Source organism: Raphanus sativus, chromosome 2, assembly GCF_000801105.2.
Source record: "Raphanus sativus cultivar WK10039 chromosome 2, ASM80110v3, whole genome shotgun sequence".
NCBI classification, from domain to species: domain Eukaryota; kingdom Viridiplantae; phylum Streptophyta; class Magnoliopsida; order Brassicales; family Brassicaceae; genus Raphanus; species Raphanus sativus.
In genome coordinates, this window is record NC_079512.1 from 7,374,361 (window position 1) to 7,446,449 (window position 72,089).

The window sequence follows — 72,089 nt, forward strand, 5'->3', positions numbered from 1 at the left end:
TGCCTTCCAACCATTTTCTTTTGTTATTTTGTGTGTGTTTGCGGATCAATAGATTATGTAATGTTTCTACGGCTTCCATCTTTTAAACAGAAGAAACTCATTGATTTGTGGAGCTCTTGACTTGGAAAATCTTGCGTCAACTCATTAGATCGGTTGATTTGTCAAATCTTCCTACCTACTTTATCATAAATGATTTGGACCCCTCTTCTATGCTTTAAATCCCAAGTTCATACAAGTTAGAGCAAAGTCAAAGAACTCATAAATGACTTAGTTTTTCATGAACTTATTTTTCAATAGAACTTGACTTTAACAGAATGATAAAATAAATTTGTTGAAGTATTTTCCAAAATTACTATAACTTATCAAACCCTTATGAAAGTTTTTACTCGACTTTCCCAATTAGTAGTTTTTTAAAAATTATATATCAAAATTTACCTAAAGTCTTTAAGTTGTGTCCATGAAGAAAAGACAATTTGTGGGTCTGGTCTCCTGGTACTAGACCTCAGAGATTATTGTCGAAAAAGTTAGTGTTTGATAGAAAAGAGAGATTAGCAAAAGATCCATAGGAATTTGGCATGGCAGTTTGAATGGTATGAGTCTAGGTCATCCAGATTTGTTAGATTTTTGAATAATTGATCCAGTCAACCTGAAACGTAAAGAAAATCAAAATATTTGAAACGGTCTTTAATGCATTATACCTTCTCGCCTGAGATAAGGGCACCGTTACGATCATCCCCCCCTCCTTAACAGCTAAAAAAGAAAGAGAGAAAGAAAGCAGGACCCAAGTCTTCAACACCCATATTTTACTCAAAACTACTCTCAAGTTTACTTATATGCTTATATCTCTTGTTCACAATAGCTGTATAAGCTCAAATAATCAATAATATACACTTTCGATACCCAGAATAATTGGTTTCCGTTTCTTATTCAATAGTATGTTTTTTACTTACTCAATATGTTAGTATAAAACATAAACACTAAAGAGTTTTTAGGGGATTTTGAGGATCATCATTTGGCATCTTGAAAAAGAGGGGGTTTCAGCACAGTAACACTAAATATTTTGACGTGAACACACATTACAATGGCTGGAATAAGCATATCCGCTCTCTGAGACGAAACAGTTTGGGCCCAACTGTACCAGTGCCGTAGCAACAATCATCGATTTGGATATTACACTCCCACGGCCACATGTACCAGTTAAGTTACAACTTGTTGTCTCTGCTCAACTTTTAGTACAAAAAGATCATTGTCCAACTACGTAATTAGTAGTTAATCGTATTTTACGTAATTAGTAATTAATCAATCGCAAAACGTATTTTACAATTAATTAGCGACTGACTCACTTGGTCCCATATCATTGCATCGTAGAAATCAACAGTCGTAGTTTCGCTTAATAGGAAAACTAGAGCTTTATCCTTGCACCCGCACGGATCGTTATTTCATTTTTATATAAATGAATATTATTTAAACGTTTATTGGTTTATATTTTAAATATTTATTATATTTTAAATATTTTATAAATACAACAATCAAATCGTTTACGTGCTGTAGAAAATAGTGAGCCATGTCCGCTACTAAACTTTTAACATGAAATTATTTTTAAAATATAATAATAATTTAAATATTTTGATCAGATATGTATAATATGATGAGATTTAGATACGTTAGAAAAATAATATTTGGTTATAAACATTAAACATTGTTATACAAAGATATTTAAATTTTCTTGTTGAAAATAATTCATAGTAACTGAAATGATTAAACGTATATGTTAGAATTTTTGAAATATATATAATCTTAGGTGATATTACATTATATTAAAAATAATATTCACTTACAAATATTTCATATTATTCTATAAGTTGTTTAAAGATATTTAAATCTTAGCATATATAAATTTTACTGTTCAAAATAATTAATGGTAAGTTAAACATATATTTTAGGAATATTTATAATATTATTTAATATCTAATTTAAACTTGATTTTTGTTCAAAGTAATTAATGGTAACATTATCCAAGTTTAATATAGTTAAAACCGATTTTAAATTTGAATATCTCTAAAAATTAGCTAATTTGTTTAAGGAAATATATTAAATACGAAAATTAAGTTAAATTTAATTTAGGAAATAGTTTAATAAATAGAAAAAGACAATGATTCCTTAAAGATAGGTTCATTTAATTATTTCAGTGGCATGTCATTGTAAATAAGTTGAAAAACTTATAGATATTTTATATTTGTACTTCTGTTTTAATAATATAGAAGATTTAGTGGCAACACCCATACTGAAATATTATTTAATTGTGGACTAATTTACCTACAAAAATGTGAGTAAAGTACATTATTGCTCTTGTTGCAGTTCAGTCGCAAAATTTTGCAACTAAGGGGTTGACTGGTTTTCCCGCTACCATCCGCAAACGCAGCTTTTGCGGTTGGTAGCGGTTGACAGTGTTTCAAAACAATCATACAAACCGCTCCAAATCGCTTTAAACCGCTCCGAACCTCTTAAAATCAAAAGCTGGTTCCAGCTAGCGTTTGCGGTTGCGGGCGGTTGCGGTTGGATAAACAAATATTAAACTTGTTTTCCTAAATATTTTAAAATTTAAAATTTAAAATGAAAATATTACAAATAAAAATATATACACATTTTATATATTAATTTAAATTCACAAACAATATAGTATTTTTTATAAAAACTGTAAAGTAGCTATTCATCATAATTTTAAAAAGTTAATATACATACATATATAAAGATATTCACATATATAAAAAAGAAACAAAATATTCTTTAAAAGTTTTAATATAAATCTTCATAAAAATATATTAAAATTATAACTTTCAACTACTTAAAAATTAAAAAATAAACTTAATATTATTATTAATCATATTATATTAACAATTATTATATTTTATCACAATAGTATGTTTTTATATTTTATAATATTATAATATGTTTATATTGATAATTTATTATTAAACCGCTGCAATGTCTCATAATCAACCAGTCACAAACATCCCGCAAACGCAACAATTTTTAAACGTTACGCCAGTCATACAAAACGCCATGTAACACTTGAAACCGCAACCACCCGCACCCGCAAACTCCCGCACCCGCAACCGCAACCGCTGCGTTTGAACCAGTCAGGCCCTAAATTGCTACTTCTCTTATGGCTGCTTTTTCAATCAGTCGTGAAGTTGTAGTTGTTAAATAAAAAATTAATTTAAAAGAAGAAAATAAATCAATTAAATAAAAATAATTATTAAACCATTAAAGTATTTAAAAATTAAAATATATTAAAATTATTTTTGTTTAAAATTTATAGTTAAAAGTAATTAAAATTATTTTATAAATTGGTACTGTTTACAAATTAAATTGTATTGTTTACAAATTACTTAAAATAATTTTAATTAAAATAAATTGCTCTTGTTGCAGTTCAGTCGCAAAATTTTGTAACTAAACTGCTACTTCGCTTATGGCTGCTCTTTCAATTAGTCGGAAGTTGTAGTTGTTAAACAAAAATTAAACTAAAATAAAAATAAATAAATAAATCTATTAAATAAAAATAATTATTAACCATTAAAATATTTAAAAATTAAAATATATTAAAACTATTTATGTTTAAAATTTATAATTAAAAGTATTTATATTCAAAAAATATTATTAACCAGAAACTAATTTCTAATTAAAATTATTTTATAAATTGGTATTGTTTACAAATTAATATTTGGTTTAGGGCAAATCTCTTAAATAGTACTTTTTAAGTTTTTGTCACAAAATAGCACTCAAAAAATAAAATGACTAAAATAGCACATTTTTATTTTGAAAATTTTAATTTTAATTTTTTTATTTTTAAATATTTGAACACATTACTAAAACCTCGCCTCTTAACTCTAAACCCTAAGTCGTAAATTAATTAACCCAAAGGTTATAAATGCATACTTACCCTTTAATAAAACTTATTTTGGTCATTTTCCTTCTTGTGATGTTATTTTTATGACAAAAACTTGGTTTGGTGCTATTTTGTCTTTTTCTCTTTGGTTTACATGATTTTTTATTAAAAACTGGTTTAACAAAACATAACAAAACCGATTAATTAACTAAACCTAATTAATCCTAACTAATCTATCTAACTCTATAACTAACTACCAACAACCGTTCTTCCTCTTCCACACCACGAGATCTCTCGCCGTTTTCATACCAGAGCTCGGACCTGCTCGCCTCATCTGCACCTAGCACCAGCTACATAAGCGAGTGATTAGGTCCACCCATGTGTTGTCGCTGGGTCATGTCACTCAAGACCATCACTACACTCCTCAACCACCAGTTTAGGAAAATGGAGAGCCCAAACTCAAAGAAACCCATGTTCCAGTTTACTATCGACAGTGGAAACGGATCGTCTTCTCAGGTTCGTAAAGGAAAGAAACATCCTGTTATGGCTGCAAAACGTTGAGGGATGAAGTCTTCAACGTCGAGTCAAAACCATGGTAAGGAGAAGGTTTTCGCGGAGTAGCCTACAGTGGCAAAAGAAAAGAAAATTCAAGCAGAACAAATTAACATTGATGATGAATCTGATGAGAAGGATTTTGTGAGGACGAAATAGATAATCAGAAGGAGACTAAGCAACTGGGCGATTTTGTTGTAGTTCAAAACCCTAAGATGAAGCGAATGACATTGATGATCCATCGATCTCCCACTTACATGAAACAACGGGTATGAGAACGTCTTACTAGATGCACTAAGTATCCAAAGAACATCTGTAACATGAATCTCAATGTCGACGCGAAATTAGAAGCTCAAAATTATGAACTTGGTGTGTTTCATCATCTCTCAGAACGACATCCTATGTAAGTTAACATCTATTTCGTTAAACTTCAGTCTAATTATCACAAAGAGAAAAATCATAATTAATGGCTTGCTATTGCATTAATCACGTGACATACGAGAAATGGTCTAACAATTGGTAGGGGACATAAAACCTCAAACCTATCGCTACAGTCACACACTTAAGGTCGATAACTCGCTGATACCTCCTGGCTTTAACCACGAGTTGGAAGATGAGACAGAGACTTGGTCATAGAAGAAAACAAACTTGTCAAAGCCATTGAGAATGAGAAAAGGAGAAGATGAAAGATCCTGCAATACAGTGTCTAGTGACAACAAGCAGGATATAAAGATAGCGGAACTAGTAAAGATAGAATGATAGTACCAACAATCACCAAATTGATCCATGAAAATATATCTATTGTCTTGCAAAGATAGAGAAAAATGTAACAAAATCTCTTTCAACAACACAAAAAGGAGAGACTTAAAAAAAAAACAAAGAAAGCTTTTAAGCTGCTGATTTCTTTGACTTGGCTGCCAACTGCGTCTCCGGCTACAATTATCAAAAACAAACATAACATGAAAATTGACTCTCATTAAGATGCTTAATCCGAGATTTATCACGGAGATCAGAGTTAATACCTCTTTCTTAACAGACTCTTCCTTCTCAGACAAAATCAACTCAATGTGGCATGGGTTGGACATGTAAGCTACAAACAAGAAAAAAGAAACAATGTGAGTCATCATACAAAAACATAAAACAATGCAAAGTCCAATTTACAAAACTTACGGTTGATTCTTCCGTGGGCACGGTAAGTCCTTCTCCTTTGCTTTGCAGCCTGGTTAACTTGGATGTGCGATATGAAGAGTGCATCAACATCCAAACCTTTCACCTCAGCGTTGCTCTCAGCGTTCTTAAGCAAATCGAGAACGAACTGAGCAGATTTCGCAGGCCAACGTCCCTGACCGTTAGAGTGCCTGTTCTTGGCTTGGGCAGTCCTTCCAACACCTCTGCAGAAACGGGTGAAGGGAATGGCTTGCTTGTGAGCTATCACATCTTCAAGGTATCTCTTCGCCTTGAGCAATGGTAGCTTCCTGATGGCGTGCGCTGTTTCACGGGTGTTCTATTTTAAAAAAAAACAAAAAAAAAACACTATGAGTACTAATCCACAAAACAAAACATAAACTTAAAAGACATAAATTTACTTAACCATTAGGCAATAAAATAGGACATAAACTAAGACATCAATGTACCATCAGTGTACTGAACCTTTTAGTTGTAAGAAAAAACAAAACTTAGATTCACCCAATCACGATGACCAATTCAATTTCCCTGAAGTTTACGTGAGATCTGTCAAATGCGACAGAACTCTGCTTTTTCTCAATCAGGTTTTTTCCTTAGATAAGACAAGACTAAACTATCATTCCCTTACATCTAAGTCTAAAAAGACAAGAGAGAATGTATGTACCTTGAAGTGAACCCTAAGGTCGGAACCTCTAGCCTTGCAAGCTGCAATTATCAAAACACAGATTTCAGCAAAAGAATTAATTAAAATCAAATTAAAAAAAAGAGAGTAAAATGGTACAGAGATCAAAGAGCTTTACACTTGGTCTGATTGTCGGGTTCTTGCGAGTACTTCACCTATCGAAACGCAGAACAAAGAAATGAGAAGGATGATCATAGGCTAAATCTGCGATATGAGGTAAGAGATGTGATATGAGAGAAGCTTACCATGGCTGCTAAACGGAAAAATTGGCTGCAGAAACGATGAGATAAGTGTGCTGAAGACTTTATATTAGGCGAAACGACATAAACCCTAATTGGTATAGCAAAGTGGGCCTAATAATTCCATGGGCTAACCCGTTAATACTTTATGGATTGGGCTATTCTTCTTCTCCTTTTGACTATTTTTTCAATGTTTAGTATCTGGCTTTTTTTGGAACATGGAACATGGTACACATGGCAAAACACAACTGTAAACCAATGATCGCATGGACGGATAAAAAACCAATGATGCATTTTCTCATAAACCAAATATTTTTTTGCAAACAAATCATAAACCAAATATTAAAGAAAAATTGATCGAATGCATCAAACAATGCATCTGGTGTCTGTTTAAGACCTCAACAACTTGGTGAAAATCATAAACAGCTCGAACATACATAGTTGAAAAATGAAAATAATGGTGGTTTGCAATGCATATATCTTTCCAGTTTGAATATTCTTATTGATGTTTCAACCTTTTTCTTCTTTGAAAGTTAAATCATTGGTTCTATATAATACAAAAATAAACATAAATCTCCTACGAGTGTTATTGAATAAATCTATTTTTTAAAACAGGGTTTATAAGTTAAATCCCTTATTATTAAAAGATAAGTAATTTTTAAAAATAGTTTTGATTTATTATTTTAGTTAAGTACTTGATTTTGACATGTACATCCATGCACTACAAAAAAGTAGGAGCTTAATTACTACACTTTGATCGTTAGTTTGTCGTAATTGGTCTATTACAACGAAACGCCTTTCATAGATAATAGCTCGTCGTAACTGAGAAATTGTAATTATTTACGACTAAATATATTCATCGTTCATTCGTGGTAATTAAGTTGACTTATATTATGTCCTACAAAATGGGTTAGAGTCATAAACCTTCATCGTGAAGTAAACTTAAATTATTGTCGTTAAAACCATGCTAGATAGTGCTAACTCTTACGACAGTTTGTGACAAAAAAAAAGTCGTAACCCTTACGACCAATTCACATCAACTTCGTAAGGGCACGTCACTAGTTCATATATATAAAGAGAGGTGGATCACCAATGCTTTGTTGATATGTACTAAAAGTGTAGAGAAAGTGAAAGAATGAAAATATGAAACCTTAGCACATTTATTTTGTCCAAATGAGTTTTCTTTTCTTTTCTTAATCCTATAAAATCTCATTTACTGATTTTCGTTGATGTAAATGAGCATAGTCGAATTTGAGAATCCTATTGCCTAAATCATTTCAACCCGCTAAGTCTTCTCCATCATTCTGAATTGTTTTTCTCAAGATGAAAATCCCAGTTCCCCAATCTAAGGATATTCTTTCGTCTTCATCAGAACCAATCAAAACCTAGTAACTTTAAATATTTCCAAATTGCTGATGACTCCCCCATCAATATGTTATTTCCAAAATTGGAAATTTACTTTCATCTCAGTCAAAGTAAGCTTTATCATATTTATACTAAAATTAGGGTTTTGTGTGTTTTATCTCTGAACTGTAGTGTCTTACAAAATCAGGGCAGAGAACGATGAATGAGCCACCGTCTGATAGGTCCCTTGCCAAGAAATATCAATGTTGATCTAGGAACATGTGATTTGATACCAATTAAGGTCCCTCCTTAAATCAAAGAGAATTTGTTCAAGAACAAACTAAGAACACACTTTTCTTTTGGGTAGTTAAGACTACCTCTTTTTAAGTTTTTCATTGATTTAAATAAGAAACTTACATGAAGCAAATACATCTTGACGTGGGTTCACCCATAAGCTAACAATAAGGAAATAATGGAAAATGGAAGTGATCAACTTCCTACAAAACGGGAACGCAACAAAGTGGAGAGTTATCTCCTTAAGACTAGGTCTTCTTATTGAACAAAGAAATGAAATACTTTATCTTAGTCCACGTATTTCTTTAAGTAAGACTATATCATCAACTATACTCCCAATGTTGTAATCTTCCTCATGTGGTATTCTATCAATACTCCCATCCTCCAAAAAACCTTGTCCTCAAGGTTTGACACAAGCATGGAAGCTTCTCTGAATATGCTGGTTGTGGAAGACACGTTCTGGTTCGAGAGACAAGAATCACCTGAAGTTTTTTTTTTTTTTTTTTTGACAAAGAAATATGAAATTGTTTTTTTTTTTTGGAAAACTGAAAAACAATGGAAGAAATACAGATTTTAATCCATATAAAAGAAAGGATGTTGAACTTGATCAACAAACCCGAAAATAAAAAAATGGTGAAAAGAAAAAATCGCTGGATAGACTCGGTGACCGTTGATTCTGAAGAATGGCCGTTCGTCGAGGATTCTTGATAACCGTTGATTCATGAAGAATACCGATAACAAGGAAGATGAAAAATATAAAGTTTTTGATACCACAAAGTGGTCCGGATCAAAAACAAAAAAATGCTCTGATACCACTGATAGGTCCCTTGCCAAGAGATATCAATGTTGATCTAGGAACATGTGATTTGATACCAATTAAGGTCCCTCTTCAAATCAAAGAGAATTTGTTCAAGAACAAACTAAGAACACACTTTTCTTTTGGGTAGTTAAGACTACCTCTTTTTAGGTTTTTCATTGATTTAAATAAGAAACTTACATGAAGCAAATACATCTTGACGTGGGTTCACCCATAAGCTAACAATAAGGAAATAATGGAAAATGGAAGTGATCAACTTCCTACAAAACGGGAACGCAACAAAGTGGAGAGTTATCTCCTTAAGACTAGGTCTTCTTATTGAACAAAGAAATGAAATACTTTATCTTAGTCCACGTATTTCTTTAAGTAAGACTATATCATCAACTATACTCCCAATGTTGTAATCTTCCTCATGTGGTATCCTATCACCGTCTCTGTCTACGTCACTGCCTGACGACGTCCTAATTGACATCTTAGCTCGTGTACCAAGATGCAACTATCCAACTCTCTCCCTCGTTTCTAAGCACTTCCAATCACTCGTTATGTCCCCTGAGATATACTCGAGAAGATCTTTGTTGAGGTGCACCGAAAACTTTTTATACGTTTTAGCAATGAGGGGAATCAGTGACTGTTTGTATATTCTTCACCGAAAGCCTTGGTCCATATTGTCTCCCTTTCAGATATTCCTCTCTGTGAAAGCTTTGTGGCAGTAGGTTCGAGGATATATATGTTTGGTGGGATCGATTACTTATAAAATAATGCGTTTAACATTGATTGTAGATCTCACACGGTGAAACCCCTACCCGTCATGCCTATACGCTTGATACATACAGTTTCTACCTTTATGGACGAGAAAATTTACGTATTTGGACAGTGCTGCATGAAGTCAATGGTGATGGTGGTTTTCAATACAGAAACACAAATGTGGGAGCCTGGATTAATAAAGCCAGACATTTCGCCAGAGAACTGGAACATGTATGGTTCTATGGTGGTGATGGCTGATAAGATTTACATTAGGTCTGATCTGAATAGCTTTATCTACGTGCCAAACGAAGGTAAATGGGAAACAGATGAGATGCTAAATTCTAAGGACTGGGATCATCATCCGTGCGTCGTTGATGACGTATTGTACTACTACGATTGGCATGAAAACTGTTTAAGAGAGTATGATCCAAAGCAAAAGTGCTGGGGGTGGTGAAGGGTTTAGAAGAGTTGTCGGCTGAGATACGTCTATATTGGGCATACACTCCGTGTTTCGGTCAGAAAGTGGCTTTGTATTTTTATAAAAGAGGAGAAAAACTGGGGAGTAGAACACCAAGTAAGCTTTGGTGCGCAGAGATTTCTCTGGAAAGACGTCAAGGAGGAGAGGTTTGGGGTAAAGTTGAGTGGTCTGATCAGGTTATGGTTGTTGATCAATCTGAATTTACAGTATCTGTATCTGTTATGGTTTAATAATCCATGAACCTTCTTTCATAAATTGTGTTTTTTTTTTAATTTAATTGTTATGCTCTGTTAATATTTTCTTGTTCTTCATTCATTGATATTCAGGAGAATTCTAGATATCTGATTCCTGCTCTTTAGTAGGATCAGTGTAACTGATGAAACATCTACGTGTTAATGTGTTGATGTCTGTGATAGTATCCAAAATGAACAAAAAGGTCCAGTGGTCAAGGAAGCTAGCTAGTACAAGACCAATCTCTATAACTATCGTATAGTGTTCATTATTGTAGTTTTGGTTTGGATTTGCTTTATTTATGATGGCATTGGAGATAAGACAAGCCATTATTACCCTGTCGTCTCCGAAGAGATGTGGGACTGCGGATTCGTAGCTAGAGGATTTCATGCCCGAATCACTTCTTTTGGTTCCATGTATATTTTTTTTGAACGTCTGGATCGATTATTATCGATTAATTATGCTATTACAATGATGAGAATATTACAAAGACGATTACACAGCCGACAATTCTACCATATTGTGAGAATACACGCCTAACTGCACCTTTCCGAGCCGTCCTATGAGATCCATGTTCGATGGTACGCCCTACACCAAACTGAAGATCTCATGTAATTCGTTTCTCCATAAGCTGCATAAATTGGTATTTTGGGGTTTGAACCCCAGACCTCCAGATGTAGAAGCATTACATGAACTCTTAATCAAACCATTGGACCAAGGGGACTTCCACTGGTTCCATGTATATAGTTAATCTTTAGTTTAATTGAAGATATGAGGATTATAATATGCCTTTTGTAGAAGTTGTTCTTTCAAGGAAATGGTTCGTCCCATGAATCCATTCACTGGGAAGAACTAGCATCTTTAAAAAAATTATAGCTAGAGTTTGTATTTATCATATATTAAGGGCTGTGGTTTAGGGTTAAAATTTGAAAATACGTATATGGTTTGAGAAAAAAAGAAATAATGGTCTGAGACTGGTTTCTGAAAAGATGAAGTTTACAGTTTTATATTTTAGATCAATTTTTAAAAAAATATTATAATTTGTAGCTTATGTTTAAGATTTAGGATTTAGAAATTCAAATAGCTAAAAAAAATTGTAGCAAAATCGTGGCAATTTTACAAAAGCCACGACAAAAGGGCAGCTATACCGTAGCTCAGATTCTAGCATGAAAGTAAATGTAGCTAAATCGTGGCTAAGATACTAGCCAAGAAAGTAAACAATTGCTAGACATTGGTTTTTTTTTGTCGTTGAATTGTATTATTAAACTTTCAAGGCAATTAATTCTAAACAATGTGAACCAACAAAACAACATAGAAAAGGGATACACCTGTATGATCCAAAATAAACTAAAACATTTATTTTGTGTATGGATGACTAAAGATTTTCATATAAAAGATTTATATTTGCTTCTCGACTACATGAATCTCAAAGGAGATAATCTTCATATTAATCTAAAAGCATCATGCTTCAGAATGAGTTGAAAACAATTGTCATTATCTTTTTATTACTGTAGTAGGAGCCACCGAGATAAAACAACTCTCTATTTTGCTCTATTAGCAGAGTCAAAGAGATTACCGTTCCATAGAACTTCATGCTGCCTTTCGAAGTAACCATAGTTTGCAACAAGAACTCCATCACCATCGAATGAAGAACCATCAACGATTGAAGCCGGTAAGACAACGACTTTAGTTGTTTAGTTTGTAATTAACCGTTTTTGTATAATAAATTTTAAAATTATTTAGTTATACCATAGAGAGAATATTTGTTTAGGATAAATTATATTTTCATGTTGTGTTTAAAAGATAAATTTTAAAATCTGTCATTTTAGTATTTTTGTCAAATTTAATTAAATGCACAGTTTTGTCTAAATAATATAATTCTATTATTTTAATATTTAAAATAAATAACAGCATCTATCATATTATTTTAGTAATTTTATCAATACAATTTTGGATGTTATGTGGTTAATTTTTCTGATTTTTTGTTATTAAATTAAGATTTCAAAATACTTTATTACTTTTTATTTTTACAGCAAAATTTGTTTTTCATACTGCATTTAAAAAATAATTATAATTTAGAATCTATGATTTAATCTTTTGTAGAATTGGAATATTTATTTTCAAAATTTATACTTGGTGAAGAAAAATTTGGAAATTACATAACTGATTTTGAATTTGGAAGATTATATGAATTTTTAATTTTTTGTATTATTATTTTTAAAATAATCGATTTTGGTAAGATTTTTTATATTTTTTAATTTTTTTTGTCATAATCACATAAATTTATAACTAAATTGATTTGGTTTGCAGAGTCTAATATGAGTCTATTTAAACTGCTAAAAACATTGATTTGTCATTAATATCTGTAACTAAATTATTAAAATTTAAAGTTTTCTAATTAATTATGAACAGGTCTACGGATTTACTAAGTCATAAAATTTGCTACTACTTAATAACTATATTACCACCATTTTTTACCAACCATACATACAAACATTTATCATGTTTTCTGATACATGTTTAAATTACCCTAAAACAACTTTATTCTCATCAAAAGATGTCAAGTTGTAGTACTTAGGAATCGAATATTCCATAGGGCACATACTAGATATTATAACTAAGTTAGGTTGAAGATTTCAAAGATAGTAAATTGGAACAAACTTAAAGCGGTGAATAAGACAATTACTCAATTGATTGATTTGGAGTTTAACAGTTAGACTTAGGATTTCTATTCAGGTTATCAGGATTATAATGATATGAATGCTTATATGAGATACCCAACGGTAACAATAATCGTACCACTTTTGTTTTTTGGGTTATCTATTACTAGATCCAATGATTCACTACACGCGCAGGTCATAATCTGGAAAGCCTCGATCGATGTTCTGTTGAACGTATCGATCGACATAGCTTTGTGTCAATCGATCGATGTCTTTATAGGAGAATCGATCAATACACCTATAGTAAACTTTAAGCGCGGGCTGATAACAGTTCACTAGGAGTTTGCTTAACCAGCTGTCGCATGCATCTAGCAAGTCCTAGCTCAGAGAAGATAGATCCAAAGATAAATCCACTATTATCATGTATAGGTTAGCTAATCATACACAAGCATTAAGAACAATCTTCAAAGATAAATATCACAACTCAAGTATTCATATTTGGGGCTAATTCCTCAAAACCTATTTGAATAATAAATCTAGTAAGGTGTTTACTCAGACATAGCTAAGCAAACATCATAAACATTAAATAAAACTGCATAGAATAGATAGATGAATATAAAAATAATGGAGTACAAGAAAGCTCTCGATAGTAACTTTATTTCTCACAACTTTGTAAAACTCTCTCAACTCACAAAAACGGCTATCTTGCTTCAAACACTTAAACAAGATATAAATAGTAAATATTAGGTTAAAACTTGTCAGGGGCATCTTGGTAATTAGATGAAATCTTAGGCTTCAAATCGGTTGTGACCAAATTGGACTTCTGCGTGCTCCCCATCGATCGATATCACTGAGTGTGCATCGATCGATATGTCTCTCTTCGTCGACTTTAAGTGGTGGTCGATATGATCATCTCGAGTGAATTCTCTAAAGTGCTCCAAAATGCTCCAAAATCATCATATTTTCTCCAATTGCTCCTGAACCTGTAAATATACTATCTAGACCTCAAAATGTATTAAATCTATCCTAAAACTCCTATATACCATAGCTAAAATCGGGTCAAATTCATGGTATATCATTTTCACCAACCTTCTATATTGCTTGTATATTAGTCTTTAATTAGATGCAAATATTTTGATGAAATTTAGTCTTAATATAACAACTACTTTAGGATGACATGTACAAGTCTTCATAAATAAATCATAAATTTATAAATTTTTGCGACGAAACAACTTCGTTGTAAGGATACATCACCTTATGATGATTGGTGATTTCGTCGTAATGTAATTGTAAAATTACGATCACAATTTGTAGTCATAGTGCGTGGTCGTCATGACTACGTTTTCTTGTAGTGGTGCAGATTTTTTCTCTCTATACTAAAATATTTAAGTTTATATAACAAAATTTATCACTAACTTAAGGAAAATTACCTAAACTATCACAATCCTAATATCACTTTTCATTTTTAGATTAACTACATTTTCTCTCATTTAAAAAAAGTAAATAGACATTTATAATTTTATTGTTAACTAATCTAAACTTAAAATTTATAGTTGAGGGGAGAAGTTTTGGAATGTGGAGGTTAGAATTGGCTTCTATTTTAATAGATAAGACTAGATTTTGGCCCGCGCTTCGAAAGCGCGGGTTTTCTGAGTTACAAAAAATTTGGATTGAATTAGTATTTTGGGGTTATTATATTATTATGTTATAAAACTCTATTATATTGAATAAGGAAATTTGTTTAAAATTATATAATTTATGAATTATTTTATTTGATATTTTGTATATACACTTTTATATAACTCTTTCTTAGAGATGAGAATTTTTTCCCGTATCCGAAAAACAAACCGAAATTGACACAAAAAATACATGTTGGGGTATGGGAGAAGGGAAAAGTTTAAAATTATAAAATTTATGAATTAGTTTATTTGATATTTTGTATGTATATTTTTATATAAGTCTCTCTTAGGTATGAGAATTTTTCACGGATCCAAAAGACGAACCGAAACTGACATGAAATACATGTTCGGGTCTAGGATCAGGGAAAAGTACCTATTCGATTTATTGGACCCGCGGATATCTTCTCGAGTACGGAGACCCAAAGTACCCAAAATGTTTTGTGTATATTATTTATATTTGGGTATTTCATATATGTTTTCAGTTTAGAAATATATTTTTATAAGTTTTGGGTTCACTTTTTCGGTTTATAGTTTCAAGTTTCAGGTAAATTTTAATTAAAAAGAGTATTTAGGGTTTTCGAATAAAAATTTGGATTTTTTGGTTTATCGGGATAAAATTTCGGGGTTTTGGGTGTTTCAATATTTTTGGATATATTTTGTGTTTCGGATTTTACAACTTTTCAGGTGCTTTGAGTCTTTTTGGTCCAAAATACCTAAATATCAAGCCGGACCCATTACGTACTTGAATTGCCAGTATTTTAAATTATATACTCGAACTGACCCAGATCCAAAAGATACCGAACTAAATTATTTTCAAATACCTAGTTGCATTCAAATGTCGAAGACCCGAAGAACTTGAACTGGAACTGATTTATACCAGACCCGAAGACTCGATTCCCAAACCTATTTTTTCATTATATTTGTGTATATTTTATAAGAGTTAAATTTATTAAGTTAGTGAGAATTGATATTTACTTTCGAATATTTTTGACTAATTTAATAGTACAACTTCGTAGGTTTTTTTTAAAAGTTAAACAGAAAAAAAACAATTAGTAGTTTTTTTTTTGTCAACGATTAGTAGGGTTTTTAATAATTTTTAAACTTAACTTCAATAACAAACTGTTATTATAATATTTTTTATACAAATTAGTTTAACGTAATATATATATATATATATAACAGATAGTCACTAAAGTGTTTATCTAATTTTATTTTGTATATATTTTGATTTGTAAAAATTTTAAAAATAATTTAATGTAATAGTATCACGATTGATACTATTTTAATTTTTTTATGTTTGCCTATCTATATAAGGTCAAATTATATATATTGGTAAAGAAGGTCGAAAACATGTATATTGCATATTATTAACTTGTTTTGACTTCTTCTTTTCGTAAGAATTGAATAAATAAGTCACATATTTCTGGTCATCTACACGGATATCGGCTACTGCATTTCAGTCTATTTGAATACTTGAGAAAGGGTCTATCCGTGAGTTGCATTTCTCACTCGGAGGTTAGGTCTGTGTATTTAATAGATTCGGGTTTAACTCTTTTTTTTCAAAAAAAAAGAATTGAATAAATAAACTTAAATATTGAGATATGTAAAAAGGTAAGTTTGATGCAAAAATCTAGGGTGATCCAATTATTAACTTGTTTCCATATATTTCTTACGTATAAATTGAATAAGAATAATACACTTAAAAATTGAGATGTGCAAAATGGTATGTTTGATGCACAAACGTCGGGGATATAATGATGAAACATCATTCTGTTATAAACGTAATCTTAATTTGACATAGATACTAACCGAATTAGGTGGGTTGATTAATTAAGGTAATATAAACTATAACATAAATAAAATTATGAAAGGGTTCAAACAACTTGCATAAGTCGACTTTTCAAGACTGCTTCCCTTTTAATAGTATACTAGATTTTGACCCGCGCTTTCAAAGCGCGGGTTTATGTTTGGTAATTTTTTTATATAATCACATTTATATAATCCGTCTTGTATATGCATTTATATAACCCGTCTTATATATGTGTTTTATACTCGGGTTTATGTTCGGTTAAAACTATATTGTACATGTATTTTTAGGTTTTTGATTTTGAATTAGATATTTTAAATATAAATCAATATAACAGTTTTATAGTTTTGATCAGTGTTTTGAAACCCGACTCGCACCTGCGGTTGAACGAATTACCGGTTGGTAACCCGGTATTTTTAATATTGTGATTTTTTTCCAATGATAAGACAAATTCGGTGATAATAAGTTGGAAATTTGTTTAAAATATATTTATATTTTTCAAAATCGTTTTAAATGATAATGATTGTTCTCAAAATTAATAATTTTAGAATTAGAAAACCGGTGGATAATGACAGTATTAAACATGGAAATAATCGATACAATATCAAACAGAGAAATAATCCAGACCAAAATTAAATTAGGAAACCGGTGATTAATGACAAACCAAAAAATAATTAAGAAGAAACTGGCGTAAAACGTCCAGAATATCCTTAATGAATACAAAGGAAGGCTCCTTAGTAGGGGTAAAAAGAGTAAAAATCCTAATGTGCTTGTACTTTAATAATATAGATAATCGATGCAGTATCAAACAGAGAAATAATCACAGACCGAAATTAAATTAGGAAACCGGTGATTAATGACAAACCAAAAAATAATTAAGAAGAAACTGGCGTAAAACGTTCAGAATACCCTTAATAAATACAAAGAAAATGCTCCTTAGTAGGGGTAAAAAGAGTAAAAATTCAAATATGCTTGTACTTTAATAGTATAGATATATCATTTTAGAAGATGTGGCAAACTCACATCAATCGCCATTATTACTTATTATATTTTCAATGAATTGATTTTTTTTCTCTTAAACTGAGTAACTTAATAATAAATTAAATTTATTATATTTTCAGTACAATTATATTTATGCTTTAAAATTTTGTTTATCATATTTTAAGCTGAAAGTATTAATGAAATAATTTTAATTTTTATACTATACACTAAGAGAGTGTCATTCAATCATTTATTTAAAGTTAACTATTCATGTTTTGTAATCTATAAAATCTTAAGATAGTTTAAACTGATGAATTCTAAAATCTATACAGTATATTTTGGATTTTAAATTCAATAATTTGTTCATGAGAGTCTATAAAATATGATTTGAAATCAATTAAAATATATAGAATTTTAAAATTCTTAAAACTTGCACACACTAGATTTAAATCATTTATTAAATAATAGTAAATTTTAAAACTTGATTTAATGCATTTTTGGTTTGGCTGGCAGGAAAATTATGTTTTCTGTTATGTACCAGATTGTGATCGACATAACCGGACCGACCAGGACCGTACCAACCGCAGAAGATAATGTTTATCGACTGTTGTACTTATCCACTTAGGATAAATACGACCTGATGTATATATATATATGTAAGACCCCTGGTCGAGATTAATAGAAAACATGTTTCCCCACTTAGTTTCATAACACGTTATCAGCACGAGATTCTGAAATTTCGAACTACCTCAAAAACCCTAATTGACGGCACCACTTCAAACAGTTCGTTCTCTCAAATCGTACAGACCCAGACGACTATTAATATATCAAATTAAAGCTCTTGACGAGACGAATCCAACACCGTCGGTCTCGCCTCTATCTGACTCCGGACGCGCCCTCACGCTCTATTCTAAAAATCGCCGTCAAGTGACCTAAAACCCTGAAATTCTAAAACTCATTCGACGACTTCAAACCGTTCGTTCTCTCAAACCGTAAGGATCCAGACGACGTGTAATATATCAAATTGAAGATCTTGACGTGAATAATACATCGCCGCAAACCTCGTATCAATCCGATCTCAAACGGGCCCTCAAGCTCCGTTCCAACCCGCACCGTCAACTACCCTAAAACCCTAATAAAAAGCCTAAACCGCAACCTCTCTCTATACTTTGTTATTTTCTGCGATTTGCTTCATCTATCTATACTAACTTGTTTTGATTAGTTTTTGATTAAGGTTTCTAAAGATACAAAAGGTTTTTGCTCAACCTAAGACACGCGACCAGCTCCTTATCCGTTCCGGTCATGCAGTTCGCGACCCGACTCGTTCCTGCTCTCGGTGGTCCAGTTCTACAAACATCAAAAATTTAGGTAATTAAAATTCTGAAACCTAAAAAAAAATACATACTGAATTTGGTTGATTGATAAAGAAATGACCATTAAAATTTGCCAAACCCCAAACCCTAAGATAATAGATCCCGAAACCCTTTGAGTAAGTTGGAGCTTTTAAGTTCAACAGAGATTGTTTCTAACAATTAAACTCGAAACCCTAATGGTTTTGAATCTCACAGCCTGATATATTGATATATAAAGTAATTAAAACCCTAAATATGACCTATTATGTATTATTGTCTATAAATTAATTAAAATTCATGATAATTTCATAAAAATCCCCAAAGTTAGTTTTCCATCATCAGAATCCGACCCATTGGTCTGGAACTATGTGGAAAACGATTTTTCGCTTTCTGGTTAGAAATTGACCTCCACAAATAAATTCCGAAAATTAATTAAAATTCACCAAAATTCATGATAAATCCTAACTAAGAAATCCTATAAGTAGTTTCATCAAATTAGTTTTTAATCACATAGTCATAGTGTAAATTTTTCATACCGAAAAAACTGCATAAAAGTGTGTGATTGTTTGAAGTGTTTGAATCACCTACAAACGATTGTTAGGATCTCATTCTGATTTTGGTTGAATCACTGGAGATTGCTAGAAAAATTCCGGATTTTTCCAGATTACTAAATTGCAAATTTTACTTTTTCTAAAACTTTCCGGTTTTGTGAAAATTGACTTTTATGGTTTCTGAAAATTTCCATATTAGTTTTAGAATAATGGAAGATTGCTAAAACTTGTTTAAAACCATAATTGAATGTTTCTAGATTGCTAGAATGCAAAATTAATTTTTCTAAAAACGTTCGTCTTTGAGAAATTGTTTTTTATAAGTTGCTGGAAACTTTCCATTTTTCTTTTGAAAGATTAGAAAAATGCTATAATTGTTAAGATTGATCTGATTTTCTAAGTCATATAATTATTATTCAGATCAATGGTTTCGAAAATAATTATTAAAAAGTGAAACCCTATATTTTTGAAACCCTAAATCCTATTTTCTTTCTCTAGAATCCGATAACATTTTAAATCATCTAGAATCAATAGTTTGATCTGATTTTAATTTTTTTTAGCTCATATTGTTCATGTAGACAATGATTGCTAAAGTTGCATCATAAAACAATTTTTTAATTGATTGATCATATGAGAAAATCGAATTGCTATATTTAATGGAAAATCGGATTACATTGCATAAATTCAAAGGTTGAAAGAAACCAAAGTTCCATTGTTATATTGACTAAAAAAATAAATAGGATTGAATTATATAATTTATAGGTTGAAGAAGCCAAATCACATTGCATAATTACAAGGTTGAAAGAAACCCAAAAATGCATTGTTTGAATCTAATTATAAGTCAAATAATAAGACTCTAAAATCTATATTTTCAGATGTCGAATTTGGATTATTCAGCCCTTAATCTCTCTGGAGATAATTATTTAAAATAGGCCATGAACACTGCAATTGTCCTGAAGATACTAGGACTTGACAGATGTATCATCAAAGGCGAGTCTGCAACTGAAAATAAAAAATATGGGGCAGTAACAATTATTCGCCAACATCTCACTGAGGATCTCAGAGATTAATATCTAAATATTGAGAACCCTCTAGACCTTTGGACAGAGTTAAAATCCAGATACATAATAGTGTTATTACCAAAGGCTATGCATGAGTGGATAAATCTCAGATTTCGGGACTTTAAGTCCATAGATGAATATAACTCAGCTCTAATCAAAATCGTTTCTAAATTGAAACTATGTGGTGAAGAGGTAACAGATGAAGATTTACTGGAAAAGACATTCCTCACAGATGATCCAAGGGATCTATTGTTACAATATACGTACAGAAAAAAGGTTTCACCACTGATACGAATTTGATCTCGTATCTATTACAAGCTGAGAAGAATAATGAGATACTAAAGCAAAACCAGTGAGATGAGACTTCCTGAACCCAATAAGGCTGGAGAGAATAAGGATGAATCCAAAGAAGCCACGTCCAGATTAATAAAAGGAGTGGCCGGCATATACATTGCCTAAGAATCGAGATTTCGACATTCTGATTTTATGTTTTGATTTGTTTGTCATTTACGATTTTTTCTATATAATAAGAGTTGTTTTAGTTTTATATTATCATGTTTGACTTGCTTGATAATTTCTTTATTGATAAATGACAAATGAAAAATTAAAAATGAGTATAGTAATTAAAATTATCCGACCAAAGGCATTGCCTAAAGGGGGCATGAATTATTCACCCAAATAAAAGACCCATTTGAGTTATAAAATTTTGAAAATGAATGGTTTCCACATTGAACCAATGGGTAAAAGAAATAAAAAGTTCCTTCAAAATTATAAATAAAAATCGCCCAAGGCATAGAAATGGTCGAGACTGTACTCCCGACTGATCTAAACTATGCTAAAAGATCAGTATGATAAAGGCACAAGGCCTAGGTAACCAGATAGGTTGACCACGAAATTTTACACACTTTATGGCATGACTGGACTAGCCATCCATGTCTTTAAAATTGATGCAAAAGGCACAAAAGAGTTATCCCAAAGAATCTCACGTTGTGTAACATGTACACAAGGGAAACTCATAAGGCTATAATGTTCCAAGCATCTAAAAGATTTATAGCATGTTCATGAGGGGGAGAAATGACACTCTCGTGGTCCATGAACAACACTAAAAATCCGAGTGACATGGTCTATGACCATGATAGAACTTGGCCGAATTCTTTGTGATACAAAGATCACTAGCTAATGCTTGGGAACACATGGATTTACATGTAATAAAAATATGCATCAGGCCATATAAAGTGAGCATAGATATTCCTATCTAAGAATGATAAATGGTCATGATCCAGACATAGACCATCCTAAGAGATTATGTTTAGACCACCACAATAATATGTGCCGTCTAGGATGGAACCTCATAAGAAGATGAGATAAGATTGGGAATATATGTTGGATATGAGAATGCTTTCTCCCACGATTTTATAAGAAACCTTGAGCCAAATATGGGTGATCAGATTAAGGCCAGGTTTACGGATTGCATGATTAAATCCGATTATCCAACATCAGGGGGAGAAAGAAATAAGCTGGTACAAGTATAAAGAAATGGAATGGTATTAACCATCCTTGTCTTGGCAAGATCCTCGGACCAGAGAATATGATTTAAGACGTCCAAAGAAAGATCATACAAAGCTAGCTAAAAGAATGCCAAACAGATTAGACCCGAAAAGAAAAGAAAAAGAATGACTAAGTCATACCAGCTTAAGCACCACGAAATTAATGTCCTAGAAGAGACATAATCAAGTTGCTATATAGTCTAAAGATAGACCAATATGTTCCATAAGATAAGGAACCTCGGAAATGAAAAGAAAGGTGCATAGAAATGACATATCCGAGGTCATAAGGGAAATCAGACCAGACATTGAGATAAGGCTGCACAGCTAAACATCTAAAGTACCAGACCATGTAGTTTGGGACGCCAAACTGCAAGGTAATGAAGGTTCTTAGTAAGAATGAAATCTCTAATCGATTAGTTCATGTCTGGAACACAATGGAACCATACATATAAAAGAGTGTCGACACATACACACATAAAAGATAAAGATGCATAAGAAAATAACACTTAAGTTTAAAATATATAAGCGAGGATCAGAACCCACATGAATACAAGAATGCATTCATATATTAAAAGGTTGAAACCGTGGGGGGTTTAAAGAAAGATTCAAAGAATCTATAAAAGAGATGGGTGTATTGGCCATATATAGAAACACTATCTGATAAGATAAAACCAGTGAAAAATAGGTCCTGTGTGGGAAAGAAAAAGAAATCGTGAGACATGGACTAAGGTGTTCATATTCCTATTTACAGCATTCAAAGAATGGCTTGATTACACAAGGATACTCACAAAGACCAATGAACAGATTATAAGGAGATGTACTCCTATGTGGTGGATGCTACTACAAATTCGAAAATGATAAAGGTCTGGATATAAGAAAAGAGAAATGTAGTAAGCAGCATGATTGATCACTGGATAAAGAAATAATAAAAGTATCAAAAAGATGAGAAAAGAAATTCTCATAGAATAGTTTTGTTCCTAAGCTATTCATGGACTGAAACAAGGCAGCTGCAAATGATAGACTAAGAAAATAGTTAGTACAATCAGTCCATAGATCCTTATAGAGGATATTATAATTCCTTGTGTTTATGTTTATACCAAACCAACCTAAAGAGAAGTTCAATGGTTCAATGATTTCAATGATACAAGTTATCGATTGATTTTGGACAGAATATGATGGGACTAGAAACCTTAGCCATATATGAGTATATTGGCGTGTGATGACAAGGTCTATGACTTAACATGTATGTTTTCGAAAACATAGCATTGTCTACGACAAAATGAAAGAAGTCATGAGACATCATCCAGAGAAAGTGACCAGAAGAATGTCTGAGTCAATAATAAAATGAAAGTGTCCACGGTATGGCAAAGCCATGAGACTAGAAGAACCATGCGACATGAGAGGACCTTCAAGAAAGATTTAATCGCAGGATAGAGGTACATCCAAGTATTGGTCGAGTACTATCCGAGTACTGATTGAGCATCATCCATCCGACCAGAACATGAAGACATTGTCGAGTGGTCAGTATCAAAGGAGCACGTCTTGACCATGTCCAAATGAAGTTCCAGAAGGCCGTCGAAATTACAAAATATTACAAGAAGCTCATCGACCAGATAGGAATGCATCGTCGAAAAATCTACAGTGATGCATTCATTAGGGGGAGTTCATGTGTTGTACTCTTTTTCCTGTCCATGGTTTCCCATTTTGCCACATTGGTTTTGAGGTTTTACAGGAGAGGTTTTAATGAGACAACATTAAGCATGCAACGAACCAGTACCGGATATGTCGATCAAGGGGGAGTGTTATGTACCAGATTGTGATCGACATACCCGGACCGACCAGGACCGTACCAACCGCCGAAGATAATGCTTATCGACTGTTGTACTTATCCACTTAGAATAAACACGACCTGATGTATATATATATGTAAGACCCCTGGTCGAGATTAATAGAAAACACATTTCCCCACTCAGTTTCATAACATTTTCGATTTTGGTGAATTTTTTTGGTTTTTCCATAAAAATATTATTTAATAATTATAATAGCTAAGTTTTATATTTATATCAAAAATATTTAGGTATTTTGAATTTTGAGATGCAAATGTAGCATAGAAACTTTACTGCTTTTTAATATTTCAAATGAACAATATCTGAATAATAGCATTCAGATCCAGCTACAAAAACAAACAAAACCAAAATAACTATAAAAGAATATAATTCATTAACTAACCAAAACCCCCATTTCTGTCTTCTTTTCTCTTCCTATCTCTCCCTACTTTTCAGTACAATTATTTATTTTTATTTTCTGATATTTCACAAATAAATCCTTTCAAGATCTATAAAACTTTCAAATTAAAAAAAAAGGGATTCGACTCGTAAAAACCTTAATAATTACCAGATCAAAATTCTAAAAAATGGTAGTTCGAGTGGGCAAGCCCACTACCATCCCCGGAGTGGAATGTCAAGGTCCCGGTGGCCCGTGTAATTGTTTGCAGCCGCAGGGATTCGAAGCCGGATTATTGAGCATCATAGCACTACGCTAGCCCTCAGCCGGACATCGTCCTTACCACTAGCCCACTTACACGGGTTACCAGATCAAAATTCTGACTAGAAGAATCTCTTCGTTTATTCTATTATGATGACTCGATACGTTTCGTCAAAACTCAAGCAACAACAACGACAACAACACACAAAATACAAAAGACACACCGTTGGATCCAAATCTCAAAATTCAATTCAACGAATAAGAAATGTACGGCAAAACCATATGCACCATCGTCCTCTTCGTCTTCCTCATTGCTTCCTACTCAATCTACATGGGCACTGTAGATCCAACCCCTTACTTCACCCAGCTCCAGTCCCTCCCCCGCGCCATCTCCCCCTCCTGTAACTCCTCCACCACCGCCTCACGACCTCTCCGCGTCTTCATGTACGATCTCCCGCGAAAATTCAACATCGCGATGATGGATCCTCACCTCTCGGAAGTCGACCCGATCACCGCCGAGAATCTCCCTCCCTGGTCCCAGACCTCCGGCGTCCAGCGCCAGCACAGCGTCGAGTACTGGCTCATGGCCTCCCTTCTCCACCGCGAGGGAGAGAAAGAGAAAGAGGCGGTTAGGGTTTTTGATCCGGAATCGGCGGACGCCTTCTTCGTCCCTTTCTTCTCTTCCTTAAGCTTCAACACTCACGGCAAGAACATGACGGATCCGGATACGGAGTTTGACCGGCTACTACAGGTAAACGATCCGAAATCCTGAAATCTGACCGGCGATTACCGGTCAAACCGTTGACGATTTTACAAATTGTTGTTTTTCAGGTTGAGTTAATGGAGTATCTTGAGAACTCCAAGTACTGGCAACGTTCGGGCGGTAGAGACCATGTGATTCCCATGACGCATCCTAACGCTTTTAGATTCTTGAGGCAGCTAGTGAACGCGTCGATCCTCATTGTCGCTGACTTTGGGCGTTACCCTAAGGAGATGGCGCGTTTAGGTAAAGATGTGGTGTCTCCGTATGTACATGTGGTTGAGTCCTTTGATGGGGATGATGGGGATGATAGTACTCCGGATCCGTACGAGTCTCGCAGCACGCTTCTTTACTTCCGTGGGAATACTGTTAGGAAAGCTGATGGTAAAATCCGTCGTCAGTTGGAGAAGTTGCTTGCTGGTAACTCTGATGTTCGCTATGAGAAGAGTGTAGCAACTACACAAAACATCAAAGTGGTAAGTCCTTGTGTCTTATATCAGAGTTTTACTCTTTGCAAGGTTTCATATGGTTTAGATCCTAGGACACTGCTTCATGTGTTAGGTGTTGAGATCTTTGGTTCTTGCTCTTTGTAAGCTGGTTTAGAGGAATAAGAGGAAGATTATTTGATTGGAACCAATCACTGTGATTAGCACAACTGGAAAGGACCATGATCGTTGTGTTAGAGGGCCCCCGATTCGAGTGACCGATGGGACGAAACCAATGTTTAAAAATCACTGGGCGGTGATTAAGCGTTTTATAGAGGATTATTGTTTATGCGGGTGCTTAGACCGATTTTTCAGACGCCTAGACCGATTTTTTAAAAAATTGTTTCGCTCATACTCGATTTGCCTACTAGGCGGGGGCCTTAGGTGCCGCCTAGAGCAATTTTTAGAACACTGGACGAAACTAATATTACAAGGTTTCGGGCCTGGGATATAGCTTTGGCCCGAACTTCCTTGTATTAAAAAATAAATAAAAAATCACTGTGATAGTATTTCTTCTCTTATTGTGTATGTTTGTTTGCTTGCCACTCCAGTCTACGGAAGGAATGAGATCATCAAAGTTCTGTCTGCATCCAGCTGGAGACACTCCATCATCATGCCGCTTATTTGATGCCATTGTAAGTCACTGTGTTCCGGTCATCATAAGCGACAAGATCGAGCTGCCGTTCGAAGATGAGATAGACTACTCAGAGTTCTCAGTCTTCTATTCTGTAAAAGAGGCGCTTGAACCAGGATTCATCCTCGACAACCTCCGGCAGTTTCCCAAGGAGAAATGGCTGCAAATGTGGGAAAACCTGAAGAACGTGTCTCATCACTTCGAGTTTCAGTACCCGCCCAAGAGAGAAGACGCAGTGAACATGTTGTGGAGACAGGTGAAACACAAGATACCAAATGTCAAGCTCGCTGTACATAGAAACAGGAGGTTGAAAGTCCCTGATTGGTGGCTCTGAAGAATGACAGGATTAAAAAGCCTTTTATCATTCTTTCTTCCCTTCAATACTGTACATTAGTTGATTCTTTTGTTACCTTTTGAGTTTCATGATCCATTTTATAGGGGGGCATATATATACTTTAAAAACATCATTTTTATAACCACATAATAATATTTTTTAAGGTGAGAGTTCATCTTGTTGTGAACTCGTGGTGAAAACAGAGGATCAAGCTGCTTCTCCTTTCTTATTCCTGTTTGTCTTGTTCTAAACCCACTATTGTAATAATTGCGACCATTTGGTGTGTAGTCGCTTTGTGGGGACCTGGGAGTCATGGGCTTAAATCACCACACCGAGATGGTTAAATAGCAATAAAACCAGAAAACGTGTTTATGTGGCATAACTATGAAATTATATTATCTTTAGATCTTGATGAAGGGGGCATATGCGTCATTCCGCTATCTGTATAAATAAGTCACAGTCGCCGAAGCTGACGAGGAGCTAAGAGAGTAGTAGTTAGTAGTAAGTAGTAACAGGCACGTTCTCTCCTCAGCAAAATAAAAAGCGGAATCTGGAGAAGAATATCTCCAAAAAACGAGATGCGAGTTGTCAGAATTTCATGCGTCGGAGCTCGTCATCTTTCACCTCCCTCCTCCTCCGCTGCTCATTCTGACGTCTCTGCCGGTACGTTTTCTCCTCTCGCCGGTACATTTCCCTTTCTATAGTTGGTAACGCCGATCATCTCAATGGAATATCCGTATTTGATCTTTGTTCATTTCTATTTATTCTCCTTTACTAGATCCATGCGATGTGATGCCAAAGATTTATATTTCTTTTTGGTTCTTTAGAAACGGAAACCAAATTGAAATTTCTCACTTCACCATATAATCATTCTTTCTTAATTAAAATCTCCATTTTATATGAAAGTTAGTTTAGTTTAGTTGTAAATGTTAGAATGTTGCACATTGCGCCAAGTGTGGGTATAATTTTAACCGTCGTTTTCAGTGATGTTTCATTCACTCAAAGCTGGTAAACTGTAGCAGAGTATGTGCTTACCTACAGTATATTTGACCGGTAGACTCAGTAACGTGGGTCAATAGTGATAAACCAGAAAAAAACATCTACAAGAAAATTAGTATTTTAAAAATTTTATATGGTTTCATTTCAACACTATAATGATATCATATATACAGAGCATGTTTTAAAAAGTATAGAATATGTGATGTTTTAGGACTCTTCTTGGCACAATTATTAGGTGTCCGGGTTAGAAGGAGCATCGGCTTCATTTCGTGTCTGAAAATCATAATCCAAGCTTGGGTCCCATTGTGGGTCCCTAGTGAATAATTCGGATCGGTTGTTCATAGGATTTTACCGGTTTAGTTTAATCGTGCGGGTTTGAGAGATCCGTGAATGATTCAATCGGTCTGCCACGTGAGTCAAACTTTAAGTAGATCTGCGGTCTCAGACTCTTAGGTAAAATAATTTGACACTCTTGGATTAATTCTAAGATGTAAAAACGATATCTATCTTATTAAAACAGAAACATTCCCTTGGACCTAACTATTGTTTTGTAAGATTTTAAATTAAATATACTTCTTTCTTATAAAGTTATATCCACATTAATCCATTATTAGACCTTCTATATTTCTATTGGTTTTGGAAATAACTGGTCCAATATTATGACTTTATAACTCCTCTCTTATCGTGTACTATAACTTCGTAACATTTATAAATACTATACATGTTATTCAATCTTTTTTTTTAGTAAGATCATATTAGTGTGGGTTGATAGATTGTAACATAAAGGTACTTATTTGTTATCATACGCTCATATTTACAAGTTGATCTATCATATACAAATTAGTTCGTATTTGTAGAGAAATTTGAAAGATTGCTTTATAGTTGTCATGATGAACTAATCTTTAGAATTTTAGATATCACATGCGTTTATAGACTGAAACTATAGTTATTTCATATTTTATCACCTTTATATCATATATAACTTCAAAATTTTATCAAACAAAGAAAAATATCAAAATTTTGTCACACCCATATGAGGTCTTTTACACGTTTCTAATATAGTCATATCTAAAGAATTAATTCAAATAAAATTTATTAACGTATAAAAAAACAAATGACATATTCTAAAACCAAGTTAATAAGAGATTATATTGCTAATCTATCTTATTACGAAAAACATGTACAAGTAATAGGTAACACTGATATCAATAATCAAAAAAATTATACCATGATGAAAAGGATCTATACTAAAAGATTAGTTCATGATCACTTCTAAATACAATCACATGATAATACAAATTCAGTTATAAGAAATTTTACAATATTTATAAATACTCGGAGATACTTCTTTCGTTGGTATCTTAAATAATTTATAAACTTAAGTTATTAAAAAAAAATCTAAACGACAAAATTACTTTTGTCTCACTTAACATTCAAGTCTAAACAGAAACAAAACTAAGGAAAATATTTCCGAAAATATTTAGGCAAAAAAACTAAGATATTATTTTCTTTTTTCGAAAAAAAAATTTTAAATTGATATGGTTAACTGTAACTATGGATATACACCAACTAAGAAGTAAAACTCGACTGCAACAATAAATATCGTCTTCAATGTTTTATGCAATTTATAGTTATTTGAATAATGTTCCTCTGAGTACCGAGTTATAGTAATAAAAATAATAGAAATATCAGTTTCTTTGATTCTAACCCCCGTTTACCACAGCCTATTGTATCAAAAAGGTTACACAAGATTATGACCAAAAAACAAATTTACACTGACTAATTCATTTCTTTATATGTCAATTACAGTTACTTTTGAATGAATATAACCCGCCCGATCGGGCGGGTCAGAATCTAGTAAAACTTTATTTCTCGTGCTATGATTTTGGTCCCCATATATCTAAATCAGCCTCTAGGGCATATGTTGACAAGTTTCTATAAAGTGAAGTAGAGGGCTAGTGGTAAGGTGAATCATAATGTTTTCCATATGGCGATGGCGCTTAGAATTATTATTGTCTATGGGTCTATTGTTAGGTAACTTGTCACATAATGAGATCTTGGAATGTCCAATCTTGATTAACCAATCTAAACCGAACCAGAACCATGACAAAATGTTGATCCAAAAATCAAAACGAATGTAAATAAACCTATTTGGACCCAAACCCAAACTTAAAAATCTTTAGTTTTGTTGGACATCTTTTACATTTACTCTGTTTCCAGAAAAAATAGATTTTCTAGATTTATTTTTTGTTCCACGAAGATAGATATTCCAAAAATTTATTATATACAGTAATTATTTATATTAATATATATTAGAATTTAAAAAACGTAAATTAAATTATTTATTATTATTTAATATTTATTAGAAAGTGTATAATATTTAAATAAAACTAGGTGTTTTCCTGCACCATGTGCAGAAATAAAAGTTTTAAAATATAAATTTATTTTAAAATATAAATTTTGTTAATTTTTGATTTTGTTAATTTTTGATTTTATTATTTGCTTACAATATACAATCTTAATTTAATCATATGTAAAATTTTAAGATTAAAAAAAAATATTTTTATTCAATGTATATTTAGTAATATACTAATATATATGTATATCTTTTGTAAAATATATTAAATCAAATTTTGTAAATGTAATAGAAAATTTTGTTAAGTGTATAATTATCAAAACATAAAACTAAATAATTTTCTAAAATTTGTGGATCTTAAAAATAAACTAATAGTATTGGATTAGAAAATTACATTTAAAAACTGTATAATTCTGAAGAATTGTTTTACTAATAATAATTATAAAATAAAATTAACTTTTGAAAAATCCAAAATAATATTATATTTCTATTTATAACATAATATTATTTATTGCTATATTAATGATGATCTATGAGTTATTACCATATTTTAAAAACTTACTAAAAATACAAATCAACAATAAAAGTAAATGTCCATGTCACTGTTTAAAGAAAATTATTTGAAAAAAAAATATACTTATAAAATATAGCTATTGCTATATTAATGCTGATCTATGAGTTATTACCATATTTTAAAAACTTACTAAAAATACAAATCAACAATAAAAGTAAATGTCCATGTTACTATTTAATGAAAATTATTAATTTTTTAAAAATATACTTATAAAAATATAGCTAAATAATATTTCGAAATTTTAATTATTATTATATTTTTATTTAATTTATTATTTATTTTTATATTAATTATGATATATAAATTATTACCATATTTTAAAAACTTACTTTAAATATAAATCAATATTAAATATAAATATGTCATAATTATCTATAAGTTATTATCATATTTTTAAAAAATATCTTAAATATAAATCAACACTAAATGTAATATCCATGTCATAATTTATTTCAAGCCATGTCATCAATGTTAGTGTGCCATGTCATAATTTTTCTTTCAAAATTAATATGGTAATGACACATGTCAAATATAGACTAGGGGATGTATTAATCGAACCCTTGGGGCCCTCGTCTTCATATGACTTGACCAAGTCTGTTTTGAAGCTTCAGTTCTAATGGAACGTACTACTTTAGTTCTATAGTAAGTATTTAGATGCTTTCATGTAATTCTCGAGCCCAATTTGGTTAGGAAACGTAATTTATCAACAACATAGCGGTTAAAAGATCCTTCCTTCGGCTACCTTGTGTTCTTGATGTGATCTTGTTTATTTTTGTGTAGGGCTGAATAATGCAGATCCAGAGGATGCGAGTTGTGGTGGCACTGGCACGCCGAGTTTGAAAATCAAGAAGAGGCTAACATGCGTGTGCTTCCACCGCAAGAGAGCTTACGAACGCATCTGCTCTAACTTGACACCATTGCAGGTATAACACAAATAGAAAACACACAGCTTCATGAACTGTCTTTTATCGAAACCATATCTTTTCAGGAAGAAAGACTAAAGAGGCTGACGAAGAGAATGAATAATTGCTTCGATGCGTCGCGGCCTGACCATCAGGATGCACTGAGAGCATTGTGGTCAGCAACGTATCCAGGTGAGAAGCTTGAGGCTTTAATCTCAGATCAGTGGAAAGATATGGGATGGCAAGGAAGAGATCCATCCACTGATTTCAGGTTAGGCTCTCTCAAGTAACATAGATCATGCCAAAAAATAGTGCTTACATTTGTTTTTTTATGACTGTTGTTATCAGAGGAGGTGGATTTATATCGCTGGAGAATCTTCTCTTCTTTGCCAAGACATTCCCGGTAAACTTACTTCTCAACACTTTCTACTTAGAGAACATTCATAACACTCTTAATGTAACTTCTCGGTTCCATTGGTGTGTAGACTTCGTTTCAGCGTCTTTTAAAGAAACAAGGAGGTGAAAGAGCGGCTTGGGAATATCCATTCGCTGTTGCTGGTGTCAACATTACCTTCATGATCATGCAAATGCTCGACCTAGAAGCCTGTGAGAATCATCCACTCTCTCTCTCTTAATGTATTGCCTTAGATTGTGAAGCAAAACTTATTGTTTACTCAACCTACATGTGCAGCAAAGCCTAGGACTTTTGTACGGTCGGTATTCTTACAAATGCTATCAGGTAAGACATGGAAACATATATATCAGACAAGTTTTCTTACCTTGCTCTTTGGATACTTGATTATTGACTAAGTTCTTGGAAAATGTTAGAAAACGAATGGGCCTTTGATTTGCTTTACTGCGTTGCCTTTGCGGTAATGGATAAACAGTGGCTAGACAGGAACGCCACCTATATGGAATTCAACGTGAGTTGTGGTTCCATTATGATACATACAATATTATGCCTGTGATGGTGATGATAAGATTGATGGATGGATGGTGTAGGATGTGTTGAGATGTACGAGGGCGCAGCTGGAGAGAGAGCTGATGATGGATGATGTTTTCAGGATCGAAGATATGCCTTCCTTCTCTCTTCTCTCTTAGTCTTATACCTATCAAGTTCTTGATCTGTCACTTAATAGGAGTAGACTATTTCAAGGAAGGAAACACAAAGAGGTCTGTTTTCTTAGGAATATCCGACCTGAGAGATGAGTGAACAAGTTTGATATAAATTGTTGTAGTCTGATATACTTATCATGTACAAGCATTGGAAATTAATTAAATATTGTAAAAGCCACATATGAATCCTCACCTCAATTTACTAGACCACTATATATGAATTATTGAGTCGGTAACATTAATGTTATTTAAGATAATTATCAATGCAGTACTGGAACTGCATAATCCATAATTTTACAATACTGGAACAGCATATTCCCCATATCCTTACTCAATTTATTACTTACTTTTGAGCTGTTAAACTTCAATTTCCTAGACTATTTTCATGCTTTGAAGTATTATACTCCCTCCGTTTCTTAATATAAGTCGTTTTAGAGAAGTTTTTTTGTTCCAAATTATAAGACGTTTTCGGTTATCTATGTAAAATTTATTAACAGTTAATGCAGTATAACCAATAATAAAATATCTTCTATTTTTGTATTGGTTAAATTGTGGTTAGATAAACAGTTAATGATATTCTTGTTTCGAAAATCTAAGAAATTAATGATTTTCTAAATCTCTGTGCATAGTTCTAAAACGACTTATAATAAAAAACAGAGGGAGTATCTTTGAGGCATTTTTGGTGAGAAGTACAGCATCAAAGGTCACTTGCTTTATTGCTTAGGGGTTATGTCATTATGTAGCTACCGGCCATATATACTTTTCTGTAATCTACCGGCCATAAGAGCATCTCCAATGTAAAACTCCATTTTTTCCTTCAAAATGGAGTAAAAGTGAATATGGAGTAAAATTGCTCCAACCCTATTCTATTTTTCTCTTCATAATGAAGTCATGAACAAACAAAAAATAGATTACTCCATTTATGGAGTAAACTTTAAAATGGAGTGAGATATGGAATTGAGGTGGAGCATATGTTACTCCATATTCACTTTTATTCCATTTTGAAGTAAAAAATGGAGTTGGGTTGGAGATGCCCTAAATGGTTGGAAGCCTAAAGCATGAAAGAAAACAATTATACAAGTATCCATGAACCACTACACTACAAAATTTGATGTTCTTCACTACGCAATCCATACTAACGTGACATGCTTATTATCCAAGTATTAATATATATCTTATGGCTTTTGGGAAGATAATATATTTGTAACTTGTAAGCTATCGTGGACTTTTCTAATGCACCGACTACTTTCAAATATAGTAATGAAGTAGAGCTATTTTCCTTCTTCAAGAATTTAATTCGCTAACTACTGCTAATCCAAACATAGATTAAACCTCAAGGAATTTTACAAAATCACCATGCAGTCGGAAGTATACACGTGTCCTTGTCGGTATTCTCCTTAAATATTTATTACGTCACGGGGAGCCCACAGCTAAGCATCCTAGAAGTATCCACGCACGATACGAAACTCAAGAAAAGGATTCTCTTTTCAGGCCCCACCCCCACCAGATTTATTCTCAACCGTCAGATCACGTGGACTAAGTCCATCGCTTTCGTCTTGCAACCAATCTTCAACCTGATGTGACGGATACTTTACTACTTTTTAACACAATATAGAGACCACTAGTAGTTGTGACAGGCAGCAAGAGACTTTTGAAAGATCTCAACACACAGCAAAAGAAAACTAGGTAAAGAGAGAGCTGTTGAGTTGTTTCTTTGGTGTGTAGATGGAAACAGAGAAGAACAGTAAGGAGCTAGGGCTTAACCACCTAGGGTTCGTGAGAGTTGCAGCGATCCAAGTTCTTGTTACCCTCTCAAATCTCTACGACTACGCAAAACAAAACTCCGGTCCTCTTAAACCGGCCGTCGGAAAGGTGGAAGGCGTCGTCACCACAGTGGTCACACCTGTCTACAACAAATTCAAAGATGTTCCAGATACTCTCCTCCTCTTTCTTGATCACAAGGTAACCCCAGTTTCTTGATTGGTAGATCTGATGACCTAGTTTTGTGGCTGAGTCTTTACTTTTGTTTGCTTTCTAGGTTGGTGAAGTTTCGAACAAGTTTGATAAGCATGCTCCTCCAATGGCTAAGCAAGTAGTAAGTCAAGCAAAGGTGTTGATCCAGACAACTACAGAGAAGGCTCAAAGCTTTGTGAAAGAGGCTCGTACCGGTGGTCCTAAAGCTGCCTTTAACTATGCTGCAACTGAGTACAAGTACTTCGTTGTGACCAGCTCGGTTAAAGTCTGGGCTAAACTCAACCAGTACAAACCGATTCATGCTGTGGGAAACAAAGCTTTGCCCCTGGCTGCAAACTTGTGTGGTAGGTACAATGATTTGGTGACTGACATGACAAAGAAGGGTTACCCTGTGGTTGGTTATCTTCCTTTGGTTCCTGTTGATGACATTGTCAAGGCTTATGAAAAGGAACAAGATGCAGCGCAAAAGAAAGGAGATACTACCACTGCTTCTGATGGAAACAAATCGTTGTCGTCGTCTGAGTCGTCGTCTGATTCGGACACCGATTGAAACATTTGTGAATTTTGTAGTCTTTGGAGTCTGGCTTGTTGGGTTGGGAAACTTGTGTAAATGATCACAGAACTTGGTTTGTAGCTTTAGCAAGTGTTTCATTTCTTGTTGGTGTAAAATTGTGATTCGTGTGTTTTATGTGTTATCAAGAATCTAATCTATTAAGCAACAAACTTTTAAGAACATTAGAAAAAAATTATCACATTTCAGAAAGTATATTCATAACAAAGATGCAAGTAGAGAATCAATGAGTACTCTCTCATTTGAAAACAAGTCTTCAAGAGTGTTATTATTTGAGTTTGTACCAAGCTTCCAGGCACCTGAAGAACAAAAAAAAAAGAAACAAAGGGAGACATACGCATCCTTCCAGACAGTATCATAAGACGTCTTCGTTCTGAAAGAGACAACAAACGGATCAAAATTGAGGTCCTCTTGCAAACAACAGCTAGTCATGCTGTGAAAAAAATGTAAATAAAGCTGATACTTTGATATGTATGAAGAAAGACTGCAGATTCCAAGCACATATGCTAAGGAGAGATGTACAAACTCCTCACATGAACAATACACAACACTCCACGCCACTACACAATGGGCTAAGCCCAACCACCAAATATATCTACAGAGATTAGACCATCAAGTAGAACAAAAGTGCAAACACTAATCATTTACACCACCTCAACCAAACTAAATACTCAAAGCATATATCGATGGCAATTCATCTAATCACAAGACACAAATGCATATTAAAAAAGATTCATATAGTAACCAAAAGATAACTCACCACTGTTCGATCAGTCTGAAGATGAAGAAGAAGGATGGTCCTGGAGGAGATCATCATAAGGGTCCCTACGACCAGCAACCTGACTGATCTGAGGATCCCAACGAAGCTGAGCGTTGTGACGCTCGAACGTCCAGAAACCGTAAGGACGAATAGGCAAAGCCCACATCTCCTTAATCTTCTTACACCTCTCGTGCATCTCATATATGTGCTCCCTCGCCTTCCTGTCTCTCACCTCCGGATCCTCCATCAACCTCAGCACCAGATTCTCCGCAAACTCCATTATGAAACCCATCTCGTTCGTTCCCCAAATCACTGCAATTGAGAAAAAAAATCAAGAACTGATTTTGAAATTAGGGTTTTCAATCAAATTCGATTCCTAATCTTAGATCTAGGTTACTGTGCATATTTACTTGATTACTCCTAAGACGATGAAATTGAGATCGGTACAAGCCCTTTGGAGTAAAAAGGAACTTACGATTAGATATGAAACCAGAGGATGGAGAAGATCGCTGAAGCTCTGCTTTGGGATGGTCAGAGAGATTTTTAATAGAACGAGGAGACAGGCTAGTGGTGGAAGAGAAGACAGAAACTGCGTGTTGTTTGGTACTTAGAAACCAGGAAACAAGACGTTTTACTTTACTAGAAACGCCACGCGGTTTATATCCCGTTTTTATGCAACGACGTGCTATATATACTACCGCGGACAGTGGACATGACGCCTTAACGGCTATCGCCGATCTGCTAAAAATAATTTTAATCAAACAATGAATACAATACGTAAACGTGTGCAATCTCATCTCCAACAATAGCATTTGATTTTCTTTTTCTTTTTTAACAATAGCATTCGATTCCATTATATCAGTAGTCAGTAGATACTTGTAGTCAGTAAGTACTTGTTAATAGTTTCAAAAAAGTTTCTATAATCTTTATTAGAGATGAATTTTTATGATGTGGGACATTATTTCCCTTTGCAATTACATTTCAAGACACATTTTGTTTTTGACACACTTTCTTCTTATGATTTGTTTCTTCTACCGTTTCATTAAACAAAAAAATTTTACTGCTGAAAATTCCACAATATCCTTTTTGTTTCTCTTTCCTATTTCGATTCCGAAATCATTCTTCCAAATCCCAAAATCCTTAGTTTCTCCAATTTTTCTAATTTCCTAAAATTTGTTAGCTGCGATTCTCTAAAAACGGAATCATCGATGTGGCCGTCTCCGGTTGCTCCGACTTTGACTGGTCAGCAACATAGTGTCTGCACAAGATCGACGAATAGCAGAAAAGAATTTGAGCGGAGAGGCAGAGCATGAGACCAATATCAATATGGATTTTCTATTCTCAATTGGGGAAGTTGGATAGCAGCCCAGTTCCAATCTCAGCTCGTCTTCTCACACTGCTGTTCCCAATTCGAGTAATTTCTACGGAGAAGAAGATGAGGAAGAAAAAGAACATGTTGAGAAACAGAGCCGAAGTTGCAGTGGAGACATAAGAAGATATCCAAGAGGAGAGATGAAAGAGAAGATGATGAGAAGAGGAGATATAAAATTGTCTGATTTTCTAAATCCTTTTAATAGATTCTCGTTTTTGTTTTGTTGGTTTTTTAGTGTTGTTGTGGACTTCAGAATCTAGATCTGTAGAGTTTCGATTTCAAAATCCAGATCTGCAGAGATGTGAACGGGTAACGTATGGATGGGGTTGCATGGATATGTGGTGTGTGGATAGTTGGAGCGTGGATGGATTATGTGTGGATGGTTGAATAGATCTCTGGAAACTAGTGGATGACTTCTGATGATGTCTTTCTTGGTGAAGTGGTTGCAGGTGAGCCGTCCACAACCAATGGATCGATTCATAGCTATAACAACATCTATATTTCTCATGCCATCACAAGTTCAATTCCAAATCACAACATTCTTTAAACTGAAAGGTTCTATCCACGAAGAAGATTTTCTTTCCTACAGCGAACACAAACAATAAATTCATGTACTTGATGAAATATAATCCTCACTTTCTTTTAAATTTTCTCCATATTTTCTTTGCCCATAATTCATTCATTTATATATTTTGTGGATGGTTTATCCATCCAATACTATCCACGGTATTTTAATTATAAAGACATTTTCTATGTTTTCATATTTAAATTTCTAAAGTATATATAAATGGATGTCAAAATGTATAGAATGAAAATTTAAAATTTATAACATCAAACTTATTTATTTATATTTATTAATATTTAAAATAAAAGCAATTAAGGAAATGAGTTGAATTAATAACAAAACCACCAAAGTTCTCACAGAAGATATTATTGTCCTAGTAAATAACAAATACCAAGGAAAACTGCTTTAAATGTTGAATTGTGCCTCTTAGTGTAAGACAAACTCAGAATTTGCCTCTGAGTGTAAAACATATCTTGAGATTACACTCAGAGGCATATTATGAGTTTGTCTAAATTGCCTTTTTTTTGACAAAGCTATAACCTTTCTCTAATCTAATAGTTACATGGTTTAACAAAATTTTTCACTTTTAGATTTTAGATTAAATAAATTAGAAAATGAAAGAAAATATATCTAGAATTTTTTTGGTCTCAGTTAGTTATATATATATATTATTGTTTTTTATTTCTTGTTAATCCACTCGGGTATAAATAAAAATAATGACACAATATTTGATTTTAACATAAAAAAATTAAACTATGATTTTTTAAAAAATTCTAATTAATCACTAAATAGGATGAACTTGCTACGTCTCATGGCCTATATACATGCGTTTTCGACGTTCATCAGTTGGCACCATCTTCTAAATAATGAACCTTTATTACCCCTTTGTGAAGCCACCAAAACGCCATGATCCAGATTCTTATCCTCTTGATGAACTTCCTCCCAAAATAAAGATTAGTTGCTGAAAGTTATAAGATTTATTTTGGTCTCTATCAATGTTTCCATATAGTTTATCATTTTAACTCTTCCAAATATACCATATTGTTCAGAAAATAACTTCCAGTAACACTTGAATCTATTTATTGAAATAGATAATTCCTATTCGTGCAAAATACTTATGTTGGAAAAATATGTAGATTATATGATATATTTGAAAGTCACAATACTTGATTTAAAGTTGGGCATTCAAATAATACATACTTAATGGTTTCATTTCCATGCCACATTATACATAGTTTTATCACAATTGATCCATCATGCTCAAAGATCGTGTGCAACCAAAAAACATTATGAAAGTATCTACTATATAAAATGTTTTATTTTTAGGGCCCCTGAGTTTCCATGCAAAATCATGTACATGTTTTATTGATGGCTCTACTACCCGTTATGTTACTATTTTGTCCAAAATATTTCATGCCACTCGGTAACCCGATTTTATTATTATTTCTCATATATTATGAAATCTCATCCTAATTAGTTTGACAGGGAAAATTCACATATGGATAAACTGTATATAATATTACATCTGAATATTGAAACATATCTTGAATGAGTTGTTGAAATCCACATCTTCATATATGGGTCAATCAATTTGCTCTATAGTGAGAGTATAGTGAAGTTTTGGAGATTTATATGTTCCTAGCATCAAACGGGAGGCTGACATCTGGAGATCATTCCAAACAAAATAGAACTACATGTTTCCACCTTGTTTCCACCTTTTTGATAAGTCATTTGTTAACTAAAGAATGATAGAAATTAAATTTCGCCATCCATACGATTGTGAATAAATCTAACATGATCCAAAAGACTTGTTTTCAAAGAATATATGCCTTTGATTATTTTAGCAAAGTTTTTAGATTTTTCAGGAGCCGCCATAAACTTTTGCCAATAATGTTATATTAAAATTATCCATAGATTCTTTTGTTGTGGCACAGTTTGTCTGAGACATCCAGTGCATTCCGTGGTTGCTCCCATAACTTCACTAAACTATGATATCGTATCACACTTGTAAGTTACGAGATCAAATCTTGACTCTAAGAACTTTTTTTTCTTAACAATTTTTAAAATATCTTTTACTTACCGTTTCGTATGTTTTATATTTCATGATTTTCATTTTAATTTTTTTTTTGCGGTTCTCCACTAGTTTCCACTAATTTTCCGCTCACATCTCCCATTAAATTATATCATTTTTTTTTTTGGAAAAGCTATAGCCCTATCTAATCTAATAGTTAACATGGTTTGACGAAATTTATCACTTTTAGGTTTTAGATTAAATAAATTAGAAAATGAAAAAAAAATATTTGTCTTCAATTTAAATCTACGATTTTTTTTTGTCTCAGTAATGTATATATATATATATATATATATATATATATATATATATATATGTTTATTTATTTATTTCTTTTTTTTGTTAATCTATCTGGTATAAATAAAAATGATGACATAATATATGACTCTAACATAAAAAAAATTTAAACAATGATTTTAAAAAAATTCTAATTAACCACTAAGTAGGATGAACTTGCTACGCCTCATGGCCTATACACATGCATTTTTTACGTCTATCAGTTTGCACCATCTTCTAAATTATGAATTTTTATTACCCCTTTGTGAAGCCACCAAAACGCCACGATCGAGATTCTTATCCTCTTGATTATAACTTCCTCCCAAAATAAAGATTAGTTGGCGAAAGTTATAAGATTTATCTTGGTCTCTATCAATGTTTCCATACAGTTTCTCATTTTAACTCTTCCAAATATACCATATTGTTCAGAAAATAAATTCCCGTAACACCTGTATGTATTTTTGAAATAGATAATTCTTATTCGTGAAAAATATTTATATTGGAAAAATATGTGGATTATATGGTATATTTGAAAGTTTATAATTAATTCAAAGTTGGGCATTCAAATAATACATACTTAATGGTTTGATTTCCATGCCACATTATACGTAGTTTTATCAAAATTTATCCATCATGCTCAAATATTGTGTGCAACCAAAAAACATTATGAAATTATTTGCCATATAAAATGTTTTAGTTTTGGGGGCACTTTCTATGCAAAATCATGTACATGTTTTATTGATGGCTTTACTACCCGTTATGTTACTATTTTGTCCAAAATATTTCATGCCACCCGGTAACCCGATTTTATTGTATATTACTCATATTTTGTGAAATATCATCCTAATTAGTTTGACGGGAAAAATTCACTTATGGGTAAATTGTGTATAATATTACATCTGAATATTGAAAGTATATCGAATGAGTTGTTGAAATCTACATTTTCATATATGGGTCAATCAATTGGTCTATAGTGGGAGTATAGTAAAATTCTGGAGATTTACATTTTCCTAGCGGGAGGCTGACATCTGGAGATCATTCCAAACAAAACAGAACTACATGTTTCCACCTTTTTGATAAGTCATTTGTTAACTAAAAAATGAAAGAAATTAAATTTCGCCATTCATACGATTGTGAATAGACCTAACATGATCCAAAAGACTTATTTTCAAAATATTTATGCCATTAATTATCTTAGCAAAGTTTTTAGATTTTCCAGAAGGCGCCATAAATTTTTGCCAATAGTGTTATATTAAAATTATCCATAGATTCCTTTGTTGTGGCATAGTTTGTCTGAGACATCCAATGCATTCCTTGGTTACTCCCAGAACTTCACTAAATTGTGATACCGTATCACACTTGTAAGTTATGAGATCAAATCTCGACTCTAAAAACTTTTTTATTCCTTAAAAAATTTTAAAATATTTTCTACTTACCGTTTCGTATGCTTTATATTTCATTATTTTCAGTTAAATTTTTTTTTTGCGGTTCTACGCTAGTTTCCACAAATTTTCCCGCTCCCATACCCCTTTAAGCTATAGCTTTTCTTTTTTTTTTATTGGACAAAGCTATAGCATTTCTCTAATCTAATAGTTACATGGTTTGACGAAATTTATCACTTTTAGGTTTTAGATTAAATAAATTAGAAAATGAAAAATAAATATATGTCTTCGAGCTAAGATCTACGAGTTTTTTGGTCTCAGTATATATATATATATTATTTTTATTGCTTTTTCTTGCTCATCTTCTCGGGTATAAATAAAAATGATGACATAATATATGATTTTAACATAAATTTTTTTCAAACTATGATTTTTAAAAGAATTCTAGTTAATCACCAAATAGGATGAACTTGCTAAGCCTCATGGCCTATACACATGCATTTTTGACGTCCATCAGTTTGCACCATCTTCTAAATTATGAATCTTTATTACTCTTTTGTGAAGCCACCAAAACGCCATGATCCAGATTCTTATCCTCTTGATGAACTTTCTCCCAAAACAAGGATTAGTTGCTGAAAGTTATAAGATTTATCTTGATCTCTATCAATGTTTCCATATAGTTTATCATTTTAACTCTTCCAAATATACCGTATTATTCAGAAAATAACTTCCAGTAACACCTGAATGTATTTATTGAAATAGATAATTTCTATTCGTGAAAAATATTTATATTGGGAAAATATGTGGATTATATGGTATATTTGAAAGTCTTCATACTTGATTCAAAGTTGGGCATTCAAATATACATACTTAATGGTTTGATTTCCATGCCATATTATACATTGTTTTATCACAATTGATCCATCATGCTCAAAGATTGTGTGCAACCAAAAAACATTATGAAATTATCTGCCATAGTTTTATCATCATCACTACTGTTATCTGACAATAAAATCACTTGAGGATATAAACTTCGTGATAAAAGTTTTTTATAGTTGGTTTTTAGTAGTCTAAAAATCTCTCGAGGATATAAACTTCGTGATAAAAGTTCTTTATAGTTGATTTTAGTAGTCTAAAAATTTCGTCTTAAAATACAAACTTTTTTTTTTGACAAAAGGCTTTCTATTAAAATGCAGGAGAAAAGAAAAAGTTTTACAGAGTGATACTCAGTAGACCAAGTGGTCGAAGATATTACATATTAGGGAAACATACTTGAATCAAGAAGAAAAAGTCCTTTTGCTAGGTAGAAAACCACAGTTGCATTAGTGAAGAAGAGAAAGATGGTCTATCAATTCTGAGGCTTGAGATTCTGTTCTTGACAGTGTCTTTGATCTGTTTTATGATGCCATCAGAGGAGGTGAAGTGAGCTCTGTGAATACGGTTGTTTCGCTCTGTCCATAGGATGTAAAGAGTGGCTTGCCAGCAAAGTAGAAGGAGAGATCTTTGGAGTCTGTTCAGTGTTGCCGTTGATAGTTGAACGAGCAGGGGAGTCCATTGTCGCCTTGATTGGAAACTGCATTTATCAGCCATAGGTTTCCAGACTTGCCAAGTAAAACTACATTCAAAGAAGCAGTGAGCTATAGATTCCGCTGCAGAGTTACAAAAAAGACATTGAGGGTCAGTTTGCAGACCCCAACTTAACAGTCTGTCCCTTGTGGGACACCTATTTCTGATCATCAGCCAAGTGAGGAATTTGTGTTTTGGTATCCCGCCAGAAAACCACACTTCTTTATGCCAAGTAACCTTCGGAGAGTGCGGCTTTAGTAGTTCATAGATTCCCCCCGTTGAGAAACGAGTGCGGAGCTGATTACCAGGCCACCATTCATAAACATCAGAGTTATCATTCAGCACTATGGTTGACAAAAAAGAAATCACCTCCACCTGTTTGTCTGAGCGAGCATTGGGAAGCACCCACGTATTTTCCTCCCACAACTCAGCAAGAGTTACTTCCTTGTGGATAGGAAAACGCAGAGAGCCCGAAGGTTCAAGGAAATCAGCAAGTTTCCCAAACGGAGACCAGTTTGTAGACCAAAAGTAACAAGTTTCTCCATTTCCCACCCTCTGCCTAAACCATGAGAAGACAATAGGTCGAAGCTCCAGGAGTTTGTTGACCAGAAATACAAACTTACGATAAGTTTTTATACGACAGATATTTTTTTAATTTCCAATAAATAACGTTTTCCTTGTATTTCTTTTTTGTCATCGTGTTTTCCTTGTACTGATATAGTGGAAAAAATATACATGCAATAATGATTTTGAACGCAAACTGTAAAGTGTATAACAAACCAACTAGGATAGATCCGCGCCTTGCGCGGGATGAAATTGTTATTTTCATTATGTTTTTGAGAATGCAACAATAGTTCAGTTTCATTTGGATTAGGGGTGTTCAATCCGGATATCGGTTTGGTTTCGGTTCGGTTTATTTTTTCCGGTTTTCGGTATTTCGCTTAGTAAAATATAACTACTATTATAAAACCATATTTACTTCGGTTTGGTTCGGTTCATATACCGTTAGTTTTTGGTTTATTCGGTTTTATACAAAAAAATGATTATTTAGTTTGAGATCATATAATATATTATACGAATTTTAGAGTCATATTGTCAAAAAGTCATTTATTAAAAAAATATTATTTAATTTGAATATTTATTAAATAAAAATCAGTTTTAATACAATTTTATGATCATTTGTATCTTTTTATAACAAAACAAATTAAGTCATTGATCACAAAAATTTCAAAGTGAGATTTTAAAATTTCCAGTAATTTATTGTCGTTTTAAAAAAAATTCACAATATAACATATAAGAAAAAAATATAATTTTAATTATATGGTTAATGTGATTTTTAATATCTTTTAATAATATAAAAATAAACAAAAAGAGCTAAGATAAAAAATTGTTATCAAATATTTATTATTCATAATCATTAATTGTCATATATACGTTAATAATATTAGGTAATTCTGTAACTTTTATTTAAAAAAAGTGTGAGAATTTTCTTTTGTACACTATTTATCAATTTGATAGTTATTTTAATATATATATATATATATAAAATTAAGATGGATCAACATATTTTGAAAGAATTCTGAATTTCATTTTCATGGTGACATGTGACTACAAAACAATATTGTAATGTTTCTCAGTTAATATATAAATGATGTTAAACCATTGATCATTAATTTTTAAGAAAATAATTTTAACACTTTTAGTAATTTATTATCGTTTTTTAAAATTCAAAATATGACATATGCGAAAAATCTAAATTTTAATTTTATATCTATTTTGATTGTTTAATATGACATATGCGAAAAATCTAAATTTTAATTTTATATCTATTTTGATTGTTTAATTTATTTTAATAATATAAAATTAAACAAAAATGATGGAGGAGATATAGATTGTTATCATATCTTTATTATTAGAATCATTAATTGTCATTTATATATTACTCATATTTGGTAATTCCGTAACTCTTATTTAAGGAAAGAAAATAAAACAGTAATTGTATACTTTAATTAATTTTATGATTAGTTTAATGAAAACTTTAATATATACTTAATTGGACTAACATATTTTCTAAAGATTTTGAATTTCATTTCGGTGATTACACGTGACTACACTTAAAAGTTGTAATGTTTCTCAATTAATATATAAAGGATGATGGCAAACACAATCAAAGATATGATAACAAATCTATGAGTTAATACTCGATAATTTAATAAACTCGATAAATCAATAGAATTTCTTGGTTCCAGTTGGATCGGCTCAAACTATATCACAAATTCAATAAAATAATAAGATACTATTTTTAAGTTCTGTGTAAATATGTGATCTAATCTATTGTGTGTGTGGAGACAGTGACGCATCAAAGATGGTCCAGTTTTATTCACATCAGACTTTAAACTTTTTATGTTAATCAAAATTTTGATTTGCAGTGTAGATTAGGTTTGGGACGAATTCAGATATCTAAGAAATTTAGAGTATCTGGATCCATGAATTTGATATCCAGATCTGGATTCATGGTTTCTAGATATCAGAAATTCAGATATCCGTCTAGATATTGTACTATTTTTGGTGGGTATCTGGATTCATATCCAGATTCATAAAAATATTTAGAAAAATAATAATAAATATTTTTTAGATAATAAAATTCTAAAATAGTACATAACTTTTTAGAAAACATATATACATAAATTATATATCTATTCAAGATTTTTAAATATACATGTATAATATTAAAAATTAAAGTATAATATTATAAAACTAATTTTATGTAAAATATTAAATATCATATATAACTATTAATAAATTTTAAAATTTAATATATTAAAAAACGAATCCTGATCCAGCTTTTGAAATCTAAAAATCAAAATATCCAATTCAGATTTGGTTTTAACGGATCCGAGATTTTACTATTCGAATCCGGATTCGGACACTCTTAATATTCTATTTTCGAAACGGATCTGGAGTAGATCTCAGATCGAGTCCGGATCCCGGATTATAAGTCCCATGTCTGGGGAGGTTTTCCTAATTTACGAAAAGGAAAATAAGGTCCGAGTTAATGAAGAAAATAGTGTTACATATAATCATAGATCGCCGACCCATGATGTTTTGTTACCCATTAATCTTAACTTTATAATTTGATCACTACTAATTATTAACTGCTGCCTGCTGCCTGCTGGTATAAGTCTCTACAATGTTCAGTTTTAAGATACAAAACTTTACTTTAAAAGCTGGGTCTCAATTATCAAGACACGTTCATATGTCTATTAATTATTGTCGTGTGGAATAAGTATTACCAAAATCTATCCCTCATTAGTACACTTCTCTTATATTTTTTTTCAGTTTCACAAAATGTGTCATTTTAACTTTTTATACAGAGTAAAATATTTGTAAATATATTAATATACATTTATTTAATGTAGGATTAATTAAATAAAAATAATAAAAATAAAAATTTATTAGCCACTCTGAAATGCGGAAAATAGTTTTAAGGGCCCTATATTGAATCTGATATTTTAAGTCATTTGATATTTAGTGAATTTTTAGATGATTTTAGGTGAATCAGAGAATTTATGGTGAATTTAGTTAAATAAATCTAAAATCTCATCTAAAATTATGAAATTTAGATTTATATTTTTATAACTAAGAAGCTCATCTCAAACACTCTAGAAACAATTATAACACTCTAAAATCTTCAACATAAATTTTTTTTAGTAATAGTGAATTTCGTAGTGTTTTATGAAATGACAAGTTCGTAAAACTGAATTTTAAACTGTTTATAAAAATCCATAATATTTGAATAACAATGTATTTATTATTTTAAAACAAATCACTTCAAAATCATGGTTGAAAATACACCGCTTTTAATATGCAAAATTGCATTAAAATGTAGAATAATTATCTTTTTGAAACAAAAACATAAACCTACAATAACATTCTTTGCGAAAATGCACAAGTGCATTAAGAAAAGTGTTGTAAATATATACATACCAATATTTAAAATGCTATAAAATAAAAATTTAATAGTGAAAAACAAAGATTTGTGTTTCCATTTAAAAGCAGGTAAAAGTGCTAAACATGTTTATGTTTTTAAACTAAAGGGACTAACATGTCTAAACTTATAGCACATGGGTTTAAATACATATATCTATGATAAAGATAAAACTAAATAAATGTGATTTCAGCAGAATGAGTGCAATCTAATATACTAAAAAGTTATAAAACCTTATCTGAATTGTTCTATCTAAAACAATCTTTCTATTAAAACATAGACATTCCTTTAAACTTAATTTTTTGGTAAAGTTTAAAATTAAATACATATCTCTATTATAAAGTAATTATGAAAACAATATTAAACTACTACCTATATTTCCAAAAAACACAATAAGTAATTTTGTGTACAACAATATAAAACAGTATAATTGACTAAAATATTCAAATAATATATTAAAACAATTTTGAAGTTTTAGATACTACAAAATAATTTCAATCAATAACAAATCAACTAAATTAATATACTATTTTATTTATATTTTATAAAAAAACTAAATTCATTTAAACTAAAATAAAGTTTCATATTAAATTAAATATCTAACTTGATGTTGATTGTTCTCTAAATAGAATGTTTCTTCTTCTAGTAGAAAATGAATAAATAAATTAATAAAATTTCGGGAGGCTTCATGAAGTGCTTCTTTAAGAGTTAAACTTCTATATGATATATAAATTGGCATAAAAAATTAAAATTAAAACAATTATCAAAATATATCATACAACTAATAAAATAAATTTCATAGATTTTATTAATAATTCATAAACAACAAATTTTAATAATTAATATTTAGATTATGATCTGAGATTTTAAAGTGCAGATATATTTCTAACAAAATATAATTTACAAAATTAATATGATTTAACATCTTTTAAAAATTAGTGTTTTAACATTTTTTATTTTAGTGTATTTGAAAACTGTATAATTATATTATTTGTATTTATATTAAATATGATAGTTATATAAAATATTATTTAATTTTTGTTTTTAATTATTTTAAACCATTTTGTTATGAAATTATGTAATTATTTGATTAATTCTGTGATATATATTTATTTGATAATATTTATTATAAAAGTTATTGGATGTCAATTTATTGACATTAAAATTTTGTTTGTATAAAACTTATTGATGTGAACTTAAACCAAGCATAATCTCGCATACATAATTATTAACTATATGATCTTAAGAATAAAAACAATCTAAAAATAATAATCTAATATAAAATATTTACTAAGTTTAATTGAATGGAATTTTTTGTCTATGAAAATATAAATAAAATTATTGATTAATTTAGGTAATTTCATAATAAATAAAAAATGTAGTAAGAATGCCCGCAAAATAGTTATATTTTTTAAATTTGTTTCATAAATTAATTGAGTATTTTAGTTCATCGAATAATTGAAAAAGATAAATAAAATTATAAAAATGGTAAGATCTAATGTTTTATATTATTTGGACACAAGATTAATTATTTTGTTGTTTGGATACACATTTATTAGTATAATGCTGTTTACCATATTTGTTCTTAATGAATTAATGAAGTTCTGATGTCTTCTTAATTATTAAGGACATTTAAGATAATATAATGTGTCAAAAGGTTAGGTCCAAATGAATACTTATGTTTTAATAAGAAATATAAAATAAATATTATACAACTAAAATCTCTCTTAATACTAACTAATATTTTAATTAATTTATACAATTTGTTTAATCAATTTAAAATAAAATCTAAGCTGTCATGTGGGTCATGATCTAGAATGTCTAATTATAATAATCTTTATTCATTTAAAAAAATCTATTTACTTTATATATATAATATGTGTAAAATATTTTGAACTTTAAATAAATATTACAATTCATTAATGTATTTTGTGAATGTTTTTTGCACTTGCTCCATAATTGTTAGTGTCTAAATGTAGAGGCAAACTATGATTGATAGATCATAGATGATTATAAAGAAACCATACATCTAACTTTTGTCTTAAGATACGTAAGATATACAAACACTATCATTGTTTTACTTCCCAAATAAATCATTAAAAATCTATTATGAAACGTCGTTTGACCCATAATTGTTTTAGGTTTGAAGGTAGTTTTTGATATATATTTGTGTCGTATTTATTAAACATCAAACAAAAACGTACAACGATGGGTTTCACTTGTCTTATCCCCACAAACAAACAAAAAAAACTAAAAGATTCCATCACGATTATCAGACTTTTGGAAAGCATATCCATAATGTGTGTATGGGAGCATAATTTCATCTGATCCGTGTTTTGCAAAATCGAAATATTTTAAGATGAAAAATTTCACTAATAAATTAGCAAATATTTTTGTAATTTTTAAATAGTGTGTATTTAAAATATTTTTGCATTTAAACGATGAAAATTTTCACCAATAAATTAGCAAATATTTTTGTAATTTTTAAATAGTGTGTATTTAAAATATTTTTGTATTTAAATCAGTATTTTTAAATTCGACCCGAACTTATGATTATACTGGTTAATCCGGAGATCTGACAATTCAATTTAAGTTTTTAAAAATATTCATATTAAAAAATCACTAAAACCCGAGACTAACCAATTGAACTAATGGATGACTGATATGTAATATAGATCCGGATCAACCCTCAAGATTTTTCAAATGTCAACATTTGGATTAGTCCTCTTTCTATCAAACCCTAATAAAAAAGTACGCTCGTGTCTATTGTTGGCATGCTAAATGCTAATAGAATGATCTAGCATTTCGTAATCTTTGAATAGACACCGTGCGGGACATGGTTTTGCATGTTTTATTAGTTCCTTGTATTATATGCCTAATCCCATCTATCGTTTATTGTTTTATTTAAGTATAGTTTAGGAAACCTCTTAATGACCAAACAAAATATGTTCCAAAAATTTATAACGTGAGAAAACGATTGAACGTGAGATATACTTTCACTCGAATTTTTCTACCTTAGAAACGGGCCAAGGAAGATGAAATCTAAGAAAAGTAAACTACGTCACATTAACATTTAGGGTTCTAATCATAACGTGGTGATTAAACATATTTTGGAAAGGTTCAGGTTTGAAAACACCCTATTACATTTACATAAATATAATATCATCTTTTAGTTATCATTTTAATATCCGTAGAAAATTGCAATTCCCATTAAAGATTAATTTGAAGTTTTCCATAAGCTTGAAATATCTCAGGTTAATCAAAATGAACCATTTACAGCTCTCATAACATACTGTATTATTTTTATCCTTAAATTTATAAAATGAACCATTTAATATATATATATTTTCTTTTGACTATATATATATATATAAAACTAATTATTCAAAGAAAATTAAAAAAGTAGAAACGAAATTAAAATCTAACAAATAACATAAAGGAAAATGACTGTAGCCGTTTATTGATACTCATCTTTACGAAATATTATAATCCAGAAAATTTACCCTAACACCCATATCTAACCGTTGGTAATATTTTATCATAATCTTTCCACTAATTAAATAACTCTAAGTACACCGACAAAATTAAAAGAAGAACAGCGAGATTAAATTAAAATTAACAAGAAATATAGAAACTTTTTTGTAGCCGTTCACTGATACTCATATTTACAAAGGATTAAAATAGAAAAATTACTCCTAACGCCCTTTTCTGACCGTTGGTAATAGTTTATCCTAAACTCTACACTAATCTAACAAAGAACGAAACTAAACTAAAGCAGCCATTACTTTTGCCGTTAGCTCATCGGCAACAATACGTTATCACCGTCAATCTGAGCGTTACCTTCTCAATCAATGTCATCTTGTTCCATCGGAGCACAATCCACCTTATGCCGGAGTTTCCAATCAAGTGCTTGACAAGCGCGTGAGCAGTAATTCACAACGCCACAAACAGAACACCTCCGGAACTCATGTTTCCTCGTCTCCGGCCGTCCACATCCGCCGTGAGAACACAACCTCAGCCCATCTCCGAGGGAGTCTCCGCCTCTAACGGCGAACCAATCCGCCAAAAACTTATTCGCCGGATGTGAATCTTGCGCCGGCACATTACATCCAAAATCGCTCAGCAACGGACAACCACGGCTCTGGTTAGGACTAGAGATTTGAGGCAGCCGCCACGACCGAGCTTTGTCTCCAGAAGATAAAACGGCGGCGAGTTCACGAGCGTTGGCTTGAACGAGGAATCTCCGGCCTTCTGAGACCTTCTGTGGAACACCGTAACCATCTTGGAGACAGTGACCAAGCTCACGTAGCGCGTCAACGTGTCCTAAGAAAGCCGCACGCGCGCATAGAGCTACACCGGCTCGAAGATCCTTGTCGTTCTTGGAACCGCCGCTCCCGTTGAACTGAATTACGGCTAAAGAGTATAAAGACGGCGCGTGTGATCTGATCGCTGCTTTTGCCATCAGCGACGCGCCGTTTCCTCTGTTTTGCTGACAGTAAAACCGAATCTGCACGAACAAGACATAACGTTAAATAATTAGGTAAATAATTAGGAAATTAAGATATTTAATTTTCAACTTAGAAAAAACAAATATTTAATGCTAAAATAACAAAATAAAAAGAGAAGTATTTAGGAAGTTAATTAGGAAATCCCCTAGTCTATATTTGAGAAGTGATTTGCCACATGTCTTCTCTACAATCGTTTTCACAAAAAAATTGTGACGTGTCTATTAAGATTGATGACATGTCATATGATTAAATATGACATGGACAATTATAATTAATGTTGATATATATTTTTGGAAATCTTTTTAAAATATGGCAAGAACTCATATATTACATCTAATATTGATTTATATTTTTGGTAAACTTTGTAGAATATGGTAATAACTCATAAATCATTACTAAAATAAATATATTCAAATATGACATTTTGAATTTCGAAATATTATATAATTTTACTTTTATAATTATAAAAAATTATTATCTAAAATTTTCTGAATTTTTTTATAAAATTTAAATCGTAATATCATTAGTTTCTTTTAGATATCTGCAAATTATATAAATATTATTTAGTTTTAATTTTTGATAACTATACAATTTTATATGTTTTTAGTAATTTTGTACAAGTTGATTTAATAAATTTAACCAAATGAAATAAATAATTTTTTATCTAAGATTTTAACTTTATATATATACATATATATTCTTAAAAATACTTAAAAAAAAATATTTTCTCTTAAATTTATGCTTAATTAATGATATTTATATTAATTACTGGTCAAAATAATAAAATATATAATATTAATAAATTACATTTTAAAATATAAAATTTAACTTTTAAAAAATTCATCACTATACATGGTGCACGAAAACATTTAGATTAATAATTTTGACATAACTACTAAAATTGATGACATATCTTATAGATTAATATGACATGGAAAATTATATTTAATGTTAATTTATATTTTTGGTAAACTTTTTAAAATATAGTAATAACTCATATATTACATTTATTATCGATTTATATTTTTGGACTTTTTAAAAATATGGAATAACTCATAAATCATCATTAAAATAAATATATTCAATTATGACATTTCAAATTTCGAAATATCATTTAAATTAAAAAGTTTTCAAAAATATATACATATTTTTTGAAAATTATAAAAATTAAATAATAAAATCAAATTAAATCGCAAAATTATTAGTTTCTTATATATATCTACAGATTTTATAAATATTTTTTAATTTTAATTTTTGACAATATGCAATTTTACATATTCATTCAATATACTTAATTAAAATAAATAGATAGAAAATCTACCTAGGATTATAATTTTAAATATATACATGCACATTCTTAAATATAATTCAAAATAAACAAAATTGTTTTATCTTAATTTTAATGTTCAGTTAAATTAAATTATATTAAAATACTGATAAGAAAAAATAAAATTAATAATATTAATAAAAAATATAATTTATATTTATCTATTAAAAATATTTTAAAATTCTTTTACTGCACATGGTGCAGGAAAACACCTAGTTAAGTTATTCAATTTCCAACTAACAAAAACATACTATATTTTAAAAATTAATTAGGAAATTATGTGATTTAGTTTCCAACTATCAAAAGAGAATATTTAAGAATTAATTGGGAAGTTAAGTGATTTAGTTTCCAACTAACAAAAATATTTAAGAAATTAATTAGGAAACCGACTAACCATTCCGAGAGTATAGCAAGCTTCGAGATTTCCGGCGTCTATGCAGCGTTTAAGAAACCGGTGAGCTGCTTCCGACCAGTTTTGAGCTTTTACGGCGAACACATCTCGTGACAATCTCGACAGAACAAGAGGACTCGTAGCTAAACTGTTTAATCTCTTACATCTGTTACACAAACCAATTAATTATGACTTAGACTTAAGAGCTCTGTACGAACTGAAGATTAACGATTTAACCGGGAAGCTTACGTCATCAAAACGTTGATGAAATCAGCAGGGCACCGAGATGTGGAAGCAAGTCTTCGGAGAATAGACAAAACAAGATCTTCAGGGATTGAGTCCAGCAAATCGGATCCTGCTTTACTTACCGGCGCCGAAGAAATGGGAGAAGGAGAAACACAACGCCGTCGTTTCCTGCCCTGTGTAAAGACGCAGTCTCCGGCCCCGGCTGAGTAGAAAACTCTCTTGGTTTTTCTTGCGGGAAACATGTTCTTTTTCTTCTTTGTCTTGAGGGATTACAAAGCTCTGTCTCTCCACTGGTACCTTTATGTCTCTATCTCTTGGCTTATAAATAAACAAAGTGGTTGAGTTGTTTCTCTCTTCTCCCTGCGTACGAGTATCCGAATTGTCTATTTTAGCCTTGTACTTTTATCGTGTTTCCCGGCCAAAACGCTGTTTGACCCCAACGTCTGCTTTTTTATCGTAGTAGATGTTGATAAGCTTGAATAACTTAGCGACCAAGTTATAGAAGTCCTTAGTGATTAGGAAGTTGTTTAACTTACCTTTGTGTGTTTGGTTTAGGATTTCTATTAACTATAAATATTGATATGTCGATGGACTGACATATGTGTGTTTTGTGATTGAAAGCTCATATTGTGTTGTGGTTGAAGCTTTGATATATTGAATAAGAGAAGGACTTCTTATTACCAACTTCTTGTTATTCTATATTTGGTATCAGAGCCAGCAGAGAATCTCCAAAGAAACTACATACGACCATGGGTGATGATGTTAAGGATGCAATTGTTCTGCACAAAGAAACCGGAACAAAATCTATCAAGTATCCGATGCTAACTACTTCAAACTATGTTGTCTGGTCAATGAGGATAACAATAGCGCTCAAAATCAATGAAGTTTGGGAAGCAGTAGACCCGGGAATCACTGACGAGAAGAAAAACAATTTAGCCATTGCACTTCTATGGCAATCGATACCGGAATCTTTGATCATACAGATTGGAAACTCTAAAACGGCAAAGGATTTATGGGAAGCAATAAAAGCAAGACATGTTGGGGCTGAGAGAGTAGTAGAAGCTAGGTTACAAACCCTAAGCACTGAATATGATAAACTCAAGATGAAAGAAGATGACACTATTGACAGCTTCGCCGGCAAGTTATCTGAAATTGCTGCAAAATCGGCTTCTTTAGGAGAAACGATAGAAGAATCAAAACTTGTTAAGAAATTTCTCAAGAGTTTGCCAAGGAAAAAATATATTTACATGGTGGCTTCCCTTGAGCAAACGCTTGATCTTAAAACAATAGGTTTTGAGGACATAGTTGGGAGACTAAAAGCGTTTGAAGAAAGAATAGCCGACGAGGATGATGAAGCGAATGAAGATACAGGAAAACTAATGTACGCCAGTGGTGAATCGAGTAACGAATCCTATGGATACAATGGTCGTGGTCGTGGACGCGGTGGAAGGTTTAACAGAGGTAGAGGTCGCGGTCGTTATAGCTCTTATCAACAACAACGAGATGCATACAGACAGGGACGTGGAGGTGATGCCTCTCATATTACCTGCTTCAGGTGTGACAAACTTGGGCATTACGCCACGGACTGTCCGGACAAGCAACTAAATCTTCAGGAGACCGTTGAAAAGAAGGATGAAGAAACTCAGGCAGCTGATACACTAATGATGAACGAAGTGGTCTATTTAAACGAGAAGAAAGTGAATCCTAAAATATTTGATACAGAGTCGGATGCAAGTGACGTATGGTATCTAGACAATGGTGCTAGTAACCACATGAGTGGAAACCGCATGTTTTTCCATGAACTTGATGAAACAGTGACTGGAAAGGTTCGCTTTGGTGATGACTCAAAGATCGATATATTGGGAAAGGGTTCGGTGCGTTTTATAGTCAATAATGGAGAAAAGAAGATCTTAAGGGACGTGTATTACATACCAGCACTAAGGAGTAACATTGTCTCCTTGGGACAAGCCACCGAAGGAGGCTGTGAAGTACGCATGAAAGATAAAGAGCTAAGCCTCTTTGACAAGCATGGCAAACTTATGGTTAAAACAACAAGGGCAAGCAATCGTCTTTACAAAGTCACACTGCAGGTAGATCAACTCCACTGTCTGCAAGTGAAGAGCTGCACTGACCCTGCTATTTGGCATTCACGTCTCGGCCACATCAATAAAGACACGATGAGAATGATGATAAATAAGGAGCTTATAGTTGGTGTTCCTAAAATTGAGAAAGATATTGACACATGCGTATCTTGTTTGCGAGGGAAGCAAACAAGGAAACCCTTCCCACAAGAGACTGCATATCGAGCATCAAAACCATTGGAACTTGTACACGCAGACTTGTGTGGACCTATTAATCCATCGACTCCTGCAGGAAAACGTTACGTGTTTGTTCTTATCGACGATCACACAAGATATATGTGGACCATTCTTCTTGAGGCTAAGAGCGAGGCACTGGAGAAGTTCAAGAAGTTCAAAGTATTAGTAGAACGAGAGACACATACTAAACTGAAGACTTTAAGGACAGACAGAGGAGGAGAGTTCACTAGCCATGAGTTCACTGTCTACTGTGATAAATCTGGTATTACACGTCACTTGACTGCTCCGTACTCTCCCCAACAGAACGGAGTAGTAGAGAGACGTAATCGGACAATACTAGAGATGACAAGATCAATACTTAAGGGCATGAATATGCCTAATGAGTTCTGGGGAGAAGCTGTTCGGCACACTACTTACTTAATAAATAGAGTTGCAACACGATCACTCGACGGTGTGACTCCTTATGAAGCATTAAGAAGGCGGAAGCCAAATCTCTCACACTTAAAAGTGTTTGGATGTGTGTGTCACGCACGAACTGAGATAGCTGGGAGGAGAAAGCTTGATGACAGGTCTAGAACTCTGGTTCATCTAGGAACAGAGCCAGGATCAAAGTCATATCGTTTATATGATCCTCTCAGTAAACGTATTGTTGTGAGCCGTGATGTTATATTCGAAGAAGAGAAGGAGTGGTGCTGGACAAAGCAGCCTGGGAGTAATAAGTCTGCTGAATTTAAGTTTGATATACGAATGCTTGGTGATAATATTGAAGGTACTAAATCCGATGAAGCTAACGATTCAGAGAGTAGTGAAGGTGATGATGATGACAGCGAGATGGATGAAGAAGAAGAAGAACAGCCAAGACGATCAAGTAGAGTTTCAAGGCCACCTGCACATCTTAATGATTACGTGCTCATTGCAGAGCTAGAAGGAGAACAACTACTAATGATCATCAATGATGAACCTTGGAGCTTTGCAGAAGCTAAGGAGCTGGAAGTCTGGATCAATGCTTGCAAAGATGAGATATTCTCGATTGAAAAAAACAATACATGGGATCTCGTCGAGCTACCTGCTGGCGTGAAACCTATTGGCTTGAAATGGGTATTTAAAATCAAACGTAACGCCGACGGAACCATTAGCAAGTACAAAGCTCGTTTGGTGGCTAAAGGGTATGTTCAACGTCATGGGGTAGATTATGACGAAGTCTTCGCTCCAGTGGCACGCATAGAAACCATACGACTGATCATTGGACTAGCAGGATCTCACGGTTGGGAGATACACCATCTCGACGTCAAGACTGCGTTTCTTCACGGAGAGTTAAGGGAAGAGGTATATGTGACGCAACCTGAAGGGTTCGTTGTTTCCGGTGAAGAACATAAGGTATACAAGTTAAAAAAGGCTCTTTACGGTCTACGACAAGCTCCTAGAGCTTGGAATATAAAATTGAATAAGATTCTCAAAAGCCTGAAGTTTGGGAGATGCTCGAAAGAACCATCTTTGTATCGAAAGGAAGAAAACAGAGAACTTCTTATCGTCGTAGTCTATGTAGATGATTTGTTAGTCACCGGATCATCGCTCAAAGCTATAAAGGAGTTCAAAGATGAGATGGCTGCAAAGTTCGAGATGAGCGACCTTGGAAAACTGACTTATTACCTAGGTATAGAAGTCTTGCAACTTGATCACGGAATTGTACTGAAACAGGACAGATATGCTCGAAAAATACTTGAAGAAACCTTCATGAGCTCCTGCAATAGCTCTCAGGTGCCGATGGAGTTAAATGTCAAGTTCTCTAAAGCGGTTAAAGAAGAGAAGATAGATGAGAAACAATACCGCCGTACTATTGGTTGCCTTCGCTACCTATTACACACTCGACCAGATTTGTCGTTTGCGGTTGGTGTTCTTAGCCGCTATATGCAGGACCCGAGGACTTCTCACGGAGCTGCTCTGAAGCTTGTTCTCAGGTATCTACGCGGAACATGCTCACTTGGGTTATACTACTCACGAGGGACAGGAACGAAGCTGACAGGTTATAGCGATGCATCGCATAATGTTGACGAAGACGACGGTAAAAGCACCACGGGTCATATCTTTTATCTTGGTAATAGCCCTATCACTTGGTGCTCAACTAAACAGGAGATTGTGGCTCTTTCTTCTTGCGAAGCTGAGTTCATGGCCGCGACCGAAGCAGCAAAACAAGCAGTATGGTTGCAAGAGTTATTAAGTGAAGCTGTGGGAGAAGAAAGCAAAAGTGTTCTTATCAAGGTTGATAACAAATCTGCGATAGCCCTCACGAAAAATCCGGTGTTCCATGGAAGAAGCAAACACATTCACAGGAGGTTCCATTTTATTAGGGAATGTGTTGAGAACGAGCTGATCGAAGTTGAACATGTAGCTGGAGTTGAGCAAAAGGCAGATATTCTTACCAAGTCACTTGGTAGGTTAAAGTTCAAGGAAATGAGGTGTCTTATTGGAGTCGAAGATGTGGATGAAGAGAGGTTCAAGCTTAAGGGGGAGAATGTTGATAAGCTTGAATAACTTAGCGACCAAGTTATAGAAGTCCTTAGTGATTAGGAAGTTGTTTAACTTACCTTTGTGTGTTTGGTTTAGGATTTCTATTAACTATAAATATTGATATGTCGATGGACTGACATATGTGTGTTTTGTGATTGAAAGCTCATATTGTGTTGTGGTTGAAGCTTTGATATATTGAATAAGAGAAGGACTTCTTATTACCAACTTCTTGTTATTCTATAGTAGACGGTTTCAGAGATGACAATAAATAAATAATGTATCAACGGAGGTACAAAAAAAAAGAAACGGATGTACAAAAGCAATAATGGACTTTAACTAATATAATCCGTTTCTTAAGACGGCTTAAAAGATGATAAATAAGAAAATTTCGACATTAAAGATAAACAAACTCCTATTTAGACCATCTCTAATGTATTTCTTTATTTTTTCCTCTATAATAGAGATGTGTTCTTCTCTAATGTATTTCTCTATTTCTTCCTCTAAAAAGGAATATTCTTAAAAAATTCTTTTATTATCTTACAACTAAGGTCTTTTATTTATAAATGTTGAAAATTCACTCAATCATGTAATCTTTTTAATTTTCATAAAATTACAATATTTATTTAAACTAAACAAAAAGCTATCATATATAATAAAATAAAATAAACTAGACATTACCTAACCATAAAACTATATTTTCACATAAATAATTTGTTAATGCATTTCAAAGTGAGAAATAAATATTGATTAATATTTATGTTGAACTTAAAGATTTTTATTAATATGTTAAAAATATGTAAAACTTTTAATAGTTAAATTTTAATTTTAGTTTCAGTTAAATAAAACGTTAAATTTCATTTGTTACTTTTTTTCAATTTTGAATAAATTAATAGTATTTTTATTTATGATTATTTATAATTGTGAAAGTTTAAAAAATTATTATGTAAACTAAAACTGTGTTATTATATGTAAAAAGAATTATATTTATCTATAAATATGTATTTTAGTTATAATCATAAAAAGTTAAATGATCATTTTGCAAATAAAAAATATGTCTCTATTATAGAGGAATGCTATTTTTTCCCCTAAATATAGAGGTGAAAATAGCAAATCTCTATTTTAAGGGAAGAAATAGAGATGGATTGGAGTAGATTTTACTCTATTATAAAGTATAGAGGCAAATATAGTATATGGTTGGAAATGCTCTTAGATCCGAGGTTTTCTTTCTCATGGATCTTTCATAGAAGAAAAAACCTTTTCAAAAACAAATTGATTAGTGGTATGGACCCAAATCTAACTAATCCTTTTAGAAAACAATTAATACACGAAAATTGAATTCTTTTCTACTGTATTTTATTTGTGTGGATCGTAATATAAATTAATTTAAAAGGCAATTCTCCCAAAATACATTAAAATGACATTTTCTGATAAAAGATCAGAAAAGAGAAAATGACTAAAATAAATTTCATTAAAAAGGTATATCACTATACCTTTAGTTTATAAATATAATAAAATATATAAATAATTATTTAATCAAAAAATAATAATAAAATGAAAGAAATTTTAATAAATTTGGATAATACATTTTTCAATTTGAAATCCAAAAATTCTTTTTGAAACCATGTTTTGAATTTTTATTTTAAATATTAAATTTTAAAAAATCCTAAAATTTAATCTCGATATGGAAGATTATTTTGGAGAAGGAGACTTCAAAAATCAAGGTGTTCCAGTTTGTATGTGCGCTCATCGTATATTAATGATGTCACTAAATAAGATAGCCAAAATCACTAGGGTAATTAAGACGATCACTAACTAAAGTTCTAATTTCCAGTAAATTTTGACTCGATAAAACTAACTCAATGAAAACAGGAAATGACTCATAGACTTAAGGAAAAGCAAAAGAAATAAAAAGATTACTAACTAGGCCTGGGCATTCGGGTCATCGGGTCGGGTTCGGATCGGGTCTTTTCGAGTCCGGATCTTTCGGGTCTAGAAGTTTAGGACCCGATAGGGTAATTTTAAATTTTCGGTTCCGGGTCGGTTCGGGTCGTACCGGGTCCGGGTCGGGTCGGGTCTTAGATAGTTGGACCCATTCGGGTAACTAGAATTTATCGGTTCGGTTTTGGGTCAGGTTCGTGTCGGGTTCGGTTTGGGTACGACCTAAAAAATACCTAAAAGTACAAAAAAACATGTGAAAATATTAATATATCCGAAAATATTTGACATTTTATTTAAAATTTTTGTTTTTATTATATTAAAATGTGTATATATACTAAACTATGCAAAATAGAACAATAATTGGTTGTCTCCTAGTGGTTGACCCCTTTGATCTGTAGACAAATAATCCGTCTTCGACTCCCCCTTGATACATTTTGTTTAATTTACATTATTAATTCGGGTATCCGTCGGGTTCCGGATTCGGGTCGGGTCGGGTCCAAGACCCGCGGGTCCTCTACAACAAGACCCGATAGGATAATTTGACCGGGTCGATTCCTACCCGGACCGGGTTTTACCGGGTCGGTTTCGGGTCGGATCTTCGGGTCCGGGTAAAATGCCGAGGCCTATTACTAACACATATGCTTCTTCGCTAGACTTAGTTCGCACTGTTCCTGGTGTGTTAATAAATCAAAGGAACTAAATAACATAAAGGAGAAAAGTGGATAATACAATGGGACAGAGGGTGGTGTTGCTCATTTGGCTTTCTAAATTGTTCTCAATGTCTTCTTGCTATAGCTCTCTCCTACGCCTGCTGAATTGCTCCACTTGGCTAGTGGCAGCTCCCTATATATCGGTATTATCGTCTCTCCCTGCTCTTTTCGGCAAGGCCTGGATACAACCTTCTATGATCACACGAATTATCCTTCTCATGAGGTTATTTTTCTTCTGCTGAGCATCGATCACCCACCGTATGTACTGTAACGCTTGACACGCCAACGCTCGTGAGCCACCACGTCTACTCTCTGCCTGTGAGCTTGACCCTCATTTAACGTCTGGTGCGTTATCAGAAAGGTTTGGTAAATTTTATATATTGACTCTACAAACAAAATGGAATCGTTCACTGTGCTTTGTCCTCACTCACATAGTACCGGGATTGACCAGCTTTCACCAGCTTCCTGATAGGTCAACCATCATTTGATTACTCCAGCTCAAGCACACTTAACTCTTGAGTTCTGTTTGGATGGCTAAATAAAAAGGTAAGTGCACTTTGTGTCATAGATAGCCAAATTAATTCTTATAAGCCATTCCACCTAATCAATCTACTACCACAAACCCGGGTACTACATTCACCCCGCTAGCAGAGTGCAACGTCCTCATTGCACATATGGACCATCACCCCTGATGGTGTGAGTCCACTCGACTCCACACTCTCATCAGGTTTCGGCATTGATATCAATCGTATCATCCTGACCCACCAATGTACGTGAGCCCCCCACATACACTCTCGACCCGTAAGCCTCACCCTAATTTGATGCTCGGTGCGTTATCAAAAAGTCTTAATAGATTTGATATATATTACCATGAAAACACGATGTCACTATTCTCCATGCTTTGTTCTCACTCACACAGTATCAAGATTGACAAGTTTTCACCAGCTTCCTAATAGTGCACTTTGTATTATATGTAGCAAAATCAATTCTTATATGCCATTTCCACCTAATCTACTACCAAAAAATCGGGGTAATATATGTACTCTGTTGTGGCTGCCTCGTCAAAATTATCGGGCATATCATTACATCGTTGAACAAGTTTTGGCATGGTGATTGGGCTGGGGAAGAGGACCTTCATGTCCTAGAATAGCTACCTGTGTGAAGGTAATTGTGTGGCCAACAAGTGGGTCTGAACAGAGGTACTAGGGTCTAGCAAAAAATGTGACTTTTAGACTACAACTAACTGAGTGATGAGAATCGAGGCAGTTTGCAGTAAAGTGTGTTCCTTCTATTTTATAGAATGGTACGTGTTCTAGTCTCGCATGATGTCGCAGTGGACAAGGTAGGCAGTGTCATGTACACTATCTGGTTCATGCAAGTGGCACCATCCAGATCAATGTCGAAGTGGTGGAAGAGTGGAGTTAGCATGCTCCCAGCTCGCTCAAATTTTCTCTGTTTTTTGTTGTTGGCCTAATACCTTCTTATTAGCGAACATCACATTTAGCAGTATGTCCATATTTACCTTGTGCTCTGTTGGGATTTTCATGTCATAATCACCATCCATCATATTACCAACCCAGTAATATAGCAATTGGAGCTCATTTTTTAATATTTGTTATGTATTCTTTACCGAAAATGATATTGATGAAGATTTTGGCAGCAATATGAATAACTGAGTAATTGCATGTGTCTGACTGGTTCACTGATCGTCGTTAGTATGAACTTGAAGCGATGATTTTTCATAATACTACTGATGAAAATGGAAATTGATTCGGAAAAGCAAGTTTTAAAAATGGTGATACAAAATATGCATGATCCAATAAAAATAGAGTAACTCTATTATAAAATTAGATTTGCTCTAATAGTTTACTGTATAATAGATTTTCTATAATAAAGTGAATAATAGAGTGATGTTGCTTTTTACTCTATGTTTGGAGTGAAAAAACAACATTACTATATAATTCACTCTATTATAGAGTAACTATATTATATATAGCGAACGATTGGAGCAAATTCAACTCAATAATAGAGTTACTCTATTTTAGAATGAAATAGATACTAATTTTTTGTATACCATTAGAAATGGTCTAGCTTGTCTTTATTTTTGCTTTATCGGAAGTCATCCCCTCATATCTTTCTTTTTTTGGGTCATCTGGTATGTAATACAAAGAGCTAAGATTACAGGCCAAGGGACAAAGCCACCAAGAGAAAGGAAACAGTAAAAGACTTACGCAAAGTCTAAACTATGGTTGGGCAAAATCTCCATAAATTTTGATAAAATTCGGATATGCATAATTCTACGATTCAAACAAATATTAGTATGCAATATCCATAAAAAATGAAACAAATTAAAAATATTAATATTACTAGGAACGAATATCCAATCTGATCTGTTATATGTATATATACATATATTTAAATAAATATATATACAAGTTATATAAATATATATTTATATAAGTTTTGTAGTATATTTATTTCTAACTTTATTAAATTATTTATTATAATTTTAAAAGTACATAATTGTTTTTGTAGTAAAATATTATTATTTTATATTATTTTGAATTTTTATTTATTTTTAATTATTTTATGGATCGAATAGGATATCCGATCAAAAATCTAAAATTTTCTAGATATCTTGAACACCTAATATCCAAATCATTATGAATCTAATCAGATCAGAAAACTGATTATTCAGACAAAACATATCGAATCACTAATACCTCTACCTCAATTATCTGATTTGTGCTAACCCCTAGACCAAACACCGGAAGCAACTCTAGAGGTAGCTTTCATTTATACATTTTTTAAACTTTTTTTTTCATCAACTTAAATAGAATTATACTGACTCTGTAAATTATACCGGTAGCTCTACATCCATGTGAATGTTTCGTGACACTTCGTGCTAGACTATCCGTCCTTAAATTATGAGTTCATTGTGCATGAATGATCACTGAGTTGAAGAAATTGTCTTGTAGGATTTTGATGTCTTCCAAATAACTCTGCAAAAGCGGGTCATTCTTCTGGTTCTGAAACCATATTCACCAATTGAAAACAATATGTTGCAAACATGATCCGAAACTGACTCAAACTCCTCATACACAATATTGCCCTAAGTAGCGTTTCTACCTTCGAATGAACAAGGGAAAGACTAACCTGACATTTGTTGCCTCCATCAAACCATCAAAACTTTCTATAGTACTATACCACCCTTGTTCTGAAAAAAAAATTCATTCTCTTTCGAGGAACCATTTATAAAACAACATCGCCCTAGAATTGACGATAGGTTCAAAAACACTACATGTTGTGTTGTCTTCTTTGTATTCAACACTTGTGATTCAGTCCAAAATGTTGATTATGTTTCCATAAATTTAAACATTTGTCTAGGATCAATGTCCAAATTTCTAAAATCTTATTATTCATTCCTTTTCAAATAATTTTTTTGAACTTAGATATCATTTTACATTCATGAAATATAATATTACAATGATTCTAAAGCTTTTAAAGTCTTTTTTGGACAACAATGAAACTAAACTATTAACTACGCACGTCATTTCCAGAAAACCAAATCGGAGACATAAAATCGACATAGAACATAGTAGAAGGGGAACACCTAGCACTTCGTGCCAACTTATCTGCCACTAGATTATATGCCCTTGAAATATGTCGGATTTTAAAGATATGAAAGAAAGTCTTACTGCGCTGGATTTCTTCCAAGTGTGTAACAAAAGCTGACCATTCTCGAGGTGATGACACCATCTTCACCAGTTGAGAACAGTCTGTTGCGAAAACTACTTCTCAGAAGTTGAGAGTCTTCATGCACTTCATAGCCCACATCAAAACTTCACACTCAGCATGCAAAGCAGATAAACTTCTTCGAAGATTCATTGTGCCCATCATCTTCTCAGTTGAACCATTCATTCTGCAGAATCACTCTTGTCTTGAGAATTTATCTTGTACCTTTCATGCTTCAAAAAATCCTTCTTCAAAAAAAGAAAAACCCTTCTTCAGGAAAAAAAAAAGAAAAGTCATCCTTCAACATTTAGCAATAATCCATATGTTATTTCTACATATTTATTTATCCTAAATTTTTAAATTTTTAATTGTTAACAAAGATATTCTTAATAGTCAGAAACTAATTATGATCTGCTCTTTGAAAGAGCGATATATCTTTTGTTTTTATTCTTTTTAAATTTAAGTTTTATATTTGAATTTTCTTTTGTAATCATATATATCTAATATTAATTTAGTTTGATAAAATAGTATTTTAAATAAATGAAATACATAATTCTCTTAAACATAATATTTATCAGTATATCATATTTCTATTTATTAATAGAATAGATTCAAGTGTATATATTTCTCCCCACCTTACAAAAATCTGAAGGACATGAAATCTGAAATGGACTTTTGATAAGACAAAAAAGTCGGAAAGCTGAAAAGACATGTAATTTGCAAGGTAATTCACTAATGTACGTAATTAGGACTTTAATATAGTAATTATCAACAAGAAGATTAAATAATGGGTTAATACTTTAAACGATTCGTCCGGCGTTAGCTTGGAGGCTTGGTTAAGCTACTTGCTTGACGTGATTCTCCACGACCCACAAGGACCAGTTAGCTTCTTATACCTCTTTGTGTGGGATCCACATGTCTCCCCTTTGGTATACTCTCATAAATCTTTTTTTTATCAACTCCCATAAATCTTAATTGATTTATATTTCTTCTCGTCACCAAACTCGTGAGTCGTCAGAGAAACAATTCAATAGCATCTACTTTTCCTAACAATAGGTCAATAATTATAATTTATATATATCTTTTTTTTTGGTGATATGTATATCTTTTCTTCGTCAATCAACATATGGATATCTATCATATGAATATCTGATTAATAATTTCTATAATATAGGGAATTAGTTTATTCATTTGTAAGCTAGATTATAGGAAGTAATTCATTTATAGGAAGTAGATACTTTTTAAATTATGATTAAAATGATTAATTGTTTTTTTTTCTAACGGTAAACGGCTATTTTATTACTCAAATTTGAGGTGGTCTGAGTAACCGGACCAGAATAGAACAACCAATAAAATGTAACTTCCTGTGGAAGGATATAGCTGTCTTAGCTAAAAAGTCTGAAATCTGATGACGCGCTCTAGGAACATAAAAAATCTTGAAGTCGGGGAAGCATATGAGCAGTGTCTCTATTATTCAGTAATTCCCTTTAGCAAACCTCTCTAGTTCAGTAGCAAAACTTGGCCAAGCATGAGGTTCCTTGATCATAGCAATCAATTCCTTGCAGTCTGTTCCAAAGTTCTGACAAGTTGAATGTTGAAGCATATTCTCCATCGCCCATCGCATTGCGTGTTTCCCCCACTGTCCAACCAGACCCATCCACACCCACTAAATTGAGCCTGAGATGTCCAAGATCCATCCAGCAAACAAATATTGCCAAGCTTATGACTTGAGGTTCCTCTACATTATTCTCTTGTACCGCTGATGGTACCATTTCATTGGCATTAAACCAGGCTTGACACTCACTCTCAGCATATCGAACTAGTTCTAGAGGATCTCGATTTATGCCCCTAACGAGTTTATCATTTCGAGCCTTCCAGATATACCAAATCAGCCAGGGATAAGGATCTCTGTCTTGATCTGGTTCAAGTATGCCGTTCTTTTCCCAGAAGAGGTAGTTCATATTCGTGTATATATTTGATGCTGGAAAAACAGCAGGGCTCGTCGGAGTTGATGAGTGAAGCCAAACCTGTAGAGCAGGTGGACATTCGAAAATAGCATGTGTTACTGATTACTCTGGCTCACCACATCTTGGACAGTAATTATCGCATCTCATATTACGCCTCACTAGATTTCTTGTTACTGCCACTTGACCAGTTAACAATTGCCATATAAGATGACAAATTTTCTTCGGCGCCTTTATCTTCCAAGCAAAGGCTTGAAACTTTGTAATACTTGGCTCTACCACTTCTTTTTCGAATTGTTTACAAATGATTAATTGTTTAAAAATCGAATTCATTCACTTTTAGTCCAAACTACTTCCTATAATCTAGCTTACCAATAAATGATACTATATAAATTAATTAAGCTTACATTTTAATATCTTCTTTTTACATTCTTTCATAAACGGAAATATAAATATATATTTTCAATTTCAGTCTTCGTTTATAAACTTTTTTGAACTAATCTAATAAACAGATACAAAAATATATGACTAAAATCAGAGAGTATCCATAATTTCTGATCATTTTCATAATTTCTATAATATTGAGAATTATTTTATTCATTTGTAAAATTTACAGCATAATATTTTTATAAATATCTGTAGTTATATTTCTCATTATTTAATAAATAAAATAAAAACACCCAAAATAATCAATTTTACAACATATAAATAAAATACAAATTAATCTGTACATATATTATTGGTAGTATATTTTAATATATAAATATATAATTATTTATAAATATGATAAAATAAATATGATAAGAGATATAAATGATATAATTGATGGTAGAAAAACAAAATATAATTATTTATTGTAATAAATAAAATTTTATGTTTTATTTAAAAAATGATATAACATATGTAAATTATAAATATATATTATAAAAATTATAAAAATAATTATTTAGTTATAAAAAGTTAAAATAAATATCTGTGCGGTTGCAAAGTTCTAAAAATGTATACATTTGTGCGGATATACATGCCACATTCTAAAAATATGGATGATACCAAAATGTAAACTATAGGTCTTCTTAACATATATAGGTCAAATTTAAAAAAAAATAAGATTTCAAAACCTAATCCTAAAAATACCAACAATACTATAACAATACCAAAATCTAAACACTACACGCGGAGATTGAGGCACTTATTTGGTCAATAGAATATATGAGGAATTTAAGACAGTATAATGTTATTTTTGTAACGGATTATTCGCAGTTGGTGAAGATGGTTTCGGAACGAGATGAATGGCCAGCCTTTGCAAATTATTTAGAAGACATCAGGAGTCTGCGGAGTAGCTTCTCTGCTTCAGAGGTTATCCATGTACCCAGGACGAATAATAAAAAGGCGGATAGTCTAGCACGTAGTGCAAGAAAGCAATCGTCTTACGTCGTTCACATTGATGTGGACCCTCCAGTTTGGTTCACAGAGTCAATATGAGTCTGTAATGCTGCTGACAAAAAAAAACTATAACATATCTACAAAATCATAAACCACAGGCTATCATGACTCAATCTACATTAAACCATTTATGTTAAAAACACTTTAATTTTAGTAAAAATAATTTTCATCATTTATAAATGTTTACTAATACATGATTTCAATTTTCCCTTTTCAAAATATATTTTTTTAAAAATTTATTAATTAAATTTAAGATCTAATACACGAAAGACATAGATTTAGGCGGTAAACCTAAATTCTTCTAAAATTTAGGCTGAAACCCTAAATTCTACTATAATTTAGGCGGGGTATGTCGGAAGACTTTTTGGGAAGTCTTTTGTGGGAACCATATAATCAAATAACTAATCAAAAACACATCCTTAAACTTAAAAGATACTTAGAAAGTGTTTTAATCAAGTTATTAGATAGTCACTAAATACATATAAGTCAAATTAAAAAATGATAAGATTTCAAAATTAAACCTTAGAAATACCAAAAAAAATAATTTTAGTAAAACTAAACTTTAAGATAATTTAGTTTTAGTAAAACTAAATTTTCATCCTTTATAAATATTTTCTAATACATGATTTCAATTTTTCCCTTTCAAAATATTTTTGTTATAAAATTTATTAATTAAATTTAAGATCTAATACATGAGAAAACTTAGATTTAGGCAGATAACCTGAATTCTTCTAAAATTTAGGCAGGAAACCTGAATTTTTCCAAAATTAGGTAGGAACCCTAAATTCTACTATAATTTAGGCGGTGTATGTGAGAAGATTTTTTTGGGAAGTCTTTTGTGGGTCTTCGAGACTCTATAATCAAATAACTAATCGAAAAGCACATCCTTAAACTTAAAAGATACTTAGAAAGTGTTTAAATCAAGTTATTAGATAGTCACTAAACACATATAAGTCAAATTAAAAAATGATAAGATTTCAAAATTAAACCTTAGAAATACCAACAATACTATATCATATGTTACCAAACTCAAAACCAAAGACTATTATGACTCAACCTATATTCACTTATCTATGTTAAAATAATTCAATTTCAGTAAAATTAAATTTTCATCATTTAAAAATGTTTGTTAATACAAGATATCGATTATTTTCCTTTCAAAATATTTTTTAAAAATTATTAATTACTTTTGAGATCTGATACATGAGAAAACTTCTCGTGGAAGACTTATGGAAGACTTAGATTTAGGTGGGAAACCTAAATTCTTCTAAAATTTAGGTTAAAACTCTAAATCATACTAAAATTTATGCAGAATATGTCAGAAGACTTCTTGGGAAGTCTTATGTGAGTCTTCGAGACCCTATAATCAAATAACTAAGAAAACACTTCTTTCAATTTAAAAGATATCTGAAAAGTGTTTGAATCAAGTTATTAGATAGTTACTAAACACATATATGTCAAAAAGATAAGATTTCAAAATATAACCCTAAAACTACTACTAATATTATATCATACGTTACCAAAATTTAAACCAAGGACTAGCATGACTCAATCCACATTCTCTCATCTATGTTGGAAATAATTTAATTTTATTAAAGCTAAATTTATGTCATTTAAAAATGTTTATTATTACATGAGTTCAATTTTTTCTCATTAAAATATTTTTAATAACATTTTTAAATTATTGGAAAATCTACTGAACGATAAGATTTAAAAAGAAGTCTTGTCAAAAAAGATTTCTTTGTAATTCTTCTCACGCGAAGAGTTAGAACGACAAAACTTAATATATGTTTTTTGTTTGGTCATAAGGAGATTGTTGTAATTTCTCTAGATTTTAGGTTAATTTTATATTTGATTGAATTTTGTGTAGATTTTAGAATTTTAAATGTTGATATGTAATTTACATTAGTTTGTGTTATTTAAAATATTATAACTCTTTTATTATATTTTAGTTTAAGATAAGTTTAAAATATTTTTCCTAAACTAAATTATATTAAAATAAAAACAAATAAAACAATATTAACATTATAGTGATAAGAAACTTAATGGATAGCTTATCACTAGACCTAGCAAATTTAATATAGTTTCTTAACTTAACTTAATAATATTATATTAGTGAGATATTTAGTGAGCATCTCACCATTAAAGTTACTCTAAGAACATTTTCAAGAGTAACTTTAAAACTTCAAATCTAAAGTTTTATGTATTCCAAGAGCAACTTCAAAATATATGGTTTTGTATGGTGAAACCTCAAACATAAGATTTCAATGTACAAAACATTATATTTGAGGTTTCATAACTTTTTTTGTCTTTGTATTTGTATGTATTTTAAATAGTTTCGGTAACTTTCTTGTTTATCTTTTTAGTCCATATAATTTATTTTATATATGTTCTTATAAATTTAAATTCTACATATAAATCTAAATAAATATATAAAATTTTAAATAGAAAACAAAGCAAAAATTTGCTACTAAAATTTATATTTTGTTAAGTAAATAAAAATAATAAATAATTATGTATTTTTAGAAAAAAAGATTTAGTTTTTTTTAATTATATGTTAATTGCTATTAAAATGTAACCATTTATTAATAAAAATATTATTTATAACATTTTCATTGTATTTTTTAATTTTTATAAAAGTTTTATGCTTTTATTTGATATTCTTTTCTAAAGTAAAGACTATAATATAAAAATCTAAGTTTTTTAAAATTTATTTTAAGATTTTACCATTGGAGCAGAACATCTTCAAACCTCAAATATAAGGTTGACGATGCTTTAAGTATTACAACAACAAACGATTCACACATGTGCAATTTAGAGGCTCATTTAGGAATTTGTAAATTTTATAACTTGCAAAGTTGAAACCAGACCGAACATTGATGTCCAGGCCTAGCTAGCCTTGCACTTCAAGTCAAAAAGACCTAGATCTTTCATTCAATAATTTTCTACAGCACACCATACAAAAACAAAGAGTAATAGCAATAGTTGTATGCGCTGAGAAGCCTTTGGATACATGATTTTATTTTAATGAGAAGCCTTTGGATAGTTGTATGCGGTGTTTAATGTAAAAAAAAAAGTAACCATGAACTGACTGCATATCGGAGCAATCTAGCAGAACCGATCCCCCGGCTGGTCGCTCATGTTAGCAGCGTTGGGTATTTCGAAGTGCCAGAGCCTACCAGCAGATTTGACTCTGTACTTCTCGCATAGGAACTCGTTGGCGTAAGCTTTCTCCACTTTGCGGTCAACGTCATGAAGGAAAACGTGAGTCGTGCCTGCACCCTTCCGGTTACGAGCCATGACAGCTGAGGAGAATATGGCTGCCATCCTCCCTGGCGCAGTTGCGAAGTATCCTTTTGGTGCGTCCACCATGATCAGATCCCACTCGGTATCATAGAACTCATCAGGAAGTGAAGTCAACGCCAATGGACACTTTTCGTTGTCCCGGATCGGGAAAGCGTTGGCTGGTAAACATTTGGGTTCAGACCGGTAGGTTTTGAGAAGACGGTCCGCTTGAGAAAGTTGGGTCCGATACTGAACATGGTGGGCTCTTAGGGACGGTGCGTCCTTGAGAACGGCCTCGATCCACTCAGGATCCTCCTCCATGAACACAGTGGTGCCACCTGGATTGAGGGAGGCCCACATGAGGGAGTCACGACCGAGGCCAAAGACAAGAAAATTGCAAGGTAAACGGTCCTTAAGGACTTCTAAGGAGATAGAGATCTCCGCAAAGGTTTGTTGA

The 72,089-nt window shown here is 32.1% G+C and overlaps 8 protein-coding genes, 1 non-coding gene and 1 pseudogene across 10 annotated transcripts in view; 4 read left to right on the forward strand and 6 right to left on the reverse strand.

Moving 5' to 3' along the window:
• Nucleotides 1-104, reverse strand: part of LOC108832578 (receptor-like protein 11) — a 2,511-nt gene extending 2,407 nt beyond the window's left edge. The window contains 1 exon segment of the mRNA XM_018606052.2: nucleotides 1-104. This exon segment is cut by the window's left edge and continues 850 nt beyond it. Within this exon segment, the coding sequence (XP_018461554.2) occupies nucleotides 1-14 (14 nt within the window). The 5' untranslated portion in view covers nucleotides 15-104.
• A 5,096-nt stretch (nucleotides 105-5,200) lies between these two features.
• Nucleotides 5,201-6,626, reverse strand: LOC108832589 (60S ribosomal protein L17-2). Its single transcript, XM_018606062.2, has 6 exons — nucleotides 6,554-6,626; nucleotides 6,427-6,463; nucleotides 6,291-6,331; nucleotides 5,612-5,945; nucleotides 5,464-5,531; nucleotides 5,201-5,374 (listed from the first exon to the last, which is right to left on the reverse strand). The coding sequence occupies exons 1-6, from the start codon at nucleotides 6,554-6,556 to the stop codon at nucleotides 5,330-5,332; spliced, it is 528 nt and encodes a 175-aa protein (XP_018461564.2). The 5' UTR covers nucleotides 6,557-6,626; the 3' UTR covers nucleotides 5,201-5,329.
• Nucleotides 6,068-6,202, reverse strand: LOC130508895 (small nucleolar RNA snoR74). The gene has a single exon (XR_008943079.1). It is a non-coding gene; the product is annotated as a small nucleolar RNA snoR74 (small nucleolar RNA).
• A 2,789-nt stretch (nucleotides 6,627-9,415) lies between the features above and the next one.
• Nucleotides 9,416-10,454, forward strand: LOC108841639 (F-box/kelch-repeat protein At4g38940-like; annotated as a pseudogene).
• A 14,225-nt stretch (nucleotides 10,455-24,679) lies between these two features.
• Nucleotides 24,680-26,974, forward strand: LOC108842815 (probable arabinosyltransferase ARAD1). The gene is made up of 3 exons (XM_018615843.2): nucleotides 24,680-25,325; nucleotides 25,406-25,810; nucleotides 26,371-26,974. The coding sequence occupies exons 1-3, from the start codon at nucleotides 24,840-24,842 to the stop codon at nucleotides 26,785-26,787; spliced, it is 1,308 nt and encodes a 435-aa protein (XP_018471345.1). The 5' UTR covers nucleotides 24,680-24,839; the 3' UTR covers nucleotides 26,788-26,974.
• A 273-nt stretch (nucleotides 26,975-27,247) lies between these two features.
• LOC108842816 (uncharacterized) lies at nucleotides 27,248-32,914 on the forward strand. Its single transcript, XM_018615844.2, has 8 exons — nucleotides 27,248-27,450; nucleotides 31,497-31,639; nucleotides 31,705-31,889; nucleotides 31,967-32,021; nucleotides 32,104-32,224; nucleotides 32,310-32,357; nucleotides 32,447-32,541; nucleotides 32,621-32,914. Exons 1-8 carry the CDS (start codon nucleotides 27,366-27,368, stop codon nucleotides 32,717-32,719), a joined length of 831 nt encoding a protein of 276 aa, XP_018471346.2. The 5' UTR covers nucleotides 27,248-27,365; the 3' UTR covers nucleotides 32,720-32,914.
• A 1,438-nt stretch (nucleotides 32,915-34,352) lies between these two features.
• Nucleotides 34,353-35,431, forward strand: LOC108843369 (REF/SRPP-like protein At1g67360). Its single transcript, XM_018616557.2, has 2 exons — nucleotides 34,353-34,696; nucleotides 34,773-35,431. The coding sequence occupies exons 1-2, from the start codon at nucleotides 34,460-34,462 to the stop codon at nucleotides 35,256-35,258; spliced, it is 723 nt and encodes a 240-aa protein (XP_018472059.1). The 5' UTR covers nucleotides 34,353-34,459; the 3' UTR covers nucleotides 35,259-35,431.
• On the reverse strand, nucleotides 35,418-36,671 carry LOC108843370 (uncharacterized). 2 transcript variants are annotated; one of them, XM_018616558.2, is made up of 3 exons: nucleotides 36,515-36,669; nucleotides 36,040-36,351; nucleotides 35,418-35,652 (listed from the first exon to the last, which is right to left on the reverse strand). In XM_018616558.2, the coding sequence occupies exon 2, from the start codon at nucleotides 36,329-36,331 to the stop codon at nucleotides 36,050-36,052; it is 282 nt and encodes a 93-aa protein (XP_018472060.1). In that variant the 5' UTR covers nucleotides 36,332-36,351; nucleotides 36,515-36,669; the 3' UTR covers nucleotides 35,418-35,652; nucleotides 36,040-36,049. The 2 variants fall into 2 exon arrangements, with proteins under 2 accessions (XP_018472060.1, XP_056852523.1); XM_056996543.1 differs by lacking the exon at nucleotides 35,418-35,652 and having other exon boundaries at nucleotides 36,515-36,671.
• Nucleotides 36,672-50,848: 14,177 nt separating this feature from the next.
• Nucleotides 50,849-54,176, reverse strand: LOC108841802 (F-box protein At1g67340). Its single transcript, XM_018614564.2, has 3 exons — nucleotides 53,735-54,176; nucleotides 53,489-53,651; nucleotides 50,849-51,766 (listed from the first exon to the last, which is right to left on the reverse strand). The coding sequence occupies exons 1-3, from the start codon at nucleotides 53,971-53,973 to the stop codon at nucleotides 51,104-51,106; spliced, it is 1,065 nt and encodes a 354-aa protein (XP_018470066.2). The 5' UTR covers nucleotides 53,974-54,176; the 3' UTR covers nucleotides 50,849-51,103.
• Nucleotides 54,177-71,252: 17,076 nt separating this feature from the next.
• Nucleotides 71,253-72,089, reverse strand: part of LOC108830130 (probable methyltransferase At1g27930) — a 1,142-nt gene continuing 305 nt past the window's right edge. Inside the window, exon 1 of the mRNA XM_018603735.2 lies at nucleotides 71,253-72,089. This exon is cut by the window's right edge and continues 305 nt beyond it. Coding sequence (XP_018459237.2) covers nucleotides 71,456-72,089 — 634 coding nt within the window. The 3' untranslated portion in view covers nucleotides 71,253-71,455.

Bases quoted from the DNA above. Each gene is read 5' to 3' on its own strand.
- LOC108832589 (XM_018606062.2), bottom strand. The intron at 5,946-6,290 runs GTACATACATTC...TTTTTAAAATAG, and splicing joins ACCTTAGGGTTCACTTCAAG to AACACCCGTGAAACAGCGCA. The intron at 5,532-5,611 runs GTAAGTTTTGTA...TCTTGTTTGTAG, and splicing joins TGCCCACGGAAGAATCAACC to CTTACATGTCCAACCCATGC.
- LOC108842815 (XM_018615843.2), top strand. From the start codon at position 24,840: ATGTACGGCAAAACCATATGCACCATCGTCCTCTTCGTCTTCCTCATT. The intron at 25,326-25,405 runs GTAAACGATCCG...GTTGTTTTTCAG, and splicing joins AGTTTGACCGGCTACTACAG to GTTGAGTTAATGGAGTATCT. The intron at 25,811-26,370 runs GTAAGTCCTTGT...TTGCCACTCCAG, and splicing joins CTACACAAAACATCAAAGTG to TCTACGGAAGGAATGAGATC.
- LOC108842816 (XM_018615844.2), top strand. From the start codon at position 27,366: ATGCGAGTTGTCAGAATTTCATGCGTCGGAGCTCGTCATCTTTCACCT. The intron at 27,451-31,496 runs GTACGTTTTCTC...ATTTTTGTGTAG, and splicing joins TCATTCTGACGTCTCTGCCG to GGCTGAATAATGCAGATCCA. The intron at 32,022-32,103 runs GTAAACTTACTT...ATTGGTGTGTAG, and splicing joins TCTTTGCCAAGACATTCCCG to ACTTCGTTTCAGCGTCTTTT.
- LOC108843369 (XM_018616557.2), top strand. From the start codon at position 34,460: ATGGAAACAGAGAAGAACAGTAAGGAGCTAGGGCTTAACCACCTAGGG. The intron at 34,697-34,772 runs GTAACCCCAGTT...TTTGCTTTCTAG, and splicing joins TCCTCTTTCTTGATCACAAG to GTTGGTGAAGTTTCGAACAA.
- LOC108843370 (XM_018616558.2), bottom strand. From the start codon at position 36,331: ATGGGTTTCATAATGGAGTTTGCGGAGAATCTGGTGCTGAGGTTGATG.
- LOC108841802 (XM_018614564.2), bottom strand. From the start codon at position 53,973: ATGTTTCCCGCAAGAAAAACCAAGAGAGTTTTCTACTCAGCCGGGGCC. The intron at 53,652-53,734 runs GTAAGCTTCCCG...TTTGTGTAACAG, and splicing joins TTCATCAACGTTTTGATGAC to ATGTAAGAGATTAAACAGTT. The intron at 51,767-53,488 runs GTTAGTCGGTTT...TTGTTCGTGCAG, and splicing joins CTTGCTATACTCTCGGAATG to ATTCGGTTTTACTGTCAGCA.